At 35.6% G+C, this 72,089-nt stretch overlaps 4 protein-coding genes and 1 pseudogene across 8 annotated transcripts; 3 read left to right on the top strand and 2 right to left on the bottom strand.

The window, feature by feature from the left end:
- The first annotated feature begins 9,240 nt into the window (after positions 1–9,240).
- On the top strand, positions 9,241–13,746 carry LOC111402968 (S-type anion channel SLAH3-like). 5 transcript variants are annotated; one of them, XM_023031298.1, is made up of 8 exons: positions 9,241–9,456; positions 9,701–9,758; positions 10,203–10,523; positions 10,987–11,179; positions 11,293–11,796; positions 11,884–12,654; positions 12,947–12,978; positions 13,064–13,746. In XM_023031298.1, exons 4-8 carry the CDS (start codon positions 11,003–11,005, stop codon positions 13,476–13,478), a joined length of 1,899 nt encoding a protein of 632 aa, XP_022887066.1. In that variant the 5' UTR covers positions 9,241–9,456; positions 9,701–9,758; positions 10,203–10,523; positions 10,987–11,002; the 3' UTR covers positions 13,479–13,746. The 5 variants fall into 5 exon arrangements, with proteins under 5 accessions (XP_022887066.1, XP_022887067.1, XP_022887068.1 ...); XM_023031299.1 differs by having other exon boundaries at positions 9,241–9,758; positions 10,203–10,322; positions 10,446–10,523; XM_023031300.1 differs by having other exon boundaries at positions 9,241–9,758; positions 10,969–11,179.
- Positions 13,747–18,409: 4,663 nt separating this feature from the next.
- On the bottom strand, positions 18,410–19,783 carry LOC111402966 (probable membrane-associated kinase regulator 6). Its single transcript, XM_023031297.1, has 2 exons — positions 19,021–19,783; positions 18,410–18,751 (listed from the first exon to the last, which is right to left on the bottom strand). The coding sequence occupies exons 1-2, from the start codon at positions 19,709–19,711 to the stop codon at positions 18,744–18,746; spliced, it is 699 nt and encodes a 232-aa protein (XP_022887065.1). The 5' UTR covers positions 19,712–19,783; the 3' UTR covers positions 18,410–18,743.
- A 10,940-nt stretch (positions 19,784–30,723) lies between these two features.
- LOC111404318 lies at positions 30,724–34,884 on the top strand (annotated as a pseudogene).
- Positions 34,885–35,196: 312 nt separating this feature from the next.
- On the bottom strand, positions 35,197–55,679 carry LOC111402965 (protein timeless homolog). The gene is made up of 20 exons (XM_023031296.1): positions 55,403–55,679; positions 55,075–55,227; positions 54,811–54,970; positions 54,070–54,388; positions 52,606–52,743; positions 52,336–52,525; positions 52,092–52,222; positions 50,441–50,650; positions 46,619–46,785; positions 45,104–45,182; positions 40,933–41,469; positions 40,462–40,823; positions 40,117–40,230; positions 39,938–40,042; positions 39,371–39,613; positions 39,140–39,208; positions 38,581–38,802; positions 37,546–37,650; positions 36,599–36,667; positions 35,197–35,595 (listed from the first exon to the last, which is right to left on the bottom strand). The coding sequence occupies exons 1-20, from the start codon at positions 55,497–55,499 to the stop codon at positions 35,331–35,333; spliced, it is 3,735 nt and encodes a 1,244-aa protein (XP_022887064.1). The 5' UTR covers positions 55,500–55,679; the 3' UTR covers positions 35,197–35,330.
- Positions 55,680–58,022: 2,343 nt separating this feature from the next.
- On the top strand, positions 58,023–63,844 carry LOC111402964 (plastidial pyruvate kinase 2-like). The gene is made up of 12 exons (XM_023031295.1): positions 58,023–58,435; positions 59,239–59,520; positions 59,935–60,100; positions 60,552–60,686; positions 60,822–60,932; positions 61,012–61,100; positions 61,511–61,573; positions 61,734–61,909; positions 62,355–62,457; positions 62,570–62,718; positions 62,909–63,017; positions 63,427–63,844. Exons 1-12 carry the CDS (start codon positions 58,205–58,207, stop codon positions 63,541–63,543), a joined length of 1,731 nt encoding a protein of 576 aa, XP_022887063.1. The 5' UTR covers positions 58,023–58,204; the 3' UTR covers positions 63,544–63,844.
- Positions 63,845–72,089: the final 8,245 nt, after the last annotated feature.

Here is a 72,089-nt window from a genome sequence, read left to right as displayed (position 1 = left end):
TAAATTACATAGAAAGGAAAGCTCCTCATCACACCTGGTATCGTTACAGGGAATGCTGGCAGTAGCAATCAGGCAACATTCGTGGAAAAGCAGCATGTACAACTTCTAACTCCACTCAAGTCACAAAATATTCAATACCTTACTTCATCAACTCCCGGAGACACACAGGTCCCAACACTCTCTGGTATCTCCCCTTAACTATGTGCCTATGGCAACAAATCTAAAAAAAGTTCAAATACACCATGGATAATGGACACAAAAGCAACAGATCATAAGATTTGCTCCACTTTCTTCTTCAGCTCCATTTAAGCTGAAGTGTCTTATTCAATCTCTCTTCCAAATGGTGATCTGGTTAATGTCACACACAGGGGCTGTTCAAATCACAGAGAACCTGGTTTTGCACAATATGCTTTGTGTTCCATCCTTCACATTTAACCTGATATCTGCTAGAAAGTTAACACAAACATATAAATGTTGTCTTATATTCTTTCTTGAAAATTGTTTTGTGCACAACCTTTTGACTTGGAAAACGACTGGAATGGGTGAAGTGAGGCAAGGTTTATCCCACTTGATGTAATGTCAAATCTCTTCTTTAGCCTTAAAAAAAACACTCTCCTTTATTTCAAATAAAACCTCTATGTTAGCTACAACCTCTAGCAGGATTGAGAGCTTTGATCTCTAGCACTATAGGCTAGGACATCCATCTTATTCTAGACTAGACTTGATAAGTGATGATTATGTTCCTAGATCTGCCAATGAACCTTGCTCCATATGTCCTATGGCTATAATGCATAAACTACCATTTTCTGTCAGTTGTCACAAGTCCAAAAATAGTTTTGATCTCATGCATTGTGATAGTTGAGGTCCTTATAGTGAGACTAGCTACGATGGATCCAGATATTTTCCGTCCATAGTCAATGATTTTAGTAGTTGCACATGGGTCTATATGTTGAAAAATAAATCAGATGCTCCTGCTGATTTGCAAGGTTTTTGTGCTTTATAAACACTTAATTTCAATCACAAATAAAAATCATTAGAATCGACAACGGAGGAGAGTTTGAAATGAAAGATTATTACCAAAAAAAGGGAATCATACACCAGAAAACTTGTATTAAAACATAACAACAAAATGCCACAGTTGAAAGAAAACACCAGCACATCTACAAGAGCCTTAAAGTTTCAAGGTGCCATTCCAATGCGATGCTGGGATGATTGCATTCTTATAGTAGTGTATCTTATAAATAGGATACCTTCACCCCTATTAAACAACAAAGCCACTTTTGAAATCCTTTTCAAACATAAACTAAACCATGCAAATCTTAAAGTTTTTGGATGCCTTGCTTTTGCCTTAACATTAGCTAATCACAGGAGCAAGTTTGAACCAAGAGCCAAAAAATACATATTTCTGGGTTACCCTTTTGGAATAAAAAGATACAAACTTCTTGATCTTGAAACAAGAAGAGTATTCATCTCAAGAAATGTGATGTCTTATGAAGACAACTTTCCTTACAAAAGCAGCAATATATCTGAGAACAGTAATACAACAAAGCCATTACAACCTGATCCTATCAGCACAGATTTTCATACTCACATTCCTCCTACAACTACTTTTAATGAAATGGAGGCAACAAAACTGGAAACCAACCATATAAACTCCCATTCACTTCATGAGCGGGACTGCTATCCTACAAGATCATCTTTCTTAGATTCTCAAGAACAAGAACCAGAACCATCTAATAGTACCATAAATAGTCATCACTTACCCCAAAGGTCTTCAATAACCAAGAAAACCCCAGCTTGCCTGGAGGACTACATTTGCCAGCAAGCCTCATTTCCTCCATCACAGAAGTTGAATGAGCAGAAAGGCCTTACTGTTTTAGGTAGTGCTTTTCCTCTTAATGCCACCTTATCGTATCATAGACTCTCTAATAAACATAAAGCTTTTGTTACATCCATATCCTCACACACTGAACCTAACATATACCAATAAGCCCTCACTTCACCTGACTGGCTAAAGCCATGAACTTTGAAATTGATACTCTTGAGATGAATGATACTTGAACCATAATAGATCTTCTACTAGTAAAAAGCCTAATGGATGCAAGTGGGTATATAAATTAAAGTATAATGTTAATGGAAGCGTGGAAATGTGCAAATCCAAAATTGTGGCAAAGGGGTATACACAGCAAGAGCGCCTAGATTACCATGAAACATTTTCACCTGTAGCTAAAATGATATTTGTTAGAAACCTTGCTTGCAGTAGCAGCCGTGAAGGGATGGCATTTGCATCCATTCAATGTAAACAATGTATTCCTACATGGAGACTTAAATGAAGAAGTATATATAGAAGTGCCAATTGGTTATCCTAATGTTGGTCACTCAAAAGTGTGCAAGCTACTCAAAAGTTTGTATGGGCTTAAACAAGCATCACAGCAATGGTACTCCAAACTCTTAACCTTTATCATTAGGCATGTATTCACTCAGTCAAAGGCTAACTACAGCCCATTTACAAAGTTTACCTAGAATTCTTTCATTGGTGTTCTTGTTTACGTGGATGACAATATTGTGGCTAGCAATAGTATGGACAACATCAATTCTCTCAAGAGCTTACTTGATAAGAAATTTAAAATCAAGGACTTAGGAGCACTAAAATACTTCTTGGGAATAGAAGTAGCAAGGTCTGATATAGTTATCTATATTTGTCAATAGAAGTATGCTTTAGAAATACTATTTGATTCAGGAACAATAAGGTGCACACCAGCTAGAATACCTTTGGATCAGAATGTCAAGATTTCTAAGACTGATAGATAGATTCTTCCTGATCTTACAATCTATAGAAGGCTTGTTGGTAGATTGCTATACCTAACCATCACCAAGCCTGATCTCTCATATTTGGTTCAAGTATTGAGTCAATTTATAAGCACTCCTCGCATTTCCCACTTGAATGTATCTCACAAGGTGTTAAGGTATATAAAGAGAGCTCCAAGACAAGGGTTGTTTCTTGTTAATTCAAAATGACAACTCAATGCCTATAGTGATTCGGATTGGGGAGCATGTCCAGATACACGAAGAAGTATAACAGGATATTGTGCTCTTATTGGATCCTCTTTGATATCTTGGAAATCTAAAAAACAGGATACAATATCCAAGTCTTTAGCAGAGGCAGAATACAAGGCCATGGCAAATGTGTTGTGAATTAACTTAGCTCAGGTATCTCTTTCAAAACTTGAGAATTGATCGTCCACGGGCTGCTAATTTGTTTTGTGACAACAAATCAGCTTTGTACATAGCAGCAAACCTAGTTTTCCAAGAGAGAACAAAGCACATAGAGCTTGATTGTCACATAATATATGACAAGATTCAGGAAGGAAAGTGTGATTACTAAGCATCTTATTAGTGACTCTCATACTGCTGATATCCTAACCAAAACCTTAAGTTTGTTTCAATTTTATCAACATATGAACAAGATGGGAGTTGTTGACATTTATCTCCATCTTGCAGGGGGTGTATCAAGCCCAACTGATGATGAAATAATAGCAGCGACCAAGACTAGCTAATGGGAATCCGATCTGCATGAGAACGTCATTTGGAAGATACAAACGTGAATGAGGACAGAGGATAGAAGAATTCTGCAAGTCGACCAAATATGATCATCTTTAGTTTGAATATTTATAGTTATGTGATTCTTTTAATAGTACTAGTGAGTGAATGTGCGTTCCATGTTAATTGGTTAATGTTTAAAATAAGTGTATGTAAATTTTAGAAAAATTCATTTATAAATTTTTAAATTGAAAATAGAAAATTTTGAAATATTTAACACAGGCACCATGCAGAATCCTAAATTATAGCTTAAAATGTTAAATGCAATTTCATGTATCAATTTTGTTATCATTGGAGCTTGATTGTAAAATTGCAAAAACGTAATTATAACATTAGAAAATAATGTAGACATAGGCATAACCATAAAGGGAGAAAATTTCTTCAAACTTTTCAAAGTTTAATCAAAAAGAATTTTAAATCGAACAAAAAATTATTTATAATACGAAGAAAAAAGAAATTTTAAAACAATTTTCGAAAAATATAATAAAAACAAAAGGAAGTTACGAAAATTACATAAAGAATATATAAATATTATTCAATTAAAATTGAAAAAATTAAGTGTTATCATAAAGAAAAAAGAATTAAAAAGAATTTCAAAAATTTTTTTCATCCTGAGAGAAAAATGAGGTCGTGTTGCTTTCAATCATTTCTCCACCACTTCACTGCAACCATCACCTTAGGGATGGCAATCGGGCTCATCGACTTGGGCCCTCCGTGACTAAGCCTGGAAAAAGCTCGAGCCGAGGTTCTCGGGCCCGGCGGGGTCGAGCCTGAGCCGCCCCTTTTGACTCGCGAGCTTTTTTATTAAAAAAAAAAACTAAGCTTTTAGGCAACGGGCTGCTGCACCAAAAGGCAACACTCGGCTGCATTTTTTAGGCAGTATTTTAAAAAAAAAAGTAAAAAAATCGAGCCTACCCGGCTGACTCGGTAAGGCCTAAGCCTAGATTTCTTGGCCGAGCAAAAGCTCGACTCGGCTCCGGCTCGTTAAAAAACTCGGACCATTTTACTCGAGCCCAAGCCTCGAGTTTCGACTTGGCTCATTCACATCACTACATCAACTCCACTGCAACATTTCTCCATTTTCACGCTCCACTTTACTTCATTCAATTCAATACTAATAAAGAAAAGAAAATAAATGATTTAACAAATAAAAAAAGAATTACAGGCAAAATAATAATAATAAGATTATTATAAATTTTTTTAATTAAATTTTAATAATTAAAATTAAAAATTAATATTATTTTTTAATTAAAATTGAAAAAATCACGTTTTATCATAAAACGAAAACGAAAAGAATTAAAAAGAATTTTAAATCTGAAAAAATTATTTTTAATATGAAAAAAAATTTTGAAACAATTTTCAAAAAAATATATAATAAAAAAAGACAAATTAAACAAAAGAAAGATACGAAAATTAAATAAAGAATATAAAAATATTATTTAATTAAAATTGAAAAATTAAGTTTTATTATGAAGAGAAAAGAATTTTTAAATCGATTAGGACATGAACAAAACAAATAAAAAAAAAGGAAAAAAAACTCCTATTTATCTCCATCCTGTATGGAGCTCTATGCGGCATGGAGGTTTATGGGAAAAACCCTCCATAAAAAAACTTCCATACTCCATCCTGCCTCCATCCTCCTTAAACTTGGATGGATGTTTTTTTCGAGGTTTAGGAAACCTTCATTTAGGATGAAGAAAAATGTTTCTTAATCCTCTATCTAGGATGGAGAAAAAATTTCTAAACCTCTATCAAGGATGGAGAAACGATAGAGAGTGATGGATCTCTTTATCCAGGATGGAGAAACTCTCCATTCCATCTTAGATGGAGAGAATTTCTTACGGACTCTCCACTCAACGCGGAGACTCTCCGTTAATGAGCTCATTGCAAATCTTGGGAAGTGGGCAAGATTTGTTTACCCCCCTTTACATTATTCCTGATATAAATGTACAACTCGCATCCCACTCAACTATTAAAATGAGCTAAGAAAGTGAAAACATGTTTTCATATTTAAGTGATTGATAAGAAAATGGTAAAAGCTTTGATTTTTTCACAACACACAACACACACTAAGTGCTTGATGTATTGTTTATGTAAATTTTTGGAGGAACCTAGAACAGCATTGCACTACTCGTGTTACCAGGAGAGTGCACTTCGTGCATGCCTCGAGAGTGCTCCGTGCTGCACGCTAAGCATTCTCCGTGCGTGCACTCTCCAGATGATCGCACATAAATAAACAAGATTACAAACCCTTCTTTTTCTTTCTTAATTCATCTAATCTACCTTACAAAATACGTACAAAATCCACAAAATTTCCACAATTTCTAGACCTAAGAACACACGTTTTCCTAAAACAAATGAAATATGCAAGAAAAAATAGATTTTAAAATTTATAATGAAATGGGAGAAGAGCACAAACATGGGTATTGGACTAATTACTGCAGAGACGAATCTTATCTGCACAACGTCATCCCTAAAATAAAGAGAAACTGCAAGTTGATTAACACACACATAAAATGAGAACCATCAACTCTTTCTACAACCTAAAAATACACAAAAATAGGCATAAGTTCTGATTGAATTTCTAAAGAACAAACTGGAAGTAAACATGAAAATCAACAAATTCAATTAAAAAACACAGATAAGAATAAAAAAATTGCACCTTTAGGTAACAGAATCCATATCAACAGAATTAGGAGACTCCTTAACTTGCTTGGATGGGGTGTGTGATGACTGCTACTCTTGCTATAATACAACAAAAAGAGCGAAGATACCGGAAAATCAAATGAAGAAAATCAGCAAAATGAAGAGGTAAAAGCTTTGATTTTTTCACACACAGCACATGCTAAGTGAATGATAAACAACATTTATGTATTCTGTAAATTTTTGGAGGAACCCAAAACACTGACACTTAACTTACGGACGAGACTCCGAAAGAATTCTTCTCATTCAAGCTTTCCACGGTTTCATTGATGCTTTCTTTAAGAGGGGTAAATTCAATGCCCAAGGTTTTTACGTCTCATTTGGAATGGAGGATTTGTTGAAGAGACGTGGTTGGTAGTGTAAAAAAATGGAGAAAGGGTGTTTCTTTGTCAGAAGGCATGGCTTTGCTTTGCTGAAAAACCGTGATTTCACAATTTTTTTGTAAAAGAAAATGAAAATAAAAGAGTGAAATCCGTACAGGACGATGTATATGTTTGACACGTGTCTAACCATTCATTCACTCTTTCATATAGGATATTAGATTTGTTTTGCATAGCAAGTGGCATAGATTTTCCTCCTTATAGATCCTTCTCTTTGACTGTTTATATATCTGCATGGAGCTGCACAAATAATGTAACGGATTTTAGTGGAATCATTCTTTCATCAAGTCCTTGCTTGTGAGTCAGTTTATTGTTTTTTTGTTTCAATTCCTATAATGTCCGATTTTCTTGTGACTTAAATTTGGAGTATTAAATTGTCAAACCAATTAATATTTCCCCCAATTTAATGAATGATGCATGCAATTTTAGCGTTCATGTTGACTATCGATCACGTGGGACTCAAATTCACAAACTTGAATAGTTGAGAATTTAGAACTTCACTTTTGAGTTTGAAGATTAAAGACTCGTAATCGTACCACGTGAAAAGTTGAGGAGCCTAGCCTTAATTTTCTCTTATTTAGTTTGAAACACATTCGTTCAAATCTTGAAGATTAATTGTTTGAAAAAAAATCTTATTCAAACACGATTAATGGAAGTGATGACTAGATTTCAACTTAAATTTTTTGTCTAAAATGTTTGGGCCAAAAGTAGAAAAATTTACTAATAAGGAAATGCACGATTGTAATTTCAACTTAGGACCACAACCCTGCGTCATGATAATGACTAACCCAATTTGAATTAGCGGCCAATTACGCCACCATGCGAATGTCATATTAATTATCACATGTTTATCCCTTTTCAATTTTATCCAACTTTTTGTAAATATTTTTATTGAACGTTTTTCTTTTACTCCAATTTAATAGTATTTTGTAATCCGGATGATGTTAAATCAATCAAATTACTTTATTTTAGGAACTCACTTTTTAAATAGTTCCATCCATATAAGAAAAAAGAACTAAAAAATGAAAAATGAAAATAAAAGTTAATCTTGACTCACTTTTTTGCCACATTGGGCCAATCTCGACTTATCCCAAAAGACGAGGCTCAGCTAGATATATTTATTTATTTACTTATTTTTCAAATTTATTTATGAGGTAATTTAATGATAAAAAATACTAACTGATTTTGAGCTTGAGCCACTTAATTTAGGGTAAAACGTCTAATTGAGCCTCACTTTGCTATTATTATTATTTTTCCATTCACCGCTTTTCTACCAAATTTAAAATTACCAATTGGACTTCAAGTCTCCATCCGACTTGATGTAAACCTCTTCAATTGTCTCTTTGTATTCAATATCAAAGACCGAAATTAAACAACTTACAAATTCTTTTTTTTTTTTTTTTTTTTTTTTTGATACCCAAGTGTCCCAGTTTCACCAGACTAAATTCTAGACCTCGAGCCTCCGGCCCCTCATTAGCTCGAGGAAGTTAATCGTGGGATGTGCCCTTGTTGGCTCCCAGATTCCTGCATGACTTATACTCCTTCCCCTAAGAGACCTCTCTCCACTGTCTTCCAGCACCTTGCCTTCAAGATAAAATCTCCCTTCCAAAATGCTGCCTTCCAGGAATCGAACCCTCCACACTAGGTTTGTGAGTCCACCAATGCAATTGTTCCACCAACTCGAATGTGCCCGGGGGGCAACTTACAAATTCTAGTGCATGTATAGTTTGCTCTTAAACCTATCTTTTCAATGCATGTCCAAATTCGAAAACGGCATGCGCATGCGCATGCGCACTCTCTTTGATTCAAAGGTGTCAAGCAAATGGGTTGTTGTTTGTTTGCCCTAATTCACCTTTTTCATAAGAATACCACTTTATCAATCCCAACTTTAATATGAGGGTAATGGATTCCACTTCACCTATGACTATGAATAATGGAAACCTAATTTACTTGTCGAATGCCACTGCAACTTGTTTTTGTTAGGTATCAGGCTTCTAATCACTCCAGAGCTAAGACTTCCACGTCAGTACGTGTATATATACAATATTAGACATGATTAAACTAGTAAAATTTTAATTTTTTTTTTCTTTTTTGGTGCAGATTTATACTTTTTTGTGTAGTTTCTTTGAAATCTATCCTTGATTATAGGCTTAGATGATGATGAAAAGCTTCAAAGTTCAGGTCAGCTCCAGCCAGTTTAAAATTTAACCTTATATAAAGTTGATATGTAAATTTTTTATTTTTAATTATTTTTTTGTTTTTACACATATTACTCCATTTTATTTTATTTTTAGTTTAGTCCTATCTTAGTCCCTGGTAATGCATGGACTACGCTGTAACGAACCCAATAGGAAGGTGAATTACGGGTCACTAATCTTGATTAATTTCGATTTACTTACAAATTTGGTCACTAATCTTCCGTATAACAAAATCATGTCACCAACTTTGAGCTGTAGTGCATTCAACATTAAAGAACTCCGTACGAGTCTACGGCATGTCCTCGAAATGCCGAAAATCAATGGTGGGCTCATCTATGGAGCCCCACAATTTGTCTTTTCGTCTTCAAAACGGAAAATTTCCATTTCTCTCCCTCTCTATATAAACATGTCTACATGACTGTGTGTGAGTAGGGCAGTACGAATTTGACTTGATGATGTGTTTGTTTAAGCTGATATTATACTAATATTTAAACAGAGCCTCCATCAACGGTGGGAAGATTCCTTGATGCTTTCCAATTTATGCCTGATAAAATTTTAATTTGAATTCTCTACCGGTAGGATTTTTATTGATTGTACCTATAGTTTTCAATTTGGTTAGGATTGATTCTTCATTTACTTTATTGAATTTGTCTTTGTGTTATAATGTATCTTTATATTTTCTGGGAATTGAATTTTGTCACATGTTATATTATATTGGTTAATCCTTTGACATTGGTGGATTATTTATTACTTGACCATTTTCTTGGCTAATTGTTTGGAAAATTGTAGAATGTTTGATGTTTATCTATTCTTTGACAGCAAAAAGAAGAAGCTGATTAAAAAACTCAACGATATGATTAATCACTTATTTTGCTCCGTAAGTTATTATTTCTACGTTTATGTTTTGTGAAACTCAGAATTTAAGCACGAATTGGGTTCTTACCATTAGGTCTTTTTCATCTCACTTTCTGGTTGTGCTATAGATGCTTTTTTGGACTTTTTTGCACATTATGTCTCTTCAGATTTGAAAAGAAACTAAAAAAGCTTGTTTTAAGCACATCAGAGTGCATCTTTTCCAAAAATTCTATTGCCTAAAATCTTGTTGATGTAAAAATCGGCAGTTCTAATCTAATTTTCAAAATTCGATATTGTCTGGATATGTCCTTTTGCTTATTAGTTGTTTAGTGCAATGACCAAATGTCAAAATGTGTAGCTGCTTATCACATATTATACTCCATTCAATGGACGCACCTTTATCTTTTTATTCTGTTTGATACATTTTTTCTTAGTTTAATCAATATGTCGTTTTCATGTTTGGCAGCTGTATCCATTGTACGTTTTGTGACGTGACGAGGTACTTCCGAGAACACTGCATGCGCAGTTCTATACAAATGTTGCTTCCTGTAGCTGACATTTATGTGTTCTTTATCTAAAAAACAAGGTTGTATCCAGAATTACAACTTTGATCTCGGTTTTTTAACTGTCCGTGCTATAACGAGAAGAACAAACTGTTTTCGTGATCGAGCTAAATTTGGATTTGAGTTTGAGCTGAGTGCTTTTGTAGGTTGCTTGCTTGACTGAAACCATTGGACGTTTGGATTGCTTTCTGTCATTAGCAATTAACAAGAAACGGGAATTTGAGGTGAGTCGTGATGATTTTGCATTGCAAAAGCTCGCAATTTTTGTACTTATTTTTGTCCAATGTTCAACTTCTTGGCAAATTGGATGATTTTATAATAAGAGATGAGTGCAAAATCTGGTAGGATGGTTTAGTAAAAGAGGAAACTGCTTAAAAAATAAATGATTTACTTAAAACTTAATTCATAGACAACTTTAAATCCCGTTCTCTGCTTATTCATCAAAGCATTTAAAGACAGGAACACACTTCTATGTTATCTAGTGCAATGGTATCTGATTTCATCTTCAAAAACTATTTCAAGTAATCGAAGAATAACGACGTACTTTCAAGTAGGTTTTGGGCTATTGTCAATTTTCTGGTGACCTGAATCTGTCCAAGAACATAATATAAAATTCTATTTTCATTGATGACCTGAAATTCTATAGTAGTATTACTAAAATCCTTACAGAAATTTACTCGTCTATAGGTATAACTGCGTTGTTATGGAGGATTGCAAACAACATCATTTGGCGAAGAACGATTCCCCTGAAGTGCTTCCATCATTGATCAAAGTTATTACTGCACATGAAGTGGCTGGTTTCGATGCTGTTAAACAGCCTGATGATGTAAATGATCGATTCAAATCAAATGGCTTTCATTCTTCTGACTTGTCACCTAAGGTAACTTTATTAATTCTCTGCAATTATTCAGATCTGAGCAGCCGCGTCATGGGCTAAAAACACACCGATCAACACTAAATACTGTTATAGTACTTTTTAATTGATCTTCTTAGGGAACTGAAACAGTTTGTGTAGAAGGGCAAAATGATCTTTCTAACTCTCAGAGGATGCAGTTTGTTTCCATTAGCATGCCACCTTCTCCGGTTGGAGTTCATTTACATAACACAAAAAGGGGTGTCTTCGAATATAATGATAGAGCAATTATCAGCAATGATATTCCCAGATCTGCAGTTGCATCCAAAAATAATAGACAGACCAAATTTTATTCTCAGCCGATTCCAAAACGTCCAGTAGTTAATGAGGCCATTGCTAGTGGAAAATCTCCCAAGGATCCAGGCCTTCCACCGAAGAATCCTAGGATTGATGTACACAAGGATAAAAGATTCGACTCTTTCAAGACATGGTCGGGAAAACTTGAGGGGCAAATATCAAATTTGCGTGGAAAGCATAGGGAAACTGAGGTAGACCTTGAGACTCAGAGACCTGCAGAAGTTGAAATTTTACCAGCAGACCGTTACTTTGATGCATTAGAGGGGCCAGAATTGGATACCTTGCGGGTATGTGTTTTTCACTTGTCAACTTTTTGGTTGAAATTGTTTCATATTCTTTCCTCACTATTGAATGGTCGTATTTTCTCTTAACAGGCTTCCGAAGAAATACTTCTTCCGAAAGATAAGAAATGGCCGTTCCTTCTACGCTTCCCTATCTCTTCCTTTGGTATTTGTCTTGGCATTAGCAGCCAAGCCATAATGTGGAAAACCCTGGCGACTTCTGCTTCTACTAGGTTCCTCCATGTAAACCCGGACATAAATCTGGTCCTGTGGTGCTCATCTCTCGCTCTAGTGGCAATTATCTCTTTTATTTATTGTCTGAAAGTGATTTTTTACTTTGAGGCAGTTCGTCGTGAGTACTACCATCCAGTTCGTGTTAACTTCTTCTTTGCTCCGTGGATTGCCCTTTTGTTCTTGGCCCTTGGAGTTCCTCCATCAGTTTCTCAAAAGCTGCACCAATCTCTTTGGTACATTCTTATGGCCCCTGTTTTTTGCCTCGAGCTTAAGATCTATGGACAGTGGATGTTGGGAGGGCAGCGAAGGCTTTCTAAGGTGGCCAATCCCTCGAGTCATCTCTCAATTGTTGGGAACTTTGTTGGTGCACTGCTTGGTGCATCCATGGGGCTAAAAGAAGGTCCTATGTTTTTATTTGCTGTTGGATTGGCTCATTACGTAGTCTTATTTGTAACTCTCTACCAAAGACTTCCAACAAATGTGACACTCCCAAAAGATCTCCACCCGGTTTTCTTTCTGTTCGTTGCTGCACCTAGTGTTGCCTCTATGGCATGGGCAAGGATTCAAGGGTCCTTCGACTATGGAGCACGAATTGCCTACTTCATTGCCTTGTTCCTTTATTTCTCTCTGGTTAGTCTCTCTAAACCTTAACTCCGAGCCTTGTATTTAAGTAAACACTTTTGCTTCAATAGCCATGGCAGCATTAGTAGATGCTATGTTGGACTACAGAGCAAAAAATAAAAAACTAGCCAATCAAAGTATATCTAACATTGAGGGAGAACCACTATAAATCTGTGTTCTTGTTTGTTTCTGATTTCATTTTATTTTATTATTCTCAGAATTTGGGATTGAGGTTAAATCACAACGTGCTCCACTAGGCATACATTGCTAATATATTTTCATTTTCTTTCGCTCTCCCTAGGCTGTCCGCGTTAATTTCTTCCGAGGCTTCAGGTACAGCTCAACTTCATATTAGCAGCATCATTTTAAGCTATCTAACCATTGTCAAATCTCAAATTTGCCCAATTACTATCTACAGGTTCTCATTGGCATGGTGGGCTTACACTTTCCCTATGACTGGAGCTGCCATTGCCACGATTAGATACTCAGTCGTGGTTACCAACATAGTAACCAAAAGTTTAACCGTCGTCCTCTGTGCAGTGGCTACTCTTACTGTTGCATCAGTGCTCGTAACAACTATTATTCATGCCTTCGTATTGGGCGATCTATTCCCAAATGATATAGCCATTGCAATTAGTGAGTCACGTCCTAAACCATCCGTGAAATGGTTCCACAAAAGAAATGCTAGCTCAGATAACAAAAATGGTGAAAAATTCCTCAAATGTTCGAATTCTGAAGGCAAAGATATTGTGGCTGCTTCTGTTTTGAAAGATGTTGAGAACAGTCACTCTCACAAGGTTTTGGAGACATTAATTCTTCCAGTCATTCTCTAAAACTTTCGTCACTCGATCAAGTGAGGAACTCTAGATTTTTGAGGTCTCCAATGAACTTGATGTGCCAAGAGGAAAATATGGTTTGATCACTAAGGATAAGTACATATTTTTCTTCAATTGTCATGAGAAAGGATTTGATGAAGGCTTTTCCAAGCTGAAATGTAATAGTGTACTAGAATTGACATTGTCGAACTTAATTATATAACCGTATCAAGTGAAACTTGTGACTCTATTAAAAAAAGAATATAAAAATGTTATGATTTTTTTATCTTATGTATGATTGGAGGTGTAAACTTGGTCATGTGTCCACTGCTCACCTCGTGGGCGTCACACTTGATAACTGGGTGATTTATCAAATCATCCGGTAGTTGTGGTGACCTTCTAAGAATAACTCAATTGATTGCTAGTGGATTTGAAGGTTGGAGACCTTGCAGACGTGTCTTGAATTTTCAAAGTAATCATACCATGTCTTGAGTGTCATCGTTTGGTGCTAACTTGAGTATCTTTTGAGTCATGTTAGCCTCGCATTTTTGTCTCCTCTCTAACCTCGGGGTATTTTACTGTAGTCCTCTGGTATGGCTTTCGCCTCTTGAACTCTCCTTCTATGGCAAGAGTTGGTGGCTACTAACATGTCGACATGTGATTTGGTAGTGTAAACACATAGGATATGAGCTCATTGCATGCGCATATGGGACCGTAGGAACTTCTCTCATAAACAATGAGAAAAAACGTGTATGTACGTATGGCAGAATCGTCCATTTAAATCACTTCCCTCTAACATTGGATCAATCACAATGCAATGCCTTGGAGTTCAAGATGGAAAGAGAGAGAAACAGTGGATGTGTATTATCGAAGTGTTGGATTTTGAATGGCTTGATGCCCGAGGAACCGTGATTTGATTGAATAATCATACCACATGTACATATAAGACTGTCAAGCTGACTCGAGTCATTGGACCCTACAATTTTACTAATTTTTGAATAGGTGCTTTCATTTTTTTATTTTTTATTTTTTCAAGAATAATTAGCTCATCAACACTTCCGACATAAGCCTTCCCTACCTTATTTTTTTCTGTCTAGTCCATATTGCATGTAACACGATCTTTTTCTGCGTGACAAAATTGTACACAACGCAAAATCGTTTTTTCTTCATTTATTCACACTTAAGAGCAGTGAGTGGAAAAGTTTAAATAATGTGTAACAATTCAATTTCAAGAGACCCGACTGTCACCGTACATAGACAAGGAGCATTTGTCGAAAAGTCACTTATTTTTTATTTAAATGTGGGTCCCATACACTTTCAGACTGCTGCACAATTGACCCTGTGCTTTTGAATGTTTCCAAATGATCTCTGAAGTTTCAGTATTGTTTAATTTGGTCCCTGAGGACCTGTTTAATAATAGTATGGGCTTGGTAATGAGGTTAGGCCCATCAAAGACTGCATTACCAACCAGATCTTGGCCCAATTGGACTACACTTTAGATTAAGAGGCCCGATTTTCATATCAATTTCCTCCTAGGATCACTGGAAATTAACACTCAAAACTTTATAAAAATTAAATGCTAAACATTATTAACCACTCTATTTTACTGTTACTTTGGTCAAATTTTCTTGAATTTTTTGTCGTGATTTAGCACAAGGTTTCAGAGTATTATTTTGGTATAAATAGACACAATGGCCCATAAAGCAACCCACATTCAGGAAACAACTGGATAAGGATTCTCCAGATGATCACGTGAATTACACGTGGTGGACCAATCTATTGGAACTTTTATTGCTAATGTTAAACAGAGTATTTGTGTATCATATATTTCATTAAGTCAAATACTACCGATAATTTTCCTTTTTAGCTAAGGGGTAACTGACACAAAACGTCTCTATTTTTCAAGTTTATTGTGAAAAACATCTCAATCTTTCATTTTTTGACATTTTCGTTCCTACCTTTTACTTTTTTTGCGCAGAAGGTCCTTTTCATTTATTTTTGACGATTTTACCCTCCATTCAAATAAAATAAAAAGAAAAGAAAAGAAAAAAATAAAAAACTAATTGCAATAATAGTTCCAAAATTTCAAAAAAATTACAAATCGGTCACAATTTATTGTGAACTGGAAAATTTTAAAATTACCCTAAAAAAAAGAAACTTTAATGTACAAAGAAATAATCAAGAAATAGAGAAATTTTTGAATCATAGCCAATGAAACTGAAAATCTTCAAAAATAGATAAACATAAATCTCAATTTTTATTTAGTGAAGAGTAGATGGAAGGTTTGAGCAAAAATCAAGTAATCTTCAAAAAAATTTCGTTTCCATTGGCCATGATTTAAAAATTTCTCCATTTCTGATTATTTTCCTGTACATTCAAGTTTCTCCTCTCTATTTAATTTTAAAATTTTTTAGTTCACAATAAATTATGACTGATTTATAATTTTTAAAAAAATTTTGGGACTATGATTGCAATTAATTATTTATTTTTTCTTTTCTTTTCTTTTTGTTTCATTTCAATGGAGGGTGAAATCGTTAAAAGGGCCTTCTATGCAAAGAAATGTGGAAGGTAGGGGCAAAAATACCAAAAAAATGAAAGGTATGAATGTTTTCGACAATAAACTTAAAAGGTAGGGACATTTTGTGCCAATTACCCTTTTTGCAAATTCTTAGTTCATTAGTCACCATTAGTCATAGTTGGGAGATATGGGATTGACCCATTGTCCAGTTAATTGCGGTTGCGGCATCTCAACACATTTTGGGGAGATCCAGTTAGCTCTAGGTTCGGGTGGCATTTTATCCCTAACCACAATTCATTCGATGATTCTTCGACGTTAGTTGGTTTAGACCTCTACTTTGTTTCACTCAAGAGTCATCATATAGTTCGGATTAGGTTCGGATTTAAGTAGTTACAATTTTCATATGAAGACTCATTTTCGCTATAATTCCAATGGGTTCCCTTATTAATCGAGTCCTCGTCTGTGAGTCGTCAGTGTCGTGAACTTAAGACTTTGGATCTATATTTATATAATAAGTGAGTAGTGCTTGTTGATCAAACGAAATTAGTGAATAAAAAGTAGTTTGACTAATTATAAAATAAAAATGAAAAAAATACCAAACATGTACTTAAACGTGTTTGTCTCTTGTCGCTTAAGTTTTAAACTAGAAAATGTACACGTATTTATATGTTTATGTACTAGTGTGTGTGTTGTGTGTTGGGCAGTCTCATAGCCGCATGCGAAGGAATAGATTTTTGGGTTGGAGAATTCAGGCGGGCATGCATAAAAAGACAGCATGCAGCTTTAGGTTAACGGAGCGTTAATTTTTGTGCCCATCAAATGGTTTAAATGATGGGGCATGGTTCGAAAAGGTTATTGTTGAGATTACCTTTTTTACATTGATTGTTTAAATTTTAAATTTTTTATTTCTTATAATTATTTATCTTCTGAGCAGATTCTTGAATAGAATTACCTCTCAGTATAGATATATCTCGTATTAATCAAACTCGTAGATTGACTTATACGGAAAAGAAAAGTTAGAAAGCGTCGCTTTAGCGTGATTTAATTTTTATTTTGAAGTGTATGTATGTAATTTAAAACTCACGTGTTTCACTAAAAGGTTTGAATTATCGTTCAATATCCAAGTGATATTTTGGACTCGGAAAAATAAATTCATGACGAAAATATGTAGGACATCAATATTTCATTTAATAAATTATCATGGCATTGAGATAAATTAGACTTAATTTTATAGTTAAACGTGATTAACACCAAAAAAAAAAAAAGAAAAAAAAAGGGAAATGCACATTATTATGAAGTGGAGACATAATTAATTGTATACTCATGATTGTTCTATAAAAATTAGAAAGATAAAACACTGAAAATAATTATTGACTTTAATTCAACCTTATCAAAGGAATATTTATATTATTTTTCTTTAATTAATAATTTTATTGATAAGGTCCCACCTTAAATATCACTTAAAATTCAGCAGGAAGACAATATACTCAATTTCTACTTAAATAAATAGTTGGTGGAAGTAGAAACAACTGCAGAAATTCTTAACTGTACCAAACATTTAACATTGTATTCCAAAATATTCATCTTAGAGTAAATTATTAAAATATAATATTCACTTGAAGATCAACTTTATTTATTTTAGGAATATGAATATGCTTGCAACATAATTAAGCAGCAGCTGTCAAAGCCAATTTAAAAGCTTAACTTTTTTAGTGGTCCAAACCTTTTACGTTGTTTATCTTTTACCCCTATATTTGATATGAGATTTAGCTCGTTTCAGTTTCAGACAAATCAATTAATTTGCTCCTTTGAGCTTATTAAGTTCTGATACCATATAATGCCTTTGTTTGGTAGAAATTTTTTTTATAATAGAATTAGTGAAAAATGATTTGTGTATTTATTTTTATTTTTTTAAGAATATGTGGTTAAAAAAAAGTGATGAATCCACGTGTAAAATTATTTTATAAAGAGAATGTATGGTTGAAATTAAATTTGAGTAAAAATGAAGATCAAACATGGACTAAAATTTGGAATTAAGTCAATAATCTTATTAAACTCCTGTTTGATAGAGATTTTTAACAAATTTTGATAAAAGTTAATGGAATATTATGTGATTGAAAAGTTATGTATCCTATGAAATGTGAGGTTAAAATTAATTGTCGACTTTAACTTAAATTATAATCAAATTTTCTTAGCGTGCCAAGAAGGGGCTACGATAACTGGTCCAAACAATTATATATTCTTTGCATCTTTATTCATTCATGGTGGGATTTATATATCCCTTGAGGCAAGTTTTTGTAACATACACAAGCATAATTACATTGATTAACTTGTAATCTAAGCAAAGGTGTAAGCCAAATACATATATACAGAGCCAAGAAATTATTAAATGAAATATTAAAACGGTATAAGTGCTTAAGATCAATGATAGTAAAAATTAAAGTTTGGAACATTAATTATTTCACAAACAAACCTTTACAAGAACAAGAAAATATTTATCTTCTCCAACATGAAAAAGATCAACACCAGGAAGAGTGAGTCAAAAAAACACGTCATGTTCTTTTCTTCAAAATGCAACAAATTCTGTGGCTGAAAATTTTTACAGCTTGCTGGTTCCTCAAGAAGACAAATTTATGTATCATCATTCTTCAAAACAGACAAAAGATGGATGAATCATGATCAAGTTCTCGAGACACTTTATCTTAATCTTCTCCTGTTTCCATCTACCCGTTGGTCCATAATTCTCAGATAAAAAGAAGCTCAGTTTACCTGCCTGAAGTAATCAAAATTCTTGAGAATGTTACAGTCTATGGAAATTATCCTAATATGACTATACGATAGAAGCTGCAAGTGAACCCTATCTATGCAACTTAAACTTTGAGAAGGGAGGTTTCAACAGGAAATAAGAACAGACAAAAAGGTCCAAGTTTCACAGTATGAAAAATTATGTTTTTATAAGAAATTAAATCCCATGTGCACATGAAGCAACGTGTTGTTGACATAAATAACTAGCTTTTAGATGAGATAGTTGAATGAACGTACCTTGTGTTCTTTTACAGTGAAGAACTGCTTCATAAATGGAGCTCTCAGAATCACAAGACCGGCGCCAATTATCTGCAGAATAAGCTACACTAGTTCTTGGAGATGTAGCCTGTGAAAAATCCCAGCCATTCAGTTCATGCATCTTCATATTACTACTACTCCCAACTCTAAAACGACGCCCCCTCATTCTTTGACCGATCAGCTTAAAAACATTCAAATATTTTCGAAGAAAATGCTTCGATAATCTCTTACACTTTCTCAAAGCACTACAGAAAAACGCGGCATCAGCACGACTAACCCTACTTCTAGAGGGCGTAGGCGTAGTTGATATGGAGGAATATTGAGCATCATATTCTTCAATTTCTTTATTCAGATCTTTGACAAAAAGAGGCATAAGGAAGCCATTGGAAATGAGTTCATCAGCATGAACAAGGGATAGAGGAGGTTCTGATACGGGAAAATCAAAGCTAAAATCTTGTGGAACTCTGAAAAATCGTTTTGAGGGTGGTAATCTTGGATCCATTTCAATGAAAGAAGCTTGATCATCTTTATCAGGGCTGTCAATAGAGGATCGAAATGAATCGTTGAAAATCGACGGTTGGAAATTAACTGACCAACTATATGAAAAGCTCTCAATTGAGGGAGATTCTGTGGTTTCCATGGCAGATGTTTTATGGGTTTTGTAAAGCATGAGTGAAAAGAAACACTGAGTTTTTAAGGTATACAAAGTGGGATCCTTACCATGTGAGTTTGTTTCTCTGTTTGGGTGCGTGTACGTGTAAACATGTATGTACATGTCGAATATATTTTGTATTTTCTTACTATTATGACAATTATGTATGTGGTGTTTCTGACTTCAGACAAGTATAATTAATAATTGAAAATGAAAGAAAAGGTAGTAGGGAATTGAACCGTACATTTTATGAAACTCACAACTTCTCAGTCATATATTTTATCAACTTTTATCAAAATATACTAAAAATCTAATTTTATTCAACACTAAACAGGGGCTAAGATATATGTATTGATCCCTACCTTTAATTCGAGTCTAAGTAATGATTCATGATATATATAACCTACATAGTCTATTAGTGCAAACTATGGTGCTAAGACATTCTCTGTTTGGGTGCGTGTACGTGTAAACATGTATGTACATGTCGAATATATTTTGTATTTTCTTACTATTATGACAATTATGTGTGTGGTGTTTCTGACTTCAGACAAGTATAATTAATAATTGAAAATGAAAGAAAAGGTAGTAGGGAATTGAACCGTACATTTTATGAAACTCACAACTTCTCAGTCATATATTTTATCAACTTTTATTAAAATATACTAAAAATCTAATTTTATTCAACACTAAACAGGGGCTAAGATATATGTATTGATCCCTTCCTCTAATTTGAGTCTAAGTAATGATTCATGATATATATAACCTACATAGTCTATTAGTGCAAACTATGGTGCTAAGACACTCGATAATCAAAATATTCGTGTTCATCAAAGTTTTGACTCTCATGTACTTTCAGCATGCCCTCGTCGTCTATCCATTTAGCGCATCCTCTTGATAGCAAGGAATTGATCTTGGTCCATCTCAAACATCAAGGGTCAACCTGAAAAGACGGAATCTAATAATTCATACTAATATATTAAAAAAAATAATAATTATAAATAAAAAAGTGTAGAGCTTATCAAGAAAGCTAGCTCATGCACAAATACATAATTATCATGCTTCTGCATCAAAGATAGTGAATGATCAGAGGAGAGCCATATGCATTCATAAAAAGAAAACCTGAATGTGATAAATTAATTCTTGACCAACCATTGATTTGCTTTGCTTGCTTTCTTGTCACTTTATGCAATTTGCTTAATAAAAATTCCATATTTGGGTTTCGGTAACATGCTTTTTGATGGATTATTACCCACATTATGATGCTTACGCACTAACTACTGCCGCCCATACCCAATTTTAAGATGAAATTAAAATAATGTCCTATGTATTTACTATTTGTTTAAATTTTGTCTTTAACATCCCTTTTATTCATCTTTCTTTCAATCTGAAACCTGCACACTATTTTGCAGATAGGCTTTATCGGATTAGGATACCATCTTGTCTAAAATTTTAAGCTTTATACATACTACATAGAACGACATGATTTTGCTTCAGGATCAGTCGCGGTCTTCAAAACTTTACCGATGGTATGAATGAATTCCTCACTTCATCCAAATGTGTAAAAGATTTTGTTACAAGAAAATACCCAAATCGACTCAACTAAGACAGAAAACTCTCAGACACAAAGGCATCAAGATTTCATTGATTAGGGCTCAGATCTTAGCATTGTACCCGTCTGTACAAAGTAAAACTCATAAACCACAGTCCCAAACCACAAAACACAGAGGCAGTCACTTCAATTAACCAAGAACACTCAAGACCTAACTGAGAACTCCCAACAAAACTCAACCGAACAGTCACACAGACTGTAGGAATACACAGAGGCCACAAAACCAGTAGTTTAATGGCATAATCTCAATATTTACAGAGAAAGAGAAGAAGCAGAAGACACACAGTCACGAAGAGAGAGACCCAGAAGGTTCGAGAGAAAAATCACAGAGGCAGAGAGAATATGACTCAAATTAGGGCTAAACGAGTCTCAACCCTCCTTTATATATTATGGGTAGCCACCGTAGATTTTAGGTTAAGTTGATCAAACGGTCCAGAGCGACTTGCATAGTTTAATTGGTTTGGGCCGGGTTTCAGCTAGTTAAACATTGATTTATTGGGCAATGGGTTGGGTAGTATCTGTTGGACCTTATATCATCATTGCCCCAAATAGGCTGGGCACTCAAAAAGTAATTTTGGCATCACAGCCCAATAAATCTCCCCTTGATACCAATGATCCAAACTCACACAAGAAAAAAAAATATAACAAAAACTTTAAAGCAGTTGATATAATTTTTGCAGATCACCAGCACCAAGTCAGATAAAACCTGCACAAACACAAAGTTTACCCAGTATCAATTCTTAAGAGTTGCAAACATGACTTAAACTTATTTAGAGGAAGTACCTTAGTGCCCATATCAGCTGGGTTAAACTGGGAAGGGATTTTCTCAAGCAAAATATATTCCTTTTCAACAATATTTCTAATAAAATGCATTCTCACATCTATGTGTTTAGTTCTTTCATGAAAGACTGGATTTTTACATAAATGTATGGCACTTTGACTATCAGAGTAAACAACAACAGGTTCAACAAATTCATTTACCTCACTTAGAAGACCTTTCAGCCATAAAACCTCTTTGATGGCCTCAGTTGCAACCACATATTCTGCCTCAGTAGTTGATAAGGCTACAATTGATTCCAATTGAGACTTCCAACTTATACAAGTATCACATAAAGTAAACACATAGGCAGTAGTTGATTTCCTGTTATCTCTATCACCAGCATAGTCAGAATCTACGTATCCCTTTAAACTAACTCCCTCTTTACTAGATCTAAAACATAAGCCTAAGTCTGTTGAGCCTTTCAAGTACCTTAAAAACCATTTCATTGCATTCCAATGTTCTGAGCCAGAGTTGGACATAAATCTACTTAAGGTACTTATAGCATGTGCAACATCGGGTCGTGTGCAAACCATGGTGTACATTACAGAACCAACAGCATTTGAATATGGCACATTTTCCATATATTTAAGGTCAGATTCATCATGCGGAGACTAATCTTTACTCAACTTAAAATGACATGCAAGGGGTAATGTTTCAGATTTAGAATCATGCATAGCAAACTTGGATAGGACCTTTTTCACATAATCAGTTTGTGATAACATTAATAACTGTTGAGACCTATTCCTTTTAATGTCCATTCCTAAAATCCTTTTAGCATGCCCAAGATCCTTCATTTCAAATTCAGCACTTAGCTTATTTTTAATCTCATTAATATCACTTATTTTCTGGCCAATTAACAATATATCATCCACATATAACAACAAATAAACAGTCACACAGTTGCTGTTACCCCTTTTAAAATACAAGCAATGGTCAAATGAACTTCTCATAAAGCCAACTAAAGACACAAAGTTATCAAAACGTTTATAACATTGCCTAGGGGATTGTTTTATGCCATAAAGTGATCTTTTTAACAGGCATACATGATCAGATTTTTTTATTATCAATGAAACCTTGTGGCTGTCTCATATATATGGTTTCATCAAGGTCTCCATGCAAAAACGCAGTTTTAACATCCATTTGCTCTAATTCATAATCATAATGTACAACTAATGCAAGCATGACTCTAATAGTAGTATATTTCACTACAGAAGAAAATATTTCATTATAATCAATACCAGGTTTTTGGGTAAACCCCTTAGCCACTAATTTGGCCTTAAACCTAAGGAGCTGATTAGTTGGATTTCCTTTTTTAACAGTATAAACCCATTTACAGTCAACTAGAGATTTATTTTCAGGTTTAGGCACTAAGCACCAGGTCTTATTTTTCACTAAGGACCTCATTTCTTCCTCCATAGCAAGCTGCCATTCCTTGGAGAACTGATAACTAATAGCCTCCTCATAGGATTTAGGTTCCTTAAAAGTTAAATCCTAATATGACAACATAGCAAGTGACAAATAGTCTTGCATCCTAATAGGCTTTCTTATTTCTCTTCTAACCCTATCTCTAGTTAACTGATAATTACTTAAAGGGTTCACTAACTCACCAGTAGGTCCTTCAACTGTTTCATCACCTGATTCTTCCACAGTTTCATTTTCCTCTTGAATTTCAACTGTAAGATCAAGTGAAGCTTCAAGTTCTATATGCAGCCTAGTATTCTCTTCTTCCTAGCACTTAGGCTCCTCACTAGAGGCCTTCTTATCTAAGCAAGGCATCTCTCTTTCATTGACGATCACATTCCTATTGTTTATCATCTTAAAACCCCCAATTTCTCTCACCCAAAGCCTGTACCCCTTCACTCCTTTAGGATATCCCATGAAAACACATTTCTGGGATCTAGGTTTAAGTTTTCCTATACTTTGGTGTGCATATGCTGCACATCCAAAAGTCTTTATGTGTGAATAGTCAGCCAACCTACCTGTCCACACCTCCTCAGGTGTCCTATCATCTAATGCACTAGTTGGGGTCCTATTTATGATATAAACTACTGTCATAACAGCCTCCCCCCACAACACCTTAGGGACACCTGAACTAAATATCATACATCTAACATTATCTAGAATTGTCCTATTCATTCTTTCAGCTATACCATTCTGTTATGGAGTATATGGTACTGTTTTATGTCTTAGAATGTCATCATCCATACACAATTTTTCAAAATCAATATTACAAAATTTTAATCCATTATCTGTCCTTAGAATTTTAATCTTTTTATCCATTTGATTTTCAATCAAAGTCTTCCAAGTTTTAAATTTTTCAAAAGTGTCTGATTTTTGTTTCAAAAGAAATACCCATACTTTTCTTGAAAAATCATCAATTAAGGATAAGAAGTACCTATTCCCACCTTGGGAGGTGGTGGATGATGGACCCCTCAAATCAGAATGTATATACTCTAAGATAGATGTAGTCTTATGTTTTCCTGTACTAAAGTGAAGTCTATATTGTTTGCCTAAGGTACAATATTTACAAAAGGGAATTTTGGAAATTACATCACTACCAAAGGCACCCTTCTGACTTAAGATTTGTAAACATTTCTCACTCACATGGGCTAACCTATTATGCCATTTCAAAGTAGCATCACTTTCAGCCATAGAGGATTCTGCAGTGTGACTCAAAATACTAGCCTTAGTGACATAGATTCCATTTCTTTTAATACCTTGAAAATAACTAAGGATCCTTTAACTATCTTCAAGAAACCATCTCCAAATTTTCCTTGAAGACCTATGTCATCTAAGTTCCTAACTGAAATCAAATTTCTATTTAAATCTGGTATATACCTTACCCTTTCTAAGGTAAAGGTGTACCCATTATCAAATTTTAAAGTCACACTGCCTATCCCCAACACTTTACAGGCTGCATTGTTACCCATAACAACCTCACCTCCATCTAAGTTCTTAAAGTCAAGCAACCAATACTTTCTAGAGGTCATATGAAAGGTACAACCTAAATCTAAGATCGATTCTACACTCTGACTTGAATTATCTGCATAATTGGCAGAGTTTAAATCAGATGTGGACTCAGTCACAACATAAACATCAACAGTACCCTCACCTAGAGGCTCAACAAAGTTTCCTTCATCAATTTTAACCTCTTTTTGCTCATTTTTCTTTTTAAAGCAGTCTTTGATGTAATGTCCTGTTTTACCACAACCATAACATTTTCTAGCACCATTTCTAAATGTTGACCTTTGTCTACCCTTTCCTTTCTTTCTAAAGATATTATTTCCCTGATTATTTTGTTTACCCTGATTATTACTAGATCTAGACAGTGATCTACCTCTTACAAATAGATTCTCACTTTCCTTGCCATGTCTTTCACATCTAACTTCCAAATCCTTGCTTCTTAAAGCATCAATCACGATCTCAGGTGTTAAAGACTCTCTACCATACTTAATAGATGTCTTAACATCTTTAAACACATCAGGTATGGAATTTAACAAAATTACAGCTTTATATTCTTCAGATACTTTATCCCCAGCATTAGTTATATCTTGTACAAGTCTATTAAAAGTGTCAAGATTATCATCTAAGTCTCGGGACATATCAATTTTGAAGCTAAAAAAATTTTCCAACGGAAAAAGTTTATTTGGTAATGATTTTATCAAATAAAGTTCCTCAAATTTATCCCATAAGGCTTTTGCATTATCCAATTTTCCAACCTTTCTTAATACTAGATCAGACAAGTGAAGAATAATGGAAGTATAGGCAAGTTCATCAGATTCAGTCTTTCGATCATCAGTCATAGTAGCAGGGTATTCACCAGTTATAACTTTAGATACTTTCTGTTGAACAAGAAGCCCTCTCATTTTTTGTTGTCAAATGGGAAAATCCCCTTTTCCATTAAAAACTCCAAGTTCAAAAGTTCCCGTTGTCATTTGAAGTTTTTAATCAATATTAAAAAAAATTTAGGGTTAAAGTTCAAAAAAAAAAAAAAAGTAACAAGAAGATATTCCACAGAATGTATGACAATCACAAAGTATCACACAAAATATGAAAAAATATCAGGGGATATTACACAGTGAATATTTAAAAGTAACCAATCAGAGGAATAAGGACCACTTCAGTATGCAGTGGTGTGTCTTGAGTTCACCAGGATTTCTTGAGGCTCAAAGACCTCAGGTCAAGACTCAACCCGAAGTACTTTTTAGTGCAGTGCAAAGTGTACAGGATTTAAGACAAAAAATTGTCAATTAATAATCACAAAGATTAAGTTGCAGTATACAGGGATCAAGAATTAATCACACAGATTAACCAACAGACTATATACTGAAAATCAGAATTTAATAACAAAGATTAAACACTTGCAGAACACTTTAACTCAAAGCATATATGCAATATTCAAGAAATTTCAGAATGCCAACATCTTAAAAAATACACAAATTTTTGACATTAAGCAATAAATCATGTATTTCAATTAAGAAAACTTAAATGAGTTAAGAGAAATCGACCGACAGATGAAGTTCACGTAGGAAGCTTAATATCTTTCAAGCCAGTTCACACAGGTGAATTCGAAATCAATATTTTCTGTAGGAACCAACCAAACAATGTTAGTTCATAACGAAAAATGCAAGAAACCTCAAACAGAATAAAGATCCGTAGCTGAACAGATCTAAGGTTTCAGCTGACTGTTCGTCTTCCAAAAAATCCGGCCGTGAAAATTAATTTTCCACGACCGGTAGTCGGAGACAGGGACTCGAATGGCCTAAACGGCTCTAATACCACTGTTACAAGAAAATACTCAAATCGACTCAACTAAGACAGAAAACTCTCAGACACAAAGGCATCAAGATTTCATCGATTAGGACTCATATCTTAGCATTGTACCCATCTGTACAATGTAAAACTCATAAACCACAGTCCCAAACCACAAAACACAGAGGCAGTCACTTCAATGAACCAAGAACACTCAAAACCTAACTGAGAATTCCCAACAAAGCTCAACCGAACAGTCACACAGACTGTAGGAACACACAGAGGCCACAAAACCAGTAGTTTAATGGCATAATCTCAAGATTTACAGAGAAGGAGAAGAAGCAGAAGACACACAGTCATGAAGAGAGAGACCCAGAAGGCTCGAGAGAAAAATCACAAAGAGGCAGAGAGAATATGACTCGAATTAGGGCCAAACGAGTCTCAACCCTCGTTTATATATTATGGGTAGCCACCGTAGACTTTAGGTTAAGTTGATCAAACGGTCCAGAGCGACTTGCATAGTTTAATTGGTTTGGGCCAGGTTTCAGCTGGTTAAACATTGATTTATTGGGCAATGGGCTGGGTAGTATCTGTTGGACCTTATATCATCATTGCCCCAAATGGGCTGGACACTCAAAAGGTAATTTTGGCATCACAGCCCAATAGATTCTAACTGCTACTCTACATCACCCTCCACCATTGCACTACTCCACCACTAACTCCACTCTTGCCTCTATTTTTACCCCATCTCCATCACCCTTGTCGAACCTACCGAACTCTTGCCTCCATTAAGTGGTTGACTTCGGAGTTAGGAAGGACGTGGTAGGTTGAATGGCTTAGTTATACAATTGGTGTTACGAAACAATAGGGAGAGAGAAAAAAGTATTTAAGTATTTAAGGAAATGGTTGGTTTTTATTATGGATCCTCCAATTATTAGTTGAAAATTGAAACTAACTAAAATCACAATATAGAGGACTCAATTTGCAATATATAAAATTAAATTAAGAAGTTAGTTAGTCCCTAAACTTATATGCTGGTTGGAAAATGGTTAGTGAACTTTTTGTTATTGCCTCCGTTCGGTAGCAAATTTTCACCCCAAAAAATTAATTTTTTTATTTTACCATTCCAACTGTCATTCCGTTATTTTTTAATTCCTCACTCACAGATGAGATCCACTTTTCTCTTTAACAATCAAAAAATCAATTCTCATAATCACTACTAAACAAACCTAATTTTATTTTTTTCTATCAAAACTGAGTCACCCAACTTGCACATTTTCTGCTTAGCAACGTACTAAGTTCAAACACGAACCAAGTTTTTAACCCCACTATCGGATATAGCGATGTATATAATGGGAAATCTGAACATGTAAAATATCAGCAAGTTTTCTTGGTATGGAAATTTCAAGCTTAATCCACCACAAACCTGAGTGGTTGTAATTCCTAGTGTTTTTCTCAGTTATTAATACATAGAATTGTCTTTTTCATTAAAAAAATCAGTTATTATTACAACTAGCAGACAACATAGACAAACAAAACTACCAGACAAAGGTCCCCCTCATGTCTCATAAACAGATGAGAGTGTACAGACATTAGGGAAGCCTTTAGGTGGCAGATATCAGTACTCAGAAGTGACTTCGTACCAATCGCTTCCCCCAAAAGAAAAATGACTTGTCTCGCATGTACATACTATTACTGTAGACCTTTTTTTTACATTTTTTTTTTTTTAAAGAAATACCCGATTCTTGTAAAGTGGCATTGACTATGTGCACTGGTGGACCCACGTGGGGTCAAATGACCTTAGTTTTTTGGAATTTGTTTTTCCTTGTTTAAAACGTAATTTTCTGTCAAAATAGTAAACCAACCCAATTAATTTCCCTATTCCAATACCAAAAAAGCCCAAACTCAAATCTTATTGTAGTAGCATATGATCTTATTTTCGTTAATGATACATTTTTTAAAAAATATTTCATTTTTGACCCCACAATTCGAACTGTTTGGATTCGCCCATGACTATGTGACAACTCCATTAGGTTCATTGCCAGCACCTACATCTTTAACAACAAGAAGAAATCACACACCTCTAGTCTACCATCTCTTCTAGTTTGTTCTAGAATTAAAGCATTTCATGGGGTTTGGTGATTATATGTTTTTAATTGATAAAAATATGAGATGTCAATTTAGGAAGTGGTTGAGGACTTGGAAATTTTATACCGCGTATGAATGAGAATGAAGATAATTGCAATTAAACTAACTAGCTGAAAATATCAATAAATAAAAAAATGTTTCAACCCTATTAGTATTTTTCAGGATATCAGACGTAAAAGTACTCAACCAAGTTTCCACTACATTTTCTTATCTATTTCTCAATTTGTTGTTATAACTATGTGACAAGAAATCCAAATTTTAATCTCATTTTATATCCAATTATAGATGGTTTTAGGATATATGCATCACAATTTACAAATTTGTTTGCCGATGAATGATGTAACGAGATTTGACTGAATCAAAATCTCACTGACCAAAAAATTCCTCAATTTCTTTTTATCGTTAACCCATATTATATAGGCATAATCATTTAAGTGATGAAGTGATTTTGTTCATTCTAATTCAATTTATTGCCACTTCATCAAATCTTATAAGAATTTGTAAATGATAATGTACAACAAATATTTTCCTTTTAAGATAATATCTGTCATTCAACTTCGAGTCCCAACCCGAAGAGATGTGATTTTCTAACCACTTTGTGCTCATGCATGCTAGATTACTTATATCCTTGAGGTGATTCGTCTAGCCAGAAATCAAATAGACCCGACCTCTTCACTAGCCGTCCAGCCACCCCTTACCAGCATCAGGTCCCCAACAACGTTGTGAGCTTAGCATTCACTATAATGCTAACAAAATAAATGTTCTAGAAAAAATTACCCGATTGGATCCTTACATATTATCTCATATTAACAAGTTAGACTTTTAAGCTCATTGGGTATAACTTTTGCTTTTGCTTCTTATTGAAAAGCTTTTGGAGGAGATTACCTTAATTTTTATTTGAAAACTAAAATTTAAAAATATTTCTCATTTAAAAATGATTTTAAAGGAAAGCACATTAAATCAGTTTTCTTTAAAAACTCCAAAATCATTTTAACAAAATTAGCCAAACGATCTCAAAAACTCATTTTGACTTTTCAAAAGTCGTATCAAAAGAACTCAATCTTTAAAAGAATTAAGTTAGCTTCAAACTTTTCATTACAATCACACAATTAATTCTCGATAATGAAGTGGTCTAAGTTTTTCTAAAACTATCACGTTCTCTCACGCGCACGCTCATCATTAGGTATTTTTACTTCTCAACTTATGCTAATACACACAAATGAGAGTATTGCATGTTTCTATGAGCCCAATTACACAATTTAACAAAGATTTGGATAAGTTAGTGTCCGATTTTATTGTTCAATGAAATATTAGACCAACTTATAAATTAGTGACCAAGATTGCAATTTTACTCCTTGTGCAAAGAAGGAAGAAGGAGCAGGCTCTGTTCTTGTGGCGAAATTCCTGTTCCAAATCCAATTAGCAAGTGCGAAAATCGAGCCAATGATTAAGCGCAGACATTTTTGGGCATAAGAGTTGTTGAATTTAGAACAACAATGATTATGCATGATCTCTTACAGCCGACCACTGCATGGGTTTTGAATTTTTTCAACGTTGTTGATCACCCACCACCATACGTGTTGTCTTAAACCCTCTTCTATTACCCGCACAGCTCTATTTCCTTTTCAATTTCCTCAATCCAATCTCTTTCGATTTCTCCTAAATAACCCATCAACCCTCATTCCAAATGCAATCTTTACAATGGGTTTTGTTGTATACTCTGTTGGGGCATTGTTTTTTCTTGTTTTTTCAAAATTTCTGGTTCCACCATTGCCGGAATAATTCGATAAGGTTCGAGGTTGTTGGCCAGTGAGAATAACGAAGCATGGGTTTCTGACAATGGAACATTTGCATTTGGGTTCAGCCCTATTGATGGAAAATCTGTTCAATTTCAATTGGGAATATGGTTTGTTCAACTTCCCGGAGATCGAACACTTGTCGGTCGTCCGACATGTACGTTTAGCAGGTTTTCTTGTTTTATATTAAATTGTTTTCTTTATGATTTTTAGCATTTTGAGCCTTCAGGTTAGTTCTGTTCGGGAAAAAAGAGTGGCTTTTAATATCGTTTCTAGATAAATAAGTAACTTAAAAATAAGTTCTGCTTATTGTTAAGCACACCATGGTTGGCATTTTAAGTATATTCTTGTTTCTTGACCAATGAAAGAATTATCTTGCTTTAAAACTGGTAAGTTAACTTTTCAAGTTTAGCCACCCATGCTCAGTGTAGTTTGTTTGTTAATCTTTTGTTAGTATATATCAAGGCAAAGACATGAATGAAGTTGTATGCAGCCTTTGTTTTAATTAATAAATCTTTTCTTAATCATGCATAATAGGAGTGACTGATGCATTTACTTGTACAAGTTATATATGTACCAATAATTGAGTTAATCCTAATCAATTTTTTTTTGCTCGTGACTATTTTACTAGACACTGTAGATAGTTTACTTTTCTTGGGAATTCGAAGATTTGATAACATGCGAAACATGATTTTCTAATAATTAATGTAATATGTAACTTATTCTTTCAATATAACACTTAGTTATGCAATCTTGTAGAGTCAATGGATTCCGAATTTTGATTTAGAAGAAAGCACATTGATTCCTCTAGTCTTTACTAAAGTTTTTAGAGGTGTAAATACTTTTTTGGCCTACCATTTATTTACCTCTCAATTATCTAATTAGAAATTCACCAGTCAGCAAAAATGCAATCTTGGAGCTCAAAACTGATGGAAATCTCTTGCTCGTTGATAAAGACACCACTGTCTGGACATCGAATACATCAAACTCTGAAGTCGAAACAGCTGTCATGTCTGAAAATGGCAACTTCATTTTATGTGGTGCTGATCAACGCATTGCATGGGAAAGCTTTTCACATCCGTCAGATACTCTGCTACCAGGACAATCTTTGACAGTTTCTCTCGAGCTCAAATCTTCAAAATCACCTTCACATGGTGGTTACTATGCACTGTAAATGTTACAGCAGCGCACTTCACTAAGTCTTGCATTGACCTACAATTTTCCTGAGTCCTACGACACGTCGCCTGATTCTTATACAAACTTGTCCCACTGGGTCGGACCTGAGCTATCAAACTTTACAGGGGATTTTGTTGCAGTTGTGGATGAAGAAGGAAGTTTCGGAATTATTTATGGTTCATCATTGGATGGAGCGGTGTACATGTACAAGAATGATAATGATAATGGAGGATTATCCTCGGCAACAAATCAATCAGGCCGGCCATCAGTTCTTCAAAGCTTGACCCTCGAGACCAATAGAAATTTATGTTTGTACAGATGGGACAATGATGTTAATGGATCACGCCAATTGGTTCCCGAGTGGGTGGTCGTTTCTAAACCGTGTGATATTGCTGGTATTTGCGTAAACGGGATATGCAATCTTGATCAAAGCAGGACTAATGCATCTTCACGCGCTTACCAGGAACTTCAAAGCCTGGCAATGATGGCAAGTGCTGGGGAGATTCATCTCTGACCAGAAATGTGGTCCACATCATGAAACATTAACATCCCAATTCAAGATTGAAGCGGTTCAACAAACCAATTACTACTTCACAGAATCCTCGGTAATCACGAATTATAGTGATATAGAGACTATTTCTAAACGTCGGGATGCCTGCTTATCTGACTGCCAATGTATCGCTTCAATCTATGGACTTAATGAGGAAAATGCATATTGTTGGGTTTTGAGGAGTTTAGAGTGTGGAGGATATGAGGATGCAGACTCGACTTTATTTGTGAAGGTAGAATCAAATGGCTCTTCAACTATGAAGAGTGATACGAGATCAGTGATTGAACGAAAAAAGGTTTTGGTGGTTCCTATTGTTTTAAGCATGGCATTTCTAATAGGCCTCCTCTGCTGCTTGTTAGACATCTATGTTCACAAAAAGAGATACTTGAAAAGAGCCCTCGAGAATTCCTTAATTGTATCAGGAGCTCCAATTAGTTTCAGCTACCAGGATTTCCAGTATAGGACTAGTAACTTTTCCCACCTTTTAGGAACAGGTAATAAACGTAACAAGGAATCAAAAAGAAAGGGTGTGCTGGGGACATTTACTGAAGGAATCAAAACTTGAAACTGATACTAATCTTATTGAGTTCTTCGGCAGGTGGATTTGGCAGTTTATACAAGGGAAATCTAGTTGATGGAACGTTAATTGCAGTAAAGAAACTTGACAGGGTTTTGCCCCATGGAGAGGAGGAGTTCGTTACTGAGATGAACACAATTGGCTCAATGCATCACGTGAACTCGGTTGTCTATGTGGATACTGTTCAGAGGGGTCACAACGGTAACTCTCTCCTGCTACAGTATAATAAATTTTCACTTCCATCAATGTGTCCTTGGGAATTGTTACGTAAAGACGAGCATCAACCTCATCTTAACGTAATCTTTGTATATTCAATACATCGATATATTTTTAAAATTTATTGATATGTGATCACCAACGGGCTCCTCGTTTATGAGTTCATGAAGAACGGGTCATTGGACAAGTGGATATTTTCTTCACAAAATTCTCGAGAAAGACTACTGGATTGGTCAACGTGTTTCCTTGTAGCTCTTGGCACAGCACAAGGGGTAGCATATTTTCACGAGCAATGGCATAGCAAGATTATACATTGTGACATCAAGCCAGAAAAAATTCTTTTGGACGAGAATTTCTGTCCAAAAGTATCAGATTTCGGACTAGCTAAAATGATGGGACGAGAGCACTCCCATGTTGTCACAATGGTAAGAGGGACGCGAGGTTACTTAGCCCCGGAATGGGTCAGTAACCGCCCAATTACTGTGAAAGCTGATGTTTACAGCTATGGGATGCTACTTCTTGAGGTAATTGGTGGCCGAAGAAATCTAGATATGACCTTTGATGCGGAGGGCTTCTTTTATCCTGGATGGGCATTCAAGGTATTCTCAACTAGTTCCCCCTAAATTTGAAGTATACCATTTAACATAGTTTATAACTTGAAGTTAAGCATCTTTGTTTGAGATTAAGCCTTAATCCCAATTATGAGATCAATATTAGGCCATACGAAATCAGAAACGAACAGATTTATATTGATTCCCACTTAAATTGAGAGTTGCATCTACTTGCTACTCCAGGTTTCCATTATGAACAATGTAAAAAGGATAACAATGGTGATCTCAGATCTCTATCTATGTCTATGTCTTGCCGAAAAACAACACCCTAAAATAATCCAAACGTTTCATGGTCGAGGAGATAATTTATAGTATAATTAGTCTCTGCACAATCCATCAAGCTTGCGTAGAAAATTTTGACTGTTATGTTATTCTGCAAGTGATCACATGAATGTTTGTATCTCCAGGAGTTGGCAAATGGGGCACCAACAAAAGTTGCGGATAGACGGCTCGAAGGAGCAGTCAACGAAGAACTCATAAGAGCTTTATAAGTTGCATTTTGGTGCATTCAAGACGAGATTTCGATGAAGCCAACAATGGAGGAAGTCGATGTTGGAAGAATCAGTTGACATTAATATGCTATCGATGCCTCAGACAGTTCTTGAGTTAATCGAAGAAGGCCTAGATCATGTGTACAAAGCCATGAAGAGAAATTTCAATCAGTTCAGCTCCTTCACAATCACTAATCATCCATCATCTCATGCAACATGTAGTTATTCCACCATGTCACCAAGATAATTTAGTCTAATGGGAATAGAAAATGTTTGTGTTCGGATCAGAAAATTTGTATTTTGTCATGTTTTAATTAGCTATCCTGAGAGAAGGAAGTCGATTTGATTTTGACCCTATATTACATGCATCCTAGCTATCTGATTTGTTGCCTATTGTTGAGTGTTTAAATAATGGAGGAAGAAAATCACATCATGTACACAGCAGTCTTATGCAGGTGGTCGTAAATTTTATTATGTTGACAGCTTTTTGACATTGTGTGATTGTTGAACTATATCGTCTAAAGACATCACATTGCTATCAGAATCTTGGATTCGAAGTGTTACCATCACCCAATTATAAAAATTTTAATGCACGAGGCGTTTGATAACTCTTACCTATACATTTTATAGCATCTCTCTAGTGTAGGTAAAGGAAGAGAGCTGCATTAGCTTGCTAGTCAACATAAAAAATCATCAAGCTCACTATATTGCAATAACAATTTGCAATTCATGAAATCAAGTTTTACCTTTAAAAATGAAACAATAACAGACTTCCATTCATAAAAAGATGGTCCACAATTCAGTCCTCGTCCAAATATTTTCGTTCAATGTACAGAAACACAATATTTATACGAGACATTAAGCTAACAAGGTCTTAAGAGTGCTGACAGTCTATTCATCATCCTCAAAATCAATTACCATTCTTAGCCGCCTTCTTGAAGGAGCATTTTCCCTGGTAGTATTGGGATCTGCATCAGTATCTGCCAACACATCAAGGTGAGGATCCTGCAAAAGGTCATCTTTCTCAAAAGACATGGCATCTGATTGTTTTGAACTGTTTGTACGAATCAGGTGGGGTTCTGCATCACTGGAATGATTTGCAATAATAGTGTTGATTTCTTCAGTTTTCATCTGATTGGATTGAGCAAATTCATCCCTGGAGAAGAATAGTGTTAGCATCATTTGCAGAGGCATTTCCAATTACTGTCCGAAGACCAAATTTTTATGCAACATATTGTCAAGCATAAGAAATATCAGAACTCAACATGGCTAATAACTCCATCGCCATTCTATAGTCGGAAGAACAGTGATGGCAGAGGAATTGATTGAAAGGTTATGAAGAGTTGTGGTACAAGAACGTATGGTACTATGAATCAAATGAATAGGTTATGAAGAATTGTGGTACAAGAACCTATGGTGAAGTATGAATGAAATCTAGACTGACTTCGGCTTTGTTTTCCAAGCAATATTGTAATTTATCGACATTAAAAGGTAAAGGAGAAAACAATGTTGGCTTTCAAAATAATGCCCGCACATGATACAGGTCCCTCTTGCATGTTGGCTTTAAACTCAATCATAAAAACTATATACAGCTACAATTTGCCATAAGCAGAGGTGCAACTACAATGCACGTATAAGATGGTAAAAGCATACTGGACATCTTAAATAAAATCTGATGCAACAAGAACAAAAATGCAATATTCCGTGCACAATTGATAGATCAATGTGGAATTGTTTACAAGGTTTCGTAAAGAAAACTGAAAAAGAATATGTAAAATCGTGGAGAAAATACAAGAGCTTGTGCCTGTAAGCAGATGGCATATTCATTATTCCAAGAAGGGTGAAATTTAGGAGCAAAAATAATGATGGGAGTCTATTTTTGCCTAGTTCTCTCAATCAGCTATATTTATGGCAGCTTCCACTAGACTATATGTTGATCTAAAAAATGAAGCAATGGATGAGAATTTTGAAAATTCATTATCCTAGAATTCCAAAATCCACAGAGCACGAGTGACTGGAGTGTAATGCATAGAAGAACTAAAAGCCACATCCATAGTTGATGCTCCCGAATCCAATACATCTTTGACCTTTGTCATTAAAAGATTATAACTGCATTTCATATAACAAAGAGAACTTTCATGAGAGATATGGTAACTTACGTTTTTGATACTTCAGTATCTCTGCATGCAGAGTCATCATAACTCTTCGGTAATATTTTTCTTGTTTTTCTGCATTAAGATTGAAATATTATACAATAAACAAGCAAATAACTGAGCATTAGCAAAATGAACAGGGTTTAACAGCAATCCTCTGTTCACTTATTTAAATTTCTAGTACAGCAATGCATCCTCAAGTAAAGTTTGAATCAAAGGAAATCCCTTCAAAAGAAGCCAATACTGTGAAGCTAATAAATAACCTGTGCCGGATTCATATGAAGTAGAATTGTAAAGCTAATTTTGCATTCTATGTAAACTACGTAAAATTTTATTACTAAAAGTGTAAAACATGTGATTTCTAACAGAACATGATATAAACAAATTGAAGTTTACGATCGTAAGTAGCAGCATCAGTAAATGGAATACATCAGACTACCCTACATAAATCTTGTACGGCTAAAAGCTTTAGAAGATTTGTAGGTAAACAAGAACAGAACATAAATATAGTTTCTCGTATTTTTTTATTAGTAAATGGGGAACAGGAGGGCTAGCAATCTATAATTTTCTTCAATAACGAAGATTATTTCGATGTTCAAATATTTGATTTACAATTTTGAATATGCTGAAATAAGACAGAAGGCAATTGCCACTAAACATCTCAAGATCTGTCGTTCCCATTATGCTGTAGATACATGTAAGAATCAGTTTCGCATGTCAAATGCCTATAAACTAAAGCTCTGAATGTGTAAAGGGTTGGTTTAATTATATGGCACCCTACGTTAGTTCAAGATCATTAACATATGCACTACAGAACAATACACCTTAACAGTAAATAAATTTTCTAAAATACACCTAATTTGAACACCCTTTTGGGAATTTATAGATGCAAACACAACCAGAATGGTGTGAAAGATTCTAGAATCATTAAGAAGAGGCAGAAAGAGACATACACCAACATTGAGCTAAGTAATTCATCGTCAGGGATATTTTTTGATGAAATACTTGCAATCTTCTGGTTTTGCCTCTCATCATAATTAATTCCTTGATGTTTGCCCCTAAAAGCACAAAAATAAGATGAGGTTCCAAATCTTCTGATAACATATCTGGTTGGATATTATGTCTGATTCAACTATTTCATTTTTATTTTGATAAGTATAAAAGATAGTCAAAATTAATCCAGGATATAATATAAAAATTATTTGGTGCATTGTTGCTCAGTTCCTTGGAGGATTATTTGCAAACAGAACAAAAATTGTGCCTGGTAAAAAGGTATGGTGACCGATAATACTTATTGCCTTGAAGTTAGCATTGATGAACTGTGATAGTGTTATGCAATAGTTCAAAAACATCTAGTTCGCTTCTTTGAAAACAAAACTAGTTAAACTATCTCTACTTGTTAGTCATTTGACATTTGAAACTCCAACCAGTCATATAACATTGACAAGGAAAAAGAGAGATTAAATCGAAATGGTTCCGATAGCATAGAATACCTGATAGTGTATGGCAAGTTTTAAGGAAGTGGCAACGAGAAAAGTCAAGATATGTATTAGATATTAGATATTAAAATCATAGATTGACAACTAACTGAAAAGAAAGTAGCTGAGTAGTTAAAGAGTGGACTATCATCATAGCAATGATGGATTTTGAAATTGCAATATTAAAACCATTTACAAACAAGATGTACAAATAACTGGAAGAAGCACAAACTGAGCTGAACAAAAAAAAAAAAACAAGTTGCTGACAAAAATGTTGTAGATATTGTGGCTAAGAGGCTCTGTAATGGGTGATGCCCAAGAAAACAGCATAATGAAGGTTGATTGGGAAAATGTCAAGAGAACTAATATTCTTGTGAAGAAAAGATCAGATGACCATGTCCCAATTCCACCCTCAAGGCTTCAGAAATTGAGAAATGCACATAAGCAATTCAGTTTTCAGCCCACCAATTAAATCTTTACATGCAAAGACGTGTAATAATTTGAACCTACCTTCTTTTCAGTGATAATAATGTTTCATCATCAGAACTGCCTGCACCTTTTGAAGAAATGTAACCTTCCTCACTCAAATGTAAGTTGGCATTGGACCTTTTTCTCTTGGGTACAATTAGACCAAGCTGCTTGAGTTTGCGAGAAACCTTAGCGGCAGAGATTGTGCCTGTTGAGTCCAGTGCACTAGCAATCATGTAGCTGGACCTCTTTTGATCTTTGAACCTTCACGAATCAATGCAACATATATTTAGCGCCTGTTTGAGCCCCATTTTTGGCTAAGAATGCATTCTGGAATAGTAGATTGATAGAGAATGTGTGGTTAAAAAATAAGGGAAAGTTTTGAATTTACATGTGATATTATTTGATTGAAAAATGTATGGTTGAAAAGAAGAGAGAGAAAAATATATTTTGAAAATAATCAGAATCAAACAATGGCTTAGCTTTAACATTGACATGTTCAGTGAATTTCTTGAAAAAATGAGCCCAAAGTTTGCTGTATTCTAGTTGTTTAAGCATAAAAAATGAAAATGACAAATTATGACGACAATCAAGCACTTACTGCTCAAACAAATCTTTAATCTTCTGCTCCTGATCTTCACTAAATGCATGTACCCTTTTTCTAGAGTGCCTGAGAGGGAAGAGCATGGACAATAAATCAATAAGATAATGAAGACCATCCTTAATCATGTTCAACATTGAAATATTGAAGCCTATATTAAATGAAACAGACTGGAGAGAGAGAGAGAGAGAGAGAGAGAGAACAATTAAAAAGCCTGAAATAGTCACTTACAGAGGCTTTCTCAAAGATAAACCTTCTTCTAAAACAGTTAAACTAGGTTGAGTTGCATCCTTTTGAAGATCATTATCATTATCCCTAAGTTGATCAGAGGCATCGGAGCATTGCATCTTTCTCTTAGGCGGGACTTTAAATCCAAGCTGTTTAAGTGTTTTAGAAACTTGAATTTGTGACATTGCTCCATTTGGATCGAGCTCTCCAGCAATGAGATGACAACAGTGTTGACTATCCTTATATCTGGAATGGCCAGAGATCAGGTAATAAAAACAGTTTCAGATGCAATATTAAAGCACCATATAAGGTAGGTCTAAAGCTCAGAACAACAAGGTAAATGGAACTCAGCATTTCTCAAGTAGAATAATGTTTTAACGTGTTATGGTAGGGTCCTTACAATATAAAAAAATGCACAACTGAAGGTAAGATTAAGCACTACTTAACTTTAATTCTTTAGTTCTAATCAGTAGAATCAAATTCACTATGATGTAGACAATTATTTCTTCTAATATTCTAAAATGTTCATGAATGAATCATTTACCATAGTATGCATCATGATACACTTACTTCTCATAGAGATCCTTAATTTTCCCCTCTAGTTCATTATTTAGAACTAAGGGCTTTCGTCTTTTAGGCAGCCTTTCAGGTTCTTCTTCACCAGAGTTCTCCACCCTGAATTGAAGAAACAATGGAAAAGTTTCAACTTTGAATCTTATAGAAGTCAAAAAGCATAGTGGAGACCATACCCATCAAGATTTTGGCTTCCATCAATCCCTTTATCTACAATTGATTCAGTGCATTCCTCTCCTTCTCCCAAACTCGTGGCCTTCTGTAATTTGGCTTCATAAGGATCCTCATCCCTGCCATCATTCGTTGTGATGATAATCTCATACAAAAGGGAAATATTTTTTGTAAACTTTCAATGGCGTTCCAGTCAATGCTTATTCCAAGAAAGGCACACCAAAATCAACAATAAAACATCGTTAAGATGCTAGAACTCATTGTGGGCTTCCATTTAAACTTCAGATAGTAAAATTGTTTTCATGCTTAGGGGACTACACCAGCATTTAAAGTTAATAGAAGTATCTTACTCTTTGCTATTAGGGCTTGGAATCACAAAATCATCTTCGCCTAGAGCATCAGCTATGCTTCTGCGAACCCATCTTTGTCCTTCAAAGAAACCACTTTCACCATTTGAAGCAACATTTCTGCCCTTTCCATTTTCATTCCTCAAACCGCTAAGCTCATTTAGCATAGTTCCGCAGTTGATGTAATGGCATTCTTTTCGTGTCTTCCAAAACAGAACTTCTACGAAAAGAAAGGGATAGCTTTTCATTTTCCTTAGCATTCTCCTAATCAAAATTGTCAAGAAGGTAACAACATTCTCATATTCTTTGCTTGGCCTTGACTTCTGCTCGTCCAGGATATCGTAGAATATTGTCAGGAATGATAACTGTAAAGTTGTTCAGAAAATGTTAAACTAGTTTCTACTCTATCTTAGTCTTGTTTTACAAATTACTAGAGCTAAAATAATTACAATAATATCAGTTTCATCCATCTACCTGGTATAGCATTGGAGAAAGTTCCAAATCATCGCAGATCCTCCTAAGCATGCTTATAATATAATGATTTGTGCTGATGGAATTGCTTTTATAGAACTTCAGCAGCCAACACAGATTCCGAATGATGGTATTGTTTGCAAAAGCAGAAACAAAAGAAGACACCTTAAAATCAACTTCATCTATCAATGCTGGCTGCTCATCACCAGAAGAATCATCAGTTCCAAGATAAAGAGTGTCATTAGTATCATTCCTATTTGTTCCTTCCATCTGTGTGTCATTACTTCCAAGATTCAACGGCTTTGATCCAGATATTACAGGTTCAGCAACCTGAACGGGTTTTCTGGTATCTTCCTCACCATCACAATCATGGTTTATTAAATTTTCCCTCCTCTGCACATTTGCATCCATAGATTCTTCACAAGTAGAGCCACCAGCGTCATTCTGAGCAGTAGAATTATCTACACTTGGTTCACAAGCGTTATCATTCTTGCTGTTCATAGCTGTCTTCATTCTTCTCTTCCTTGACTTTTTGGAAACCTTTGCCATAGCAAGAATTCCAGTTATACATATTGAGAATGTAAAAACAGCTTTCGCGCTAGAGAACAATGTTTATCAAGTACAAAACACACAGATATATATATATATATAATGGTGATGAAGTAAACTTAGTCCTACACGCCACACACACACTAACTATATCTATATACGTAAACGTTTCAGTTGATAGCCTTTCGAAAAAGCCCTCTCTCTCTACTAAATACGGTTGTTTCAGGCCGAACAATAACAAGAGGCCCGGATCCAGCTGAAAAAGGGAATGGAATACTCTAAGATGCTTCATAGCCTTACCTTATTATTAGAGAAAGGGGAAAGGGCTTTTTCCATTTTGGTGTGCACGGGTTCTTCCCTAGAGCTTTCCCTCAGTTTGGGACTTTTAGCACCATATCCTAAAACATCGGGGATGTCTAAGACTCACTATGTGAAAGATAATCATGCTTACAGGACCCATAGAAAACAAGGTTACTAAGAAAATTTCTATAGTGAAATGCAAGTTAAGCCAAGCCACCTCGCTTAAAAGCTTGAGTTGTTGAGATGTGACAAATTAATTTATTTGAATTTGGTTATCAATAGCACAACATCCGATGCTATAAAAAAATTGAGAATTTTAACTTGAACTAACGGGCGGTCCAGAACTACAATAGTAAGCTCAAGCCCCAGGATTCTCAGAATAGCAGTGACTTCCACACTAAAAAAACTAACCAAGCTGCTCTTTAATTGTAAAGTACAATAAATTCTCATAGTAGAAAACAAATTGAGAAAAGCATTTATTAGAACATGTGATCGATATAACATTAATCACCAGGTCTTTCTCTCCCAATATGCTATAACGAATTTAGGAAAAGGAAATTAAGGTTAGGAGACAACCAAAATGAGTTCTACTATGTTACTACTGTCAGCACAGAAAATTGACTTTAAATTTCAAGTGATAAATCTACAAATACGAAATAGGAGAAGAAATAAAACTTCCTCAATAGGGTCATTTAGAACCCAATAGAGAAAATTTAATAATTATATTATTTTTTATCTTTCACACCATTATTTAAGAGTGCTTATAATATGTATATATAGGAATACTCTTAGACGATGTCCTTTCATGATGTTTATTCTGTGCATAATTAGTTTTCCTACCATAGATAAAAGTAATATTTATCCTATTACTTCATGACAACTACAGCAAATTTCTGGAAAATATCACAGGATTTAACAACAATAATAAATTTTTCTAGTAATTCCTTTAAGGAAATTTCAGTAAATTTTCCTTAACTATAAATCAGCACTGTAAGCCTAGAGCAAGATGTCAATGTAAAATCAAAGGACCCATTTTTGGTTTAATTTAAAGATAGCCTGGAAAGAGGGGAGTAAAAAATGAGGATCCGTATAGCCAATGTTCAATATAAGTATGGCTGCATGCAAGGGCGGAGCCAGGAACTTCGTCCAGTGCGGGCACAAATTTAGGTATTCGCTACAGTAAATTTTTTGAGCAAAAGTAGTATATGAAAGAAAAGAGGAGCACATGATTAATGCGGAAGGAATCTATAACAAATATTCACAAACGGGGTGAGTTATCCAGCATAGAAGACAATCTATAACATATACATATATAAATATGACACCCTACAAAAAAAGAATATCAAAAATAGAGTTCCAAAACAAATTTTGAGTCAAAAACCTCAAATAACCACCAGCAAAACCGTGAAATTTTATTATAATTTTTTTTAATTTTTTTTTATAGAATACCAATTCTAACCGGTCTAAAGACAATTTCACATCCTCTTTCACTTGAAGAACTTCTTTTCGAGTCTTGTCCCAATTGAAAATCGAAGATGCGAGAGATATCCTGAGAATGTCAAGCCCAAACTTATTAACCATTCTATAACATGTAGATTTTCAAATTAAAGCAATTAGTGGAAGGTGACTTTTTAACAGCTACTGCAATCAATTCTATTATTTCATTTCACTTGCTTTTAGATTAATACGATAATTAATGGAGATGCACAAACAAACACATTTTACACATTTATATGAACAAAGAGACATGTTTTGTGCATATATTTATGAAACAATAGCTGAACAACCTGAACTACAGAAATAGGATGAAAATAGGAACGATTTTAACTTTTAACATCAGCAGGCCTATGGGCTATGAATCCTATGATCATGGGTCTAATGTTAAGATAGCCCAATTTAACAAAAGGCCCACAATTTAACTTTTAACATCAGCAGGCCTATGGGCTATGAATCCAATGATCATGGGTCTAATGTTAAGATAGCCCAATTTAACAAAAGGCCCACAATTTATTTATTTTTTAAAATGGCCCAACATTAACTCATCTTCCCCATCAATTCATAACTGCTCCACTGCGACAGCTGCTTACAAGCTTTCTTCTTCCATTTTCGTCTTCTCTTCTCGGTCAGTTGGTCAGAAAAAGCTTACATTACAATTCAAAAAACAATTAGAAGTTAGCCCAAGAAAAAACTCTTCTACCCTTCTTCCACTTTCAGCTTTCCACTGTGTTCAACTCTTCACGTAATGCATGGACCTGCCGGAAATCCAAGTGTAGGTGTCTGCATCTACTACCTAAAATTTCAGTTCTTAAAATTCCAGTGCGGGCACTTGCCGGCACTGGTCCTTAGGTAGCTCCGCCCCTGGCTGCATGGGCTAAGGCTTTGTTGAATTGAGTTGAGCTTTTCCAAGCTGAACACCCTAATTTGACATTTGTGGTGAATTGTAATGTTTTTACTAAAAATTTTATACAATCTTCTTATTTGTGGTCAAATACCTTGGCAAAGAAAAATTCCCACCCAATACTATAATTTGCAAAGTCATACAGTGTAATACTCATATTAATCATGTAAAGTATAGCTCTCTAAAACATGTGTGATTGAATGAGAAATAATGAGACAGCACACTCTTTTTAAAAATGAGGGAGTATTAGCTTTAAACTTTAATTTCAGCATAACATCCCAAATATCATTTACTTTTCTCCAATTCTTTCACTTCTCAATTGGGCATTTTACATTGTATAGGTAATTTTGATTATCATATGGGAGTTAACATCATACAGAAGCCAAGCCTCTTCAGATCTGAATCTTGTTGAAGAAAGTTAACGAAATCATTAGTAGAATTAACAGATAAAATAAGAAAAAAATGGTATTATGATGTTGGAAAAAGATATTTTAGAGCCCAAACCTATAGGTTCAAGTCCAAAAAAAAGGGTGTGAGAACTGACCTGAATTACTTATAAATGTATTGACAGATATTTTCGAAACTAGAAGTTGAATCCAATAAACCAGTAGCCACTTGTAATATAGAGTGTGGCTATCTCAGAAAACTAAGAGGAGAAAGAGAAATTAAACAACACTGCATATACGGTACACAAACTGCTAAAGAAGGTTCAAGTCCAAAAAAAAGGGTGTGAGAACTGACCTGAATTACTTATAAATGTATTGACAGATATTTTCGAAACTAGAAGTTGAATCCAATAAACCAGTAGCCACTTGTAATATAGAGTGTGGCTATCTCAGAAAACTAAGAGGAGAAAGAGAAATTAAACAACACTGCATATACGGTACACAAACTGCTAAAGTAACATGAAAGTTAAATAAGGCATACCCTTAATGTGCCACGTGCTTGAAGGTTCTCCATCAGTCGTAGAACCACATGTATAGTTTCCACCAAGTTGGCAAGATCACTGGAAAGAAAAGAACCGCAACATTAGCCAGGCATCTTGAACATCAAAGAAAATGATTAGCCCGGTAAGATTACATTTTCTAAACTAACTTCAATTTGTGCCTACGTGTGTATCATACTTTGATAAAATGGGCAAATTCCATTAAAATATTTGATGCTCATTGCAGATCAATGCTACTGCAGTCATCCCAATCAGAAGTTCCTAGCAAAATCTGTATTTTTTTAATCAAAATCGAATCCATAATTTCTGCTATTATATCCTACATAAACCTTGTTGTTTAATGTCTGTACTGAAAATACGGAGAATTTAATCAACAATCAGAAATTCAAGTAAACAAAGATGGATGAGCACCACATAGGGAGAATTTATAGACTAAAATAACACATCAAGTCAAATGCATGCATGGGATAGATGGACATTACTTTTGCAACTTGCATCTCCATGGCTTAATTGCATAGGATAGTTGAGTTTAGATTCAAGTTGAATTCTATCATTTTATGAGGCTCAAACTTCTTTCACTTGTTCCTTACGAGTATTTGATTATGAAACGATAAAAGCTAGGTGGGTGATTCGCACATTGAGTGCAGGAACAAGAAAGGAAAATGAAATAGTAACAGCAATACCAAGAATTAGAGGTATGAGAGAGACTTGATAGCTTCATTAAAAATAATTAATAATTATAAATAATATATGAAGTGAAATAAAAATGTTGTCACAATAGTAAAGACTTATTTAATGCTTATGTCTAAAAAATAGCTGATAAATATTGATAATATACCATAAAACAAGGGTAGAAGTTGTCTTGACAAGAAAAGTAATTGCCATGTCAATGCAGAATAATGAGTCATCTCAATTTGATTTATCAGAAATACAAATTTATCTCTGAAGAAAATGAGCGACAGCAACATACAAGTACAGCTTATGGCTTCTTGTAAAGAGCCAAATGCTTCCATGGTCACCTTGGGTACATTAAACAATCTCTCTGCAAAAAGTCGGCTCAGCTTGGACTTGATATTATTCAGGTAGTCTTTAGGCACATTAATGACACAATTCACTTGAGTGAATTGGTAAAATCAATTCGTTTTCGACCTAGAACATGCATAAATTTGGCTAACAAAATTTACAAATTATTCTTCCATCAGCTCCAAGCATTCCAATTAGCCCTGGAGTGTGCGCCAGGACATCAGGTCTCTGAGTGATCCTATTTCTGACATATCATATCTAAATTTACTCACTAATACTTTAATCTGCATTTCTCACTAGGAAAACTATGATTTCCATGTCAATGGATGAAAACCAAGGAGTTGAGAGTAAGCAGGGTTGCAGTTAGGTTAATTTAAAAAAAAAAGAAAGAAAAGAAAAAGGAAAAAAAAAAGAAAAAAGAAAAAGACCACCTATATAAACAAATTTTTTTATAGTTTATAAAAGAATGAAACCTTTTGGACTGTTTATGAGTATCAAATGATTTGATCAGGTTCAAAAGAAATTGAGTCATCCCTTCTTCGGTTTGATCATAGAATAACTTGTATAGAAGGATGCGAGCTATCTGAAGCTCCTGAGCGTCTTCTGGGGACTGCTTGAGCACCAAATCCAACATACGTATCTGCAGATAACATGATTTGTCTCTGTTAAAGTGGTGCAACAATATAAACAACCTTAGCTGTAGGCAATGAACAAGACAACCAAGATAGCAATTTTCTAAAGGAATTTTAATATTGTATGAGCATGTGTTTTCTATCAAATAACAGTAATTAAAACTAGAAGTTTGGAAACTAGGGTTGTAGAATAATATGCATGAGAAGTGATCATCACGCTTTACAGAATAATAAACTAGCTCAATGAACAAAAAGAACAGTAATAAGTTAACCAAGAACCAAAAGATAACACAGAAATAGAAGAGAAAAGATTCATACCCTAGATAATAAATATTTCCAACACAAACCCAAAAAGAAGGAAAACTGAAAAGGAGGAAGACTTGTGTGATTGTGCTGTGTTTTATGTCGACCTATAGGGACCTCCATTCATAAGTGATGCAATTCTAGTTGAGCAAGATAGAAGAGGGGAGACTAAAATTGGCTTCGCGTGGGATAATTGCTAAGAATCTAGTTGCTTTAGATATTCTAGTAGACCTAGCAAGCAAAGAAGGATCCAGCACAATTAGTTTGTTGTTGTATCTGCAGTTACTAGCTAGTCAAATCAAGTAATGGAAGTATCTGTGGGATCCAGAGGGGGGGGGGGGATATCAACCAAATGAAAGTTCTATATAGAATGAGAAAGATAGCAGCAGAAATGCATATAGAGAAAGGAAACAGGGCAGATGTATGGAAGAGGACCAAAGGCATAAACCCATGGCCAGAAGGATGAAATCAACAGAAGAGTGAAATACAGAAACAGTGAAGCTTATGCTATAATAAGGATACTAAAATGACCTGGAGATGAAGGTGGTACCAGTAAACCTAAGGCAATCGGATGTAATGGAGCATAACAAAACAAATCTGCTAATATGATAAAAGCAACCACACTTTGTTCTGATACATATCCTAGAATATGATAAAAGCAACTACACTGTGTGTCTGTCTGAATGTCTATGAAATGTGACATGATAGAAAACGTTATTAATTTGAATGCTGCCAGCCCACATTCAGCTCACATCAATAAAGAAAGAAAGAGGGAAAAAAAATTGCATCTATGCAGGTATTATCTGAAATTGATGAGCGTGTTAACGCTTTGGTTCAGGAAAGGAAAACCAAATGTTACATTAACAAGTGCATGTTATATTTTCTCCAATGAACTCTTAAACAAACAGGTAAGACAATAGTGGAAAATATCTCACCAAATTTTTCATAAGCAATCCCGCAGCTGAAAGAAATTTATAGTCATTTGTCACCTTCAAACCATCAAATGCATAACGCCATTTTGAAATGACTAGTTGGAACATTGACTCGTTAAGCGTTTCAGCAATTGGTCCACACATATTGCCTTTGAACAAAGTGCTCCCATCACAAGATGTTACCGATGCTTCATTGTCAACATCAATGCTAGGCTGTTAAAAGTGTGGGCCAAAAGATATCAAACTTGACAATAGAGAGTGGCTTTGAAAATTGGAGAAACAACTGATAAGAAGAGGCATGCTCACTCAAATTACATTAAAAACACCATAATAATAATTTCTTCTTTCCTGAGCACCCCAAACTCACCCCGGCCTAGAAAAAGAAAGAAAGAAAACTTATGCAAATTTAAGCTCTTAGAAGAAGACTAACGACCTTGTTTCAAATTCAAGATCTTCATGCATATTGTGTCAGAAAATAAACAAAGCTAGATAGCCAGCAGCCTAATATCATCATCATCTTCTATCGTGCATGTGACCAAGAAGAGAATAGATCATAAATGAAGCTCAAGTTTTCAAAGTATTTCTCATTTACTGAACAATAACTGCTGTAGGGTTTTCCTGATGCAATTTACTACATCTTGAAATCTGTCTGGTCGACCTCAGCTGTAATTATAAGAAATTCTCCTTTGAATGAGTACAGGTGTGCTTATAAGAATTTCTTGTACCTTCTTACACCAGTCTCAGACCCTCCAAATAATCACATCAACAAGAAACTTCTATTTACATATCAACTGAACAATAGACATGCGGAGTCCCAATAACAAGGCCTATTGATAATATTTGTTGCATCTCCAAAGGCTCTCCTAGCCTCCCTAAGTTTTTGTTGATAAACCCCAGTGAGGCACGAGTATATATAAAATCTAAACTACCAGGAAAACTTCAAGTAAAAACTGTGTGTATCCATGGTCCCCCAAAATATAGAAATCTGTAGACTGCCCAACAAATCCAGAGTGACAAAAAGAACACCTCAATCTCCTTTGCGCTTGATAGTCATTTCCCTTATGCATTAATTATTTTCCTTAAGTTGATGTCTCGTTGACACACTCCTTTGAATAAGCTTCATAAAAGAGCTCTCATCTCAATTTTTTCCTAGATACGTCGTCCCACCAAAAAAAGCATTTTGAGAACTAATAACCAGCTCAAAAAAAAAAACCAAAAAAGTAAGATTTATAGCATTTTTTAAATCTTTTGAGGTTAACCAGATTTGGTGGTACTCTTTATTTGATCAAACATGGTGATGCACAAGTATAGATCTGACTGTGCAAATCATCAATTCTAGACATATCAGTGTTTATTCTTTCTTTTGAAAAGGCTATTTTTTGTTTCCTACGAATCAACACACGCTTTACAGAATAATAAACTAGCTCAATGAACAAAAAGAACAGTAATAAGTTAACCAAGAACCAAAAGATAACACAGAAATAGAAGAGAAAAGATTCATACCCTAGATAATAAATATTTCCAACACAAACCCAAAAAGAAGGAAAACTGAAAAGGAGGAAGACTTGTGTGATTGTGCTGTGTTTTATGTCGACCTATAGGGACCTCCATTCATAAGTGATGCAATTCTAGTTGAGCAAGATAGAAGAGGGAGGGGGAGACTAAAATTGGCTTCGCGTGGGATAATTGCTAAGAATCTAGTTGCTTTAGATATTCTAGTAGACCTAGCAAGCAAAGAAGGATCCAGCACAATTAGTTTGTTGTTGTATCTGCAGTTACTAGCTAGTCAAATCAAGTAATGGAAGTATCTGTGGGATCCAGAGGGGGGGGGGGGATATCAACCAAATGAAAGTTCTATATAGAATGAGAAAGATAGCAGCAGAAATGCATATAGAGAAAGGAAACAGGGCAGATGTATGGAAGAGGACCAAAGGCATAAACCCATGGCCAGAAGGATGAAATCAACAGAAGAGTGAAATACAGAAACAGTGAAGCTTATGCTATAATAAGGATACTAAAATGACCTGGAGATGAAGGTGGTACCAGTAAACCTAAGGCAATCGGATGTAATGGAGCATAACAAAACAAATCTGCTAATATGATAAAAGCAACCACACTTTGTTCTGATACATATCCTAGAATATGATAAAAGCAACTACACTGTGTGTCTGTCTGAATGTCTATGAAATGTGACATGATAGAAAACGTTATTAATTTGAATGCTGCCAGCCCACATTCAGCTCACATCAATAAAGAAAGAAAGAGGGAAAAAAAATTGCATCTATGCAGGTATTATCTGAAATTGATGAGCGTGTTAACGCTTTGGTTCAGGAAAGGAAAACCAAATGTTACATTAACAAGTGCATGTTATATTTTCTCCAATGAACTCTTAAACAAACAGGTAAGACAATAGTGGAAAATATCTCACCAAATTTTTCATAAGCAATCCCGCAGCTGAAAGAAATTTATAGTCATTTGTCACCTTCAAACCATCAAATGCATAACGCCATTTTGAAATGACTAGTTGGAACATTGACTCGTTAAGCGTTTCAGCAATTGGTCCACACATATTGCCTTTGAACAAAGTGCTCCCATCACAAGATGTTACCGATGCTTCATTGTCAACATCAATGCTAGGCTGTTAAAAGTGTGGGCCAAAAGATATCAAACTTGACAATAGAGAGTGGCTTTGAAAATTGGAGAAACAACTGATAAGAAGAGGCATGCTCACTCAAATTACATTAAAAACACCATAATAATAATTTCTTCTTTCCTGAGCACCCCAAACTCACCCCGGCCTAGAAAAAGAAAGAAAGAAAACTTATGCAAATTTAAGCTCTTAGAAGAAGACTAACGACCTTGTTTCAAATTCAAGATCTTCATGCATATTGTGTCAGAAAATAAACAAAGCTAGATAGCCAGCAGCCTAATATCATCATCATCTTCTATCGTGCATGTGACCAAGAAGAGAATAGATCATAAATGAAGCTCAAGTTTTCAAAGTATTTCTCATTTACTGAACAATAACTGCTGTAGGGTTTTCCTGATGCAATTTACTACATCTTGAAATCTGTCTGGTCGACCTCAGCTGTAATTATAAGAAATTCTCCTTTGAATGAGTACAGGTGTGCTTATAAGAATTTCTTGTACCTTCTTACACCAGTCTCAGACCCTCCAAATAATCACATCAACAAGAAACTTCTATTTACATATCAACTGAACAATAGACATGCGGAGTCCCAATAACAAGGCCTATTGATAATATTTGTTGCATCTCCAAAGGCTCTCCTAGCCTCCCTAAGTTTTTGTTGATAAACCCCAGTGAGGCACGAGTATATATAAAATCTAAACTACCAGGAAAACTTCAAGTAAAAACTGTGTGTATCCATGGTCCCCCAAAATATAGAAATCTGTAGACTGCCCAACAAATCCAGAGTGACAAAAAGAACACCTCAATCTCCTTTGCGCTTGATAGTCATTTCCCTTATGCATTAATTATTTTCCTTAAGTTGATGTCTCGTTGACACACTCCTTTGAATAAGCTTCATAAAAGAGCTCTCATCTCAATTTTTTCCTAGATACGTCGTCCCACCAAAAAAAGCATTTTGAGAACTAATAACCAGCTCAAAAAAAAAACCAAAAAAGTAAGATTTATAGCATTTTTTAAATCTTTTGAGGTTAACCAGATTTGGTGGTACTCTTTATTTGATCAAACATGGTGATGCACAAGTATAGATCTGACTGTGCAAATCATCAATTCTAGACATATCAGTGTTTATTCTTTCCTTTGAAAAGGCTATTTTTTGTTTCCTACGAATCAACACATGGAGGCAGGAATATAAATGTTCTTGGAAGAAAAATAGCAGGATCAAGTCTACCTGATAAATAGTTGCAATGGCAGCACAAGTTTAAATAAATAATTGAATTTGTAAAAGGGAATATGTTCCCCTTGGCAGTATACTCCTCACTTATTACAGTCATTTTATGCCACAAGGCATGGTAGTTGACCAGTACAAAATGAATGTATGTAATACACCGAAAAGAAAAAGGGATTTAAGTTCCATAAAATAGTTTATTACCATCAAACTTAAGAACTTGTGATATTGAAAAGAGGTGACAAATCGAGCAACTTGAAAGAAAATGACAACATCGCCATTTTCAATTTCTTGATGATCTTTATCAATATCCTCGCGCACTGAGTGCATCAAAACTGATGAAAATTGAATGTTCAATTAGATCATACACCAGCAGCATTATACGAAATTGAAGAGAGAAAATACATATTAAGCTTCATCAAAATAAGAAAATATAAATAATTTTTACCATTGTATCCCCCTGTTAAAAACTGGCTAATTAAATCATAAAGCAATTTTAGAATTTCAATGTTTGTTGCCGGTAGTTCTTCATGGTCCCACATTGTTCTTTTTGATGGACCTCTGGGATTTTTGTTAGCTTTGAGCAAAGCATCAGCAGAAGAACAGGGATTTCCTTTGAATGGTGCTTTAGAACCATCCTGTTTATATATGAGAACAAAGAAGTTACTAAAGCCAGATACCAATTGCTGGTGCAACTGAGACATTAATAAGCTCGTACCAAGGTGAGTCGGGTAAATGTTCCACTAAACTGTGAGTAACAATTTAGATTGCATAATCTGGTGAGCTTTCTTTTTTCTCGTTCCTCTTCCATAATATAACGGAGGCTATCAACAGAAGTTTTAGCACCTCCATCCACCTAATAAAAAAAATTCATTATTCGTACAGCTAAATGACAATGCTGTTACAAAAACAGCACGCGAAATTCTATTGGAGCTTGTGGAGGGGGGACAGAGAGATCATAAAAGGAGCATGCTATTTACAGCAGTACTCCCTAAATTATTAAAAAAAAAAAAAAAAAAAAAAAAAAAAAAAAAAAAAAAAAAAAAAAAAAAAAAAACAGATAACAAGCAGGCATATCTGGAAATTTATTGGTGAGTAGAACTCACTGGTTGGAACCAAAAACATTACTCCATTAAACTTACTGCAATATAAGAAAGTGGAGATGGTCTCTGGATGAGTAAAACTACTCTTTCTTGAAATCATAGACAGGTTTCTCCGACCCCATTGTTTTAGCAGTTCCCAAAGTCAAGGTAAGGTAAGAAGAATTTGATGTAATAATTTATTAGATACAACACATCATCAAATTCTCAAAAATGCAGGAGGGAAGGCAGCACAGAAGTAATTTTTTTTAGCACTGTGGGAGTAACACGAGTGTTTGGGCATCTCGGTATCTGTGGCAAATTTATTACGGAAGCAATAGGGACATTTGACTCTAATTAATCCTCTTATATTCGGCACTTAGAAAATAAAGTTAAAACACTCATATTGCCCCCCACAAGATACCCATAAGCTTTATCCTAGCTGAGATGAGATCCTGAATATACTGCTAACTTAGAAGTACACAACTTGATTGGCACTTAGATTGCTTATTGCAGTAACTACTAACTAGGGAAACATAGCTGTGTCATACAGGAAGATGATTTTGAGACAGATGCAAATAAACCCAAACAATAGAAAGATTAAAAAGAAAAATATGATCAATAACTAACAACTTTATCTAATTATTTTCACTTTCAAAAGCAACGCCAATTTTATTAAGAATAATTTGTTATGGGATAAAATCACACATCGAATAAAGATGAAAATATAGACCAATTTGTAAAGGGTTTGGGCTACTCTTTTTAATAAGGTTGACGTTTTCAAATGGAACCTTAAGTTTTAACATGGTATCAGAGCCCATCAAGTTTCAACGAATAATTCAATCCGACTAAAACTCAAAAATGAATATACGGATTTCAAAATTGATCTGCTCAAATGAGCCATCATCTTGTGAGGACATGTTATGGGATAAAATCCCACATCAAATAAAGATAAAAATATGGACCAATTTATAAAGGGTTTGGGCTACTCTTTTTAACAAGGCTGACCTTTTAAAATGGAACTCCAAGTCTTAACATAATTACTGTCCATGTGTCAAAAGGAGGTGGTGGGACATAGCTCGAAGCAATAACAGTAGACAAACCTTTGAGTCCTTTAAATACGCCTGAGCAATTAACTCTGGCTCTTGGCCCTTAAATATGTAAAAGAAAGTCTCCAATAAAAGCAGATTATCTTGACGGAGATAGCCACGAGGACCCCCAGCATGCTGCGATAAAACTAAGATCAAGTCCATCACATTCTCCTGGAACAACAGTTTCAGAAACCTATCTCGAAGGGATAAGAATTGAGAAGCAGATCCCCCTAATTTCTGCTGAGTAGATATATCTTGAATCGCTAGTGTGTTTCGGAAAAAAGTAAGCACCAATTGAACCAATTTCCAATCATCTTCTGTGAACGATTCACTGGTTAACATGGACTTGGTTATAAGATCAGATATATAAACCATTCGCATATATTAGAGGCATGCAAAATCAAAATGAACCAAATCAAAATCAACTGACAAAAGAGATCTTGAATTATTAGGTAAACAAAGAGACCACTACAACTTGAAAGCAAATGAATCTAATTCCATCTTTATTTTATCCTTCCCATGCCTGAAGTTGAATTCAATAAATAAAGGACCTAGAACCAGATTGAAATGTGAGAAAATGTATGTACAAAGATGGGTTTCTGCCAATGAAATACCGACTCAAAGAGTCTAGTGCTGCCAAATTGATAAGTATTACAAATTGAAAGAGAAAGTGATAACTAGACCTTTTGGTCTTCTAGCTGTGTGACATGGGTTCTAAAATCAAACAAATACTCATCTGAAATGTCCGCTTACTTCTCCAGGTTTTCTAGAGGAGTTTCCAAGAGAGCAACTATCACTGGGACAGCATTACTGAGTGTAACAGCAGCCTTCAATCCCCACAGATACTCTATCTGCTGCGGTATATCATTCGATGCAGGCTCAATGGGCATAGTTAAAAACACCAAAGTTTTCACTGCATTATTGAAAATGAGAAATTAATAAAGTATTTAATTAAATATATTACATTTCCAATATGCACGGTGTACGAAATTTAAGACAGCGGGTGAGTTTAATTGCCTGCATTTAGCACCAAATTACTATCCTCTTGGCAATGTTCAATGATGGGTATCAAATCTTTCCCAGCGACGTTCCATTTGCAAACTTGCTTAAATACCTCACGCTTTTCTGGATCATCTCGCCTCATAAACCTTAACAAGTCCTTCAAATTATCTGCAGAGAAGTTCAAAAACGCAAATTAATAAACACCTCTATTGTCAACTGAACAATAAACAACGTCTAATAAATACACAAAAAATTCATTTCTAAGTTATCTTTAAATAAAAAGGGAACATAAAATTGTAATCTTTTTTTTTTTTTTTCTCTTTTCTTCGAAATTTAACAGTACCCAAGCAGTATTCCCCCTTCGAGTAGCCAATGGGATTGCCGTTGTCATCCTCTTCGATGGTTCCTAGGCCACTGCAAATGCTCGATAGTCCTTCCATACGCAAAACCCTAGATTGATTTGAGATTTGAAAAGGAATTCGTTTCTGGTCTTTTGATATCGGTGGCTTGCAAGAGAAGTATGAATTGTTTGAAAATTAGATAACTGCGTGAAAGAGGATATTTGGATCTAGAATATGGTTAGGGTTCTTATGGCGGGAGATGGAACCTAAATTTTGCCGCGCTTTCCTGAAATATTTTGGACTTTTTTTGGGAAATTTGTATATGGGGTCCAAAAAATTCACATCGTTAGCACTTGGGTCTCCGTCTTAATTGTTTTGGATGGTTTCCATCCAAAATTTTGTCTAAATAAGAATAGACCAACAAAAAGTAATTTATTTTAAGTGTTACGTGTTTACTTATAAAAAAAATAAAAATAAGCTTAACAAATCTGGTGAGGTGAATTGTTGTTGTTTTAGAGTTCGAATAGAATTAATTAATGTAATAAGAAAATTAGTGAACCAACCTCCAAATCAATTTGGTTAGTGCCATTAGACCAATTTATGAGAGATTCAATCAAAACTTACTCGAGAATCGAACATATAGATGACCTATTTAATTGGGCCAACTCTCAGTGCAATGTTTCTAATTGATATTCAAAGTCGGGCTCGAATAATTATAAATTCGGTTTATACTTTATGCCAAAAATAAAAAATCAATTTAAATTATTTAAAGATTTTAAGCAGTGTGTGTTTGATTCATGTTGTATTAGTTTATAGCATAAATTTATACCATACATTAGGCAAATTATTCAAGCTTGCATGTAATCGGGACAACTGATTTAATGTTGATCGAATCATTGATCTGATGACTCTATAGTCACGTTAAATTTGAATTTATTGATTGATAAATAATCTAATTAAAGAAAAATAAGAATTTGTCCATTATTTCTTATTTTTTAATAATTGGCACAAACTGTACATATCATTTGTCTATTTTACAAAAAATTTCCCATCGATACAATTTTGACATTTAGATCCTCAGATCGATCAAAACTTGCACGAATCAACTTGCCATCTAATTTTACCAATGTCTTCCACTAAAAATATGATCATACTCTCCATAACACATAATTTATCGGGATAAAAGCCTAAGTTCACTTAACCATTATAATTTCACTTAACCATTATAATTTCACTTTACAAAGCAATATATGAAGGGGAAAAAAATAAAATAAAAAACCATCCCCCAATCACCCCCACTTTCCCACTCAACTAGCACTATAATGCGCGTTGTCATTGTCATCACTTTTGCCCTTCACCCCCAGCCCCACTTCCACAACCTACCGTCGATTGGCTCATTATTTAGGAAAATGTTACTGTACCTAATGTTGTGAATATCGTTATGGACACCCTAATGTATGTGTAGCATTACTCCATTATTTATGTATGTCTTGCCATCCCTTAAAATTAATACTTTCCCCACAGTCGTTCTTCATAGCCCTTTAGGACTATGCCCCAAAAACAAGTCGTGCACCTGCTTTGTCATTAATGGCTTCACAATCCAAATGAATCAAATTCCAATTCGATCAATCTCATTTGCCTAAGCCTCTATTGAAAGTTTTTCAACATTCCTTGACTTTCAAATTCATATATTTTTTGTGTAAATTGGTCTCCCAAATTAATATGAATGTTGTATTCTGTAAATGTGTCTACCTTTAAATTGATATATTTTCATGTTGATCTACGTTTTTTTGCATGTGTGGGGTTTCAAATTTTATTCCAAGTTATCGGTTTTGTAAATTTCGTACACATCAACAGATTGTACAAGTGAGTTATGCATTTATCAAATAAGTGGGATGTGGAACAAACTTGTGACAAATAACTAGTTTGATAATATATGGAGAAGTTCTCCCAAATGGTAGAGCTGGATCCTCACAAGCACGTTACTAGAATTTTGGCATTTGAAGTTTTCATATTGACATCGAGAGTGATTAATATATTGTATATGTCATTGTATCAGTGACCAACAGATCGTTAAATTAAGATATGTGATTGTAAACTTAACGAGCACTCAAAACTTTTTCGATATAAGGACTATTTAACGAATCCCGTTTTCGCTAAGATAATGGAGAATCCAGTGTATGGCAAAGTCGGCGGCTATACTAGGAAATAAGTGCCAAGTCCCAATGTTGCCACAATCTTGAATGAGAATTGATTCCAATTTGATATGGTGGCATGGATGATCTTGCAAGGTTAGATCAATTTGAAAGTCAAAATACCAACATTGAAACAATAGGAATGTTTTGCTCAGAACAAGCAAATGATATAGACGTTTCACATTAATTATCATTTTTATTTTTCATTATTATTTTTACACGTGAGAATTGAACCCCGAATTGAGAGGGTCGGACCTTTCGAGGCGTGGGGCACGAGATCTCATGGCCCATTGCTAGCCCCAGGCCTCCACTTGTCCTTCTACCACGTTAAACTCGTTGGAACCATCCGTACCTAATAACTACTTCTCCACGCGTCCAAGTAAACGACACCGTTCAACCCATAAACCAAATACTCACTCCCAAAGGCAAAAACCCCAACCGTTTTTGAACAAAGACAGCCTTTTTTTCCTTGACATTTCGATACAAACAAGAACGGCTTCTCTACACTACACTCCAAATTCATCGGCGATTTCCCCAATATCTCTTTCAGTTTAAACTCTCTTCCCAGTATACATTGTCTGCAACTACTCTGTCTAGATCCTCTAATTTATGGCGACGCGGATGATTCACGGTGCATTTGCCACTAATTCTAGCTCTGGATTTCTTCAGAGCCAAGCCGAGAAGCTGGGGTCGACGGCTGGCTTTGGTTCGAAGCTTTTGTTTCAGTCTGAGAAGAAGAGCAGCCGTGGAGTTGGTCATGTTAGCTTACCGATTATTGCTATGAGATCCGCACGAGTGGAGCCGGAAGTCTATTCGGCGACCCCCGAAGATGTTCCCAAGGTTCTGATTCTTCTTTCCTTTTTAGAGACTCTCTCTTTTTTCTGCATTGTAATGCTTATTTATTACTAGTAAAGAATCTAAAGATTGATTTTTTATGAATCACGAAGGTTGATTTTCGAGGTATAATTCCCGTTTATGGAATATATTGGGACTCTTGTTTCATGGCATTAAATATTCTGTGCACTGCATATCTTTAGCTGATAATGTAATATGGATTGCCCTTTTTCTCTATTTAAAATTTTTAATTTGGACTTTTCAGTGTTGGGGCTTGCTATACTGGTTCTTCTATAATATATACAAAAATCTGAGTATTGCTAGTTGATCTAAATGCAATTTTACTTGCTTAAATTTATTAGCTCGTAAACCTTTGAATTGAATATAATAGGACAAATTATTTAAAACTGACCCGGGGGAATTTGTTGAGATGGAAGTCGGGCTTTGGAGTTGGAACAAATGAAAATTGGATTCAATATTGAAGGAAAATTTTGTTGAACCTTTTTTCCGGTGCATTAATTCCGTTACTAAATTTAGCTTATATTTCTCTTCAAATATTTTGAATCCAATCTAGGCTGAGGTTTTTTATTTTTTATTTTTTATTTTTTTAATTTATTTATTTATTTGGGGGGGTGGGGATGGGGTTGGTTATACCTTTAACTTTGCCAATAGACTTGGATTAGAATTCGTGCACATTCATGCAATTGAAATTTTGATTATTGTTGAAAGAAGCATGCACTTAGTGTAAGAACTGAAGTACAATTACATGCTCTTATTGATAACATTCTAATTGCTGTTCTCTTGACCAGGTAGAGGAACAGTATTTACAGATAATTCAGGAACGTGGTAACACATCAGTGGGTACATGGTCTAAGCCTACAGTAAGACGCAAGACGAAGATTGTTTGCACAATTGGTCCATCAACCAATACCCGGGAAATGATATGGAAGCTGGCAGAGGCTGGGATGAATGTTGCTCGCCTGAATATGTCTCATGGAGACCATGCATCTCACCAGAAAGTCATTGATTTGGTTAAGGAATATAATGCCCAAGCAAAGGACAATGTTATTGCCATCATGCTTGACACCAAGGCAAGTCAGTTGTCTTTTGGCTCATAGATCACTGCTTTGCATTTCTGGGTTTAGATTAACATAGTTCTCCTTCTAACTACACGAGTCAAGTTCCTCATGTTTATGATATATCGTTGCCAATAAATTTCTTTGATCAAAGGATTTTTATTAATAGAGTGTTGTGTCATATTTAACGAGTATATTGCATTTGTAAAACACTATTTCTGCCTACAGACAATATTTTTAGAACTGTTGGATTTTGCTCCTCTTTCTTTCTTCCTCTCTAGGCTTGCAGCTCAGATTATAAGAATGATAATTATGTCATAATATAAGAAATCTTGAATTCATGCATTTTCGAGGACAGGAAGCACTAGAATTAAATAATATTTGTTAATATGTTTCCATTTTTCTATATTGTATGAATTCTATTGGCAGGGTCCCGAGGTTAGAAGTGGTGATTTACCTCAACCAATTATGTTGACAAGCGGCCAGGAATTTACTTTCACAATTCAAAGAGGGGTTGGTACAGCAGATTGTGTAAGCGTCAACTATGATGATTTTGTAAATGATGTAGAAGTGGGGGACATGCTTCTTGTGGATGGTATGCTATGGATTTCCTTTTCCCTGTATTATTATCAATACAAATCAGAGATCAATAAATAATGAAGTCAATTCAAGATGTGTGTGCACTTATTTTTGCTAACTTCCATTTTAGTTACATGACCAATGTGTTTGTAGGCAAGGTTATACCACTTTTTCGTCAAAACACTAATGAAGAAATCTTATGTGCGTGCTTTTGTATGTAAATGCACGTACAAATGTTAGTTTAACCTTTCTATCTCATGACGTGTGTCTTATCTCTGTGTGTGTGTGTGGGGTACAGTTTGGGAGGTGGGTGTTAGGTATTTCCTGATTATGCACAAGTGTTTATACGTATACTTGAACTCATGAATGTAAAAGATTGGAAGACTTGTTGAAAAATTTATTTAGGGGATTTTGTCATTTGCTGCTTTTCTTTTTAATCCGTTACTGACTATTTCTTGGCAATAAAGGTGGTATGATGTCGTTAATGGTAAAATCAAAGACTGAAGATTCTGTGAAATGTGAGGTCATTGATGGAGGGGAACTTAAATCCCGACGGCATCTAAATGTTCGAGGAAAAAGTGCTACACTTGCATCCATTACTGGTCAGCCTCAGCAACATTTTATGATATGCTAAATAACCATATTGCATATGCATATGTATCGCTTTTCCTTTGACTTCTGGGTATTGTGATGTTTGTTTGCAATTGAGCATGACCTTTTGTTCTTCTATGCAACAGAGAAAGACTGGGATGACATCAAATTTGGAGTTGACAATAAAGTTGACTTTTATGCAGTTTCCTTCGTCAAAGATGCAGCTGTGGTCCACAAATTGAAGGATTATCTGCAAAGTATTACAACCTGTCCATTTGTATGCTGTAGTATTATGGAAAATTTAACTTACATAGTTGTGTATCCTTTTTCATGCAGGTGCTGGTGCAGATATTCATGTCATCGTAAAAATTGAAAGTGCAGATTCCATACCGAACTTACATTCAATCATAACTGCATCAGATGGGGTAATTATAGGAGTATTTATTTGGATATTTGAGTAGAAAGAAAACTATTACTATATAAGGCTCCTACCTCATGTTGATTTGGTTTGATTCCTGTGGTTAATTATACAGCAATTTAGGACTTAGTAACTGCAGTATGAATTGGTTTTTTATCTGCTAAATGATGCAATAATCTTGTAAAAGGAGAACAAAAAACAGTTATGATGGCAACCCTCGTCTCCTATTTGGCCACATGGAATGGAAACTATGCAAACTGTAGCATGTTGGGTTTATATTTTTTTGGATCAAGAAAATTTATTGGAGCCAAAAGAACTTCCTATCTGAATGTGTTTCATCATTTCCTTTTGCCCTTTAATTTGGAGGCCATTAACTTACCATTGCAAGATAAAGCTATATTGTTTTTCTCGTCTCAGGCTATGGTTGCAAGAGGGGATCTTGGAGCAGAGTTGCCCATTGAAGAGGTTCCTATATTGCAGGTAATTGCTATGTGTGATTGTTTTGGAAACATTCATCTTTCGGCCCCCTTACTGTTTAATATGTATAATGGAGGGAATTTGGGTGGTTGAATGTTTCCACGAGGAAGCCACACAATAATGCATTTTACTTCTTAAGATGACTGTCAAGTATGAATTTTAGGAAGAGATAATCAGGCTATGTCGTAGTATGGGGAAAGCTGTCATAGTGGCAACAAATATGCTTGAGAGCATGATAGTTCATCCCACACCTACCAGAGCAGAGGTATCAGATATTGCAATTGCAGTTAGAGAGGGTGCTGATGCAGTTATGCTTTCTGGAGAAACTGCTAATGGGAAGTAAGCAACTTTACCTTTGATCTTGTTTGTAGTACTTCATTGAAGTTTGGGTGCAGAAAATACATAATTTCAAACAGGTGGTTTGGGGAGGGGATTCTTCCCGCTGCGCTGTGTTTATCTTTTAATTGATTATTTTTTCTATCATATAGGTCAATTCATTCAACTATTTGGCGGCAGTAAAATAGTGGATATTATAACAAACAACATATTCACTGGGAAAGTCCTTTCAGATCAGATTTGATCGCATCTATTGTTATATTGGATATGATCTTTGAAAATCTTTGCGTTTGTTACGCACAGTTACCATTTTCACTAACAAAACACAGTATATTACTTTCTAGAAAAGTAACTTTAAAAGCCCAGCTTCTTTTCTCATATTTCTTTTGCTTTGTCTATGATATTGTGCTATCTACATATGATTGAATTGATTTCATTTCCTTGGAAGATATCCACTGAAAGCTGTCAAGGTCATGCACACTGTGTCTTTGCGGACCGAAGCAACTATGGTCGGTACACAGACTCTGCCAAACCTTGGCCAAGCCTTTAAGGTCTGGGAAATTTTATATTTGTAGTTTCTGAGCCTGTTATGCAAGTAAACACAAAGAACATGAATGTGTCCTCATAAACTGACATTTTACTAACGATTTTCATTTTGTGCAGAATCATATGAGTGACATGTTTGCATATCATGCAACAATGATGTCCAACACACTTGGAACTTCAACCGTTGTCTTCACTCGAACCGGTTTCATGGGCATTCTACTGAGCCACTATCGACCTTCTGGCACAATATTTGCTTTCACAAATGAGTGAGCCTCTTGAACTACACTATATGTTCAACTTATATTATTGGTTTTTAAGGAGAAGTCACGAGACTGGGGTCTTCCACTATTAAGGCTCCTTTGGTGGCTGACTTTATGATATGTATAATCTGATATTCACTTGTTAGACACTTTTGAAAACTTCATATAACACAATATTTACTTAATTGGGTTACAGGAAGAGAATACAGCAGAGACTGGCTTTGTACCAGGGAGTTTGCCCCATATACCTAGAGTTCTCAGATAATGCCGAGGAGACCTTTTCAAAAGCATTAGCTTTGTTGCAGGTGAGGTTCCTCAATTTCATATTATCATATATTATATAGGTGGTAATTTAGACCTATCAATGAAATAAGAAACAAAATTTGATAGTAGATGCTTGGCAAGCTACATGAGTGAGGATTGCGACCAACTTTCCTAGTACTGAAAGTACGTGAATGATTATTCTTTGTGCCACGTGAATTGTTGAATCACTTAGCCTTAAGAGTTATAAATGCACTAAACAGCTGGAGCAACACCATATGCTTAATGCTTTGTTCTTGCTATTGTGATCCTTGCATATTATACTCACATCAACTTTGAATGAATTCATGATTCGCGGGTTATTATGTCTCTCGGTTTGTGTTCAGTGCTCGTGTATTAGGATTTGAATATACCTTATTTTTTTCTCACAAATGCGTGTTTACGAATCTATAGAAGAATGGGATGGTGAAAGAAGGCGAGCATGTTGCTCTTGTTCAAAGTGGCAGACAGCCTATCTGGCGGTCCCAGTCGACTCATAACATTCAGGTCAGAAAAGTATGTGACAAATAGCCTATCTGCCAGTCCCAATTGACTCATAGCAATGAGGTCAGAAAAGTAATGGATGGACAAAGGAGGTTGGAGACCTATGCTATCTCATCAGAATTGGTTTTCAACCCTTGGGTTTTTCAGTTATCGACTAGGCATGTGCCATTTTTGTTTTATTTTATATTTATGTAATTCATTCCTGCAAATGTACCTTTTGTTAAAAGATTTTACTTGTTGACTTCATAACCAATTTGACAAAATGCACTCTGCACTTCTATTCTCTTCTGTGGTAACAATATCAGGCATTGGGTTTTTGATTGGTTAATTGCTGTTAGAAGTATCCTTTCCTTGATTCAAGAGAGTGGACAAAACTTTATATTCAGTTTTTGTTTGCCTTTGATGCGCTGTACTGGACAATGGACGAACGTTTCACACCTTTATTTTCCTTAAATCAAAGTTTAGCACAGCGTACCTAAAACGTCTATATTGTTAAATTCAAGCAACGTTTGATCTAATTGGGAATTTAAAGATATCTTCTGGGACATTCTAAATACCAATATTTACAGGAAACACGAATGACTTAATCAAAACAGAACACCAATATTTACAAGGCAAACAGCCTAAAACCAACTCAATACATACCCAGCTCATAACTTAAACCCTCTGAAGAGCACATCGATTCCCGTGACACTAACGAGACAATAATTTCTTATCCACCACGCGAACAAAATGCAGAAAACCCGACACAAACCAACTATGATGAAACGACCACAATGGAATAACAGGTTTGCTTACACCAAACCGTGAGGCAGGGCATAAGATTTTCCTGTCCAATTGGATACCGATTTCTTGATTCTTGTTGCTCGTCCCGAAGAATGTGCTTCCACTGAGCATTTCCATTAAGAGTCCTCCATGCACCATGCCTTCTGGAAGAGAGAAATTATTCAAACAAACATTTCCAACCTGCCGTGGAATCGGCACAGAAATCAATTGGTGTCCATAATCAATTGGAGTCCCACGTTCCATGGTTGAAATGCAATCAAAAAGATTGCGTTCAGATGCAAAGATCCCTTCCGTCTGTGCAAATGCACAAGAATGTGGGTTCTGTGCTGTTGTATCCATCAAAGCATTCTCGTGGATCGGTTTATCTTCTAATTGAGCACCGTGTATATTGCACAGACTCAATTTCCTCGTAGTGAACTTGTCAAACTTGTCACATGGACTGGCACCTTGACTGCAAAAAATAAGTTCTGCCTTGTGCACTCTTGGTACATCCTTCAAGCTTGCACCTTTTCCACCGCCATCACTAACACAGTAGTTGGTGCACTCAAGTTCAGTGCAACTCTTGACACCACCATGACTAACACAAAATAAAGTTTCTCCGTGCTCGCTCTTTGTGCACCTTAAAAATTGACATCTTTTGCCCCCGCCATGGCCTTTACAAATTGGAGTGTTCCCTTCTGCCGGACCCAAAAAACGTGCACCTTCTGCCACAACTGTGAGCTTTACAAAACATGGTACTCCCTTGAGCACCCTTTGAGCACCAAGGATATTGGCACCGATGGCCGCCTCTATGGGATATGCAGAGACCAGAAATACCCTCGACACTCTTAGTGCAATTTTCAACCTTGCACCTTTTGCCGCCCCCATGACGAATACAAAATCCCAACTTACCCCTTGCTGAATGAGGGCAACCGCCGTGAGTGCAACGCCTACCACCTCCATACCCTATACAGTGTATGTCTAGGAACAATTTTAAGCAACTTCTAATTACAAATTTGACCGTTAGCTATTTTTTTATTTCAAAGCCTATAGATTCTCCTGACATTCGCAGACCACATAATGCTCTACTTTTCCAAAATTGCCCTTCCATTACATACAACCAACAACCCACCTACCAAAATCAATTTGAGGGTAAATATGAGAATATATTTGAGTAATAAATGCACCATACTCAAGGATTTCAAGATGATTTGACAGGAAAATCACTTGTGGATTTTTGACAATTGCTCCCAGACACGCACAGTAATCAGTACGCCCTTCTGCACTCTTAGTGCATCCAAGATACTGGCACCGGCGGCCACCTCCATGTGCCTTGCAGAAAGTTTTTCCTTCAGCACCCTTCTGACAGCCAGCTCTCTGACACCTTCTCCCACCTCCATGGGCAATGCAGAGGCCAGAAGCACCTCTTGCTCCCTTTAAGCATCCTTCGACCATGCAGACTTTCGCGCTTGCTCTTCGTTTCCGTTGCTGATTAACCAATCCAAAAGGACTGGCAACCGAGGTCTTTGTCACTGCTGCACTGATTGGAAGTTTTGGGGTGACTGGGATAGGATTTCCAAAACAATGGATATTGTCAACAGGAACAGAATTAGCAATATTCGACAGTGTAGAAACATGAAATCCAGTTTTCCACCGAGATGATATCAACCCCTCATCATCAACTTGAGCTGAAGTGGGCTGGTGACTCAGAATTGTTCTGATAAGGATTGAACCCTTGGAAAATGGTGAAATCAGATTCAGTAGGTCCAGTAGTCAGACTTAATTCGAGGTCTAGCTTAGGCCTTCTAACTTCAAATGCATTTGAAGTCCCACCAGATGCCTTCTTTGGATTGGATATTCTGTTACCTCCTCGGTTGAGGTTGATACTTAGATCAAGATCAATTGAGGGCTCCTCTTCCATTTCTTTCCCAGACTTTATGGTAATGCAAGAACTTGACAAATGGCGCAAAGAACCAGAGAAGTTTCATTGATAAAGCTCCATTTTCTCTTGCTTCCCTTGGAAAATGAAGAGCTTGGCACAGCAGGTGGATAAAGATCTGGGTCAGCGACGATGTTGTAATCAAGAACTTTTCCCCAGGCCTCTTGACACGGTGGCCAACGAACGTAGTAGAAAAGCCAAGGTTACGATCCATGTTCCACTATCACCTTGAGCCCAAACCCACAAACAGCTGTAAAATATATATGAAAAGAACTATTTTGCAGGCTGCAGAACTTCCGAGGTCTAAAGACGAGAAGAAAAGAGACAAAAACCAAACTAATAAAGAAAAACAAAATCAGAACTTCCAAAGATAGGGTGAAAACCACCGTTCACAAACCCTGCTGTATCCTGGTGATCCATTCCAAGAGCTAAGGTTATAATCTGAGCAAATCACCAGCTACGGGATATCAGTTATTAAATATTTGCATATGTTGCAGATCAAATTATCCACTAGCCATCCTGTTAAAAGCAAGTGAAATTCGTTATACGGTGATATCCAGCCAACCAAATTCAAATCCAACTAGGAAATCCTGTTAACAGATTAGATTGGAATGTATGTAGCAACACCACTACATATGCCTTAAATAGAATAATTATTGATATGATTATCACACTTACAGCATGCCAAACAAACATAAATGCACACGCAGAATAAGAACTGAAAAAATGAGGAAATTTGCAAAGAACCACGAGGTATTAATTTGATGAATGCATATTTATATTTTCCAGGTAAAACTCATTTTCAAATTGAAATTGCATGCAAAGTGGCATAACAGGAACAATTTTAATCTCATCATAAAAACATTTTCCACATATGGAGAATTAAAAATAAGCTTCCTGCCTCTCATAACTTGAGCAAAGCCATTACAAAGAATCAAAGAGCAAGTGCAAGCATCATCTTCCATCAGAGCACTACGTCTAAAAGAAATTATTCTGGCAAATTATAAGGAGGAGTAACACTTCAAATTACAAATTTGCAAATATGCACATGAACACTGAACACCTTCCTCGACCTGAATTTATTCCAAAATCAATTGTTCAAATCCCACTGAACGGCGATCAAGTGAAACCCATCCAATAAACAGAAACACTTTGCATCATATAGAAGCAATGCACAATAGTTGAATTTAGTGAAATTGCATTTATAAGCCAAAAAAATAAAATCCTTCTCAATACATTTATATGATGCGTGGACATCCATGTATCTGAGCAAACAAAAGAGAGAGAATTATTTGTCAAAAACGTTCTAGACCTTGATATTATAAACTGCTGATGCTATCGACCAAAATACGACATGAAACACCGCTTAAGTTGCAGATGGTGACGTCAATTGTGAGTTATGAGTTATTACTTAAACTGTGGGTAGAAAGTTTCTCAACAATAGAGAGTTTGACATTACCTGAGGAGACGTACCAAGAAGCCGAAGGACAAACAGAAGTTCAGCTATGTCATGGAAAGCGGAAAGCCAATAGGTAGACATTTCCTGGTAAGAAATTGCCTTTATCAAGGATGCATGCATTGAACACATTCCGTATTCGATACTCCACCGCTAAAATACCTCATTTCTCATTTCTCATTAAGGAAAACAAATAATGTAAAAAACTAGTGTCAAACCCAGCTCCTCTTTGATTCATTGCTGCACTTTACACAAAAGACCTTTTTAATAGAATAGCATGTACTACCCCAAACTGCTGAAGATAATGGTGGTGTGGCATAAAATTCACAATCTTAAAGGCAAGAAATCTACTATCGGGACAAAAAAGGGTAACTGAACATCAAGTTGTGATCAAATTACAAGAAAAAAGGGATTTTGTTAGAACGATTGGCTGCTTGTTTGGTATGGTAGACTATAATACAACAATATTAAAATAAATAAATAATAAAAAATCCTTATCGAATACAGTACCAAACATACCCCAAATTGTTATTAACTTATAATATTTCGCATTCAACCAATAACTTCACTCGATCAACAATATTAACTTTTCCGGCATGAGAAGATGATCAACTTAAAAGAAATATGAAAAATGTAGGAAGAAGACGGCTCAATTATGAAGAACTGAATTAGAAATTTGTAGAAGATACATCTTAATAATTCTGATTTTCTGGTGGTATATATTATACAATCTAATCTGCCTACTATTTATACAACAAGTTAAAGAATCTTGCAACAAATTCCATAACAGAAAACATTTCACAACAGAAAAGCACATGGGATTTCCTCCAGCTTATCTTCTTCGAGAACCTTCCAATCCCCTTTGGCAGCTGACTCTTCAATCCAGTTGGCATAGGTGACTGTATTTGCTGCTTCTGATTTTGTTTCCCACATTTTGACAGCCCCCCTCAAGATGGAGAGTAGATGTCTTTTACTCCCATCTTGAACAGGTGGGAATAAAATTTGGTTGAGCACAATGGCTTTGTTAATATGTCTGCAACTTGTGAGTCACTTTTCAAATAATTTGTAACTACACTACCTTCTTGAATTTTATCACGAACCAGGTGACAATCAAGCTCTATATGCTTCGTTCTCTCATGGAAAACAGGGTTGGCTGCTATATGTAATGCTGCCTGGTTATCACAAGACAGTGAAGCAGCTTGAGGATGGAGTACTTGTAGATCATGCAGCAAGTATCTTAGCCAGGATAATTCACAACAAACGCTGGCCATAGCTCTATATTCAGCTTCTGCCGATGATCTAGAGATGGTGTTCTGTTTTTTGGCTGAGATGGATCAACGGGATCTATATTTGTATTTGGAGGTTGGCTCTGATTGTTTGCATTTGAGGATTGATCTTGATTATCATTGATATTTGAAGATTCATTTTGGGCCATAATGGCTCTGATACCATAAAAGAAATATGAAAAATGTAGGAAGAAGACGGCTCAATTATGAAGAACTGAATTAGAAATTTGTAGAAGATACATCTTAATAATTCTGATTTTCTGGTGGTATATATTATACAATCTAATCTGCCTACTATTTATACAACAAGTAAAAGAATCTTGCAACAAATTCCATAACAGAAAACATTTCACAACAGAAAAGCACATGGGATTTCCTCCAGCTTATCTTCTTCGAGAACCTTCCAATCCCCTTTGGCAGCTGACTCTTCAATCCAGTTGGCATAGGTGACTGTATTTGCTGCTTCTGATTTTGTTTCCCACATTTTGACACAACTACAGTGAAGAACTACCATAAAATGTATATTAAACTCTACAAATAGGCACATGTTGAAAAACAGAATCGAACATATATCATTATGTATATATTATCAGCAAATAATCATATTCTTCTTTCTCTATCCTCCTATTCAATTTGCATGCAAAAAAAAAGGTGAAAAACAGAGCAATACAGAACTAAATTAATGTCTAACCAGTCCAGCAGCAATGATATTTATTTTTTCCATTAATTCTTTAAACTTGATAAGGAAAAATAAAATGGGCGCATTAAGATTAAGATCTTAAATACCATTGAAACTAGTGTATTACATATTTATAACTCAAATTTGAATTACCTCCAGAATTATGGAATTTGAGGTGCACGTTAGTGTATAATGCATTGATAAACATGGGGGTTTTGGGTTCCGCTGCCGCGTGCGAGCTTTAAAGGGAGAGAGACAAAAGACCTGCGAGAAAATGAGTGCGAAATTAAAAGTGAGATAACAGTCGCACGTTAAGAAATTGGAGCACGGCCGGTGGCGCATTGGCGATCCTCCATGTGCTGGCTCAGCCTTCTTCATGTGTGGCCTCGACGGTCAATGTCAAGTCAACTTAGTTGTTATTGGTAATGGTATGTGATGCTACCAAAAAATTATACCTGATAGAGAATTTGTGGTTTGAACTCCGAGCTTGGATCTCACAAATGAGCACGAACAGTCTTCCGATACCTGAAACAAAAGGCAATGAGGTGTGTTCTCGTCGCCCCTCCAATACTTAAGTCAAACGGGGAGATTGATGGGAGACGGTTTTGAATTTGCAATAATGAAAAGCGTAACCTTGATGTTGAGCCTTGGCCAAGTATTTATAGATGTTGGTGGGAGGAGCTGTAGTAGGATTCTATTAGTGAAAGAGTCATTTTCCCCTTAGGGCTAGGTGTTGGAGTTTAATTAGAAGTGTATTGTTAGAGTTCTAATCAGGGAAGGAGTAGATTTAGATGGGGTCTACTTTTTGAAGATTAAGTCGGTGGGTAAGGTCGAATTAGATAACAACCCCGACCTTATAACGGCATGACACACCAAGATCAACTGGGGAGTCATAGGTCGAGGTCGAGATTTGTGGGCGAAATGAAGTCGAGTTCGGGGTAACCAAACCTGAGTCATCATAGGCCCCCGTGCATATGAGCTGTAGATCATGCAGAATCTACGATCTCAGATTGAGATGCAAAAAGGATGCTGTGGTTTGATATCGACCTCGACACCTATCATTTACCTGTTGGAGATCCGCTGTGTCACGTGTCTGTCATGTGGCTGGTTGTCAAAGCTCGAACTTGGATGTTTGCCACGTGTCCTGTTTTAAGGGTTTAGATTAAATGACTGTTGGTATGCCCATGACCCCTATAAATACCCCCCCCACTATTCATTTTCACTTTTTACTCTCCTCTCTGTAAAAAGAAGCTCGAGTTCAGGTATAGTGGGTTGTGAGCGATCGTCATTAAGGTAAGAGTTCGAGCCTTTAAGTTGTTAATTATTTGAGTAGAGTAATGTCGAGCAACAGCAGCAGCAGCAGTAGTAGTAGTAGTAAGGGGTCGAGTAATAGTGGCAGTAGTAGGCCTTCTAAGAGCTCGGGGGATAATAAGAGCCCTACTGTCCCAAGTATGGTTGTCGAAACTCCGGGTGACCAAGGTCGAGACCTTATCATCCTGGCTTTTCCTGTTAGCTCACACTCTCCAGGGGAGGTGGTACTGACTTATCCAAAGAACTCGACCACATACAAGGAACATGTAATTATTAAGATAGCTAGAGAGTTCGAGGTGATGCCCATTTGTGATGTTAGGGTTCCCAAGAGCACCGAAGATATCTTAGGAGCTCGAGAGGGGGAGATGACATTTTTTAGGGATGCCATTAAAGCTGGGATGCGGTGGCCTCTTCACCCCTTTTTTATCTACTTCCTTACTTCGTTCTATATGTGTCCGAGCCAGTTGGCCCCTAACGGTTGGAGGCTGTTGGTCTATTTCTTTATACTATGTAGATGCCTCGATGTTGAGCCTAGGCTCGACCTTCTGAGGATGGTGTACTATATGAAGTACTCGTCGGGGTTCAATTGTTTTGTGTATTTATCAACCAAGGGGGGCTTTAGGACACCTGAGACCCTAAGCTCTCTTCGGGGTTGGAAAGAGAGATTTTTCTTTGTAAAACCCCAAGATCCCGACCATCCTTTTAACCCGAGGTGGGAGATCCCTGGTAAGGATAGGTTTAATGAGTGTCAGGCACATTTTGAGGTTTTAGAGAGGGACAGAATAAGGTTAGTTAACCACGACCCCTTGGTAGAGAAGATTGATTATTTGCTCGAGGATGACATCCTCAACCTTGCAAATGTTAAAGGCCTCGAGGGTATGTCTTTTACTTTTTATGCTCTGTCGTCGTATTCCTGATATCGAGATCGTGCTAATGCCTTGTGATTTGTTTCTTGCAGATCCAGAGATGTCATTTGATCTTTCTAAATTGCTGGCCAATGTCCATTATAAGGCCAAGGGGCCAAAGTCCAAAGCCCCGGTTCCATAAAAGGGGAAGAAGAGGGCCAGGCATGTCAATGCTAGGGTGCCTACAGTGGATCTTGAGAGCCCGGCACCTCCTAGGGGTCAACCCTCGACA

The sequence above is a fragment of the Olea europaea genome, chromosome 11 (assembly GCF_002742605.1).
Source record: "Olea europaea var. sylvestris chromosome 11, O_europaea_v1, whole genome shotgun sequence".
NCBI classification, from domain to species: Eukaryota; Viridiplantae; Streptophyta; class Magnoliopsida; order Lamiales; family Oleaceae; genus Olea; species Olea europaea.
Note: the sequence above shows the minus strand (reverse complement) of the source record. Positions and strands in the feature narration are given on the sequence as shown.

Bases quoted from the DNA above. Each gene is read 5' to 3' on its own strand.
- LOC111402965 (XM_023031296.1), bottom strand. From the start codon at position 55,499: ATGGAAGGACTATCGAGCATTTGCAGTGGCCTAGGAACCATCGAAGAG. The intron at 50,651-52,091 runs GTAATAAACTAT...CACTTTTAACAG, and splicing joins ACAAGTTCTTAAGTTTGATG to CCTAGCATTGATGTTGACAA. The intron at 35,596-36,598 runs GTAAGTTACCAT...ATTCTTCTCCAG, and splicing joins GATACTGAAGTATCAAAAAC to GGATGAATTTGCTCAATCCA.
- LOC111402964 (XM_023031295.1), top strand. From the start codon at position 58,205: ATGGCGACGCGGATGATTCACGGTGCATTTGCCACTAATTCTAGCTCT. The intron at 60,687-60,821 runs GTCAGCCTCAGC...TCTATGCAACAG, and splicing joins TACACTTGCATCCATTACTG to AGAAAGACTGGGATGACATC. The intron at 62,719-62,908 runs GTGAGCCTCTTG...ATTGGGTTACAG, and splicing joins ATATTTGCTTTCACAAATGA to GAAGAGAATACAGCAGAGAC.
- LOC111402966 (XM_023031297.1), bottom strand. From the start codon at position 19,711: ATGCTTTACAAAACCCATAAAACATCTGCCATGGAAACCACAGAATCT.
- LOC111402968 (XM_023031298.1), top strand. From the start codon at position 11,003: ATGGAGGATTGCAAACAACATCATTTGGCGAAGAACGATTCCCCTGAA. The intron at 12,655-12,946 runs GTTAGTCTCTCT...CGCTCTCCCTAG, and splicing joins TGTTCCTTTATTTCTCTCTG to GCTGTCCGCGTTAATTTCTT. The intron at 12,979-13,063 runs GTACAGCTCAAC...TACTATCTACAG, and splicing joins AATTTCTTCCGAGGCTTCAG to GTTCTCATTGGCATGGTGGG.